Source organism: Solanum verrucosum, unplaced genomic scaffold (genome assembly GCF_900185275.1).
Source record: "Solanum verrucosum unplaced genomic scaffold, falcon-dt-bn FXZP01000123.1, whole genome shotgun sequence".
Lineage (NCBI taxonomy): Eukaryota > Viridiplantae > Streptophyta > Magnoliopsida > Solanales > Solanaceae > Solanum > Solanum verrucosum.
Genome location: NW_026020312.1, coordinates 991,738 through 1,063,826, shown reverse-complemented (window position 1 = coordinate 1,063,826; position 72,089 = coordinate 991,738). Strand labels below are relative to the sequence as shown.

Sequence of the window (72,089 nt, the reverse complement as noted above, 5' to 3'; positions counted from 1 at the left end):
TCTATACCCATTGGGATCGGCCCATGCTAGGCTTTCGCCCCTGAGCTGCCACCCATAGTTATACAAATTGCTTCACTTAGATTCTTTAATCCTTGAGATTGTTGTTTTGGTGGTCACAATCATTTTTGAGATTTGGAAATACGAGACAGTAGTAGGAGACATGAAAATAATACTTTAGGACAGTAGCTACAATATAAGGAGCTATGTAACATTAATGCATTACTTGAGAGCTTGAATGACACAATTGACTTCAATTGACTATAGAGTACTGAACGTGTAACTACGTAATTATGTACACTTAGGAGGGGGGGATATTGTTAGCTATTTGGATATCGTACATTGCCACTATGTTTCCTTTACTAGGAATAGAACTTAGGAAATTCACTTATTGACATTAATCGCAAGTATCAGATTTCATGCCAAGGAAAATGGAATCGAATCGCCCTACATACCTTATTTTCTGACCAATACCACTGTCACAATTCAACCTCCCTTCTTGGATGCTAATCTACAATATAAGTCACAATTAAGCTAATGTCAGCAGCTAATCAAGGCGCTAAAAACAGTAGTTAACACTTGACGGAAAGTAGGCCCATACAACCCTTGCACCAATGGTGAACCACCACACCCTTCTTCTATACATTAATACAACTTCATACATCCTTTTCCAAGACACCCAAACAGCCCCCAACAACAATATACATAAGGCAGCCACTATTAATCCCTAAAAATCTTTCAGCATAATAGGAAAATATTAACTCAAAGATTTATCACCATCCATTAGTTCTTGATAAATATATACAAAATTCTCCACCCAAAATCTGTATTTAAAGAGAGGAAAAAATGGGCAGTAGTCTTACCTTAGTTTCTAGGAATTTATTCTCTAAAGTTGTCCTCCAAGAACTGAAATTCTCCTTCAAACTTTTACTTGAAAATGGGGCAATACTCAAGGAACCAAGGTTTTCTAGGGCTGCTGATTGAAGCCAAGAGAGACCAAGAGAGAAACTTAAGAAATCTGAAAATTTTGGAAGTTAAAAATGAAGCAAATGATCTGATCTTTATCCCTTTAAAAAGGAGGTGTAATGGCCGAATTTCTTGACTAATTTTGGCCATATATTGTCAAGTAGGTGACCCACCTACTTGGCCCCACCTACTTGGCCTTTTAACTTGGGCTTTTGGGAACTTCAGCACTTATTGGGCCCTACTCCTAATTATCCCTCTATTCATGTCCATTTGGGACATAATTAATGCAAGTAGGTGGTCCACCTATTTGGACTTTTCACTTGGGCCTTTTTGGACTTAAGACTATTGGGCCTTGGCTGTCCATTTTTCCCTTATCCTTCTACTCAACTTGGGCCAAATTAATGCAAGTAAGTGGTAGTGCATTTGGCCCAATTACCACTTTACTACCTCTAGTTTAAATACTTCCGTCAGAGCTAACTTGCAGTACACATGATGAAACGTGCAAGGTGTTACATCACCTTGCGAGCTAGCTAGTTTAAACCAACACTAATCATATAAGAAGCACGGTCCCTCACCTATACTATAAGGCTATGTCAAGTATCACGTGAATAGAACTAGCATACGCATAATACAGGTTGTTACAACTATCCCAGTCTTTTGAATTTCATACCTGAACTATCACTCAATAATTTTATTCTTCATCAAATAATTACTTAACTTCATTTGTTAAATTAAACGGTAACTATTTAAAAGTAAAAAGATTGAGTGGAAACTCATATTTAGAGGTAGATGTTTTCGGATTGGATATGAAAAGGTCAATTTGATTTGATTTTATTTTGGATTCAAGAAATTAAAATCCAAATACATTCGGATTGTATTGATTTTATAAGTTCGATTTCAAATTAATTAGTATGATGAGTTTCTTCTTCTTGTAAAGTGTATCAGCTACTCTTGTCCTTTTGTTTCACTGTTCAGTACGGAGTGTATTAGTTAGAGCTAGTTTAAATGTGAAAACATTTAGTCTTTGGGAATACTTATTTCCCATCTACTCTTTTTGAAGAAATGAACTTTATTTGTTACTCTTATATAACTCAAAACTTAAGTCTTAAAACAAGTTTAAAGCATTTGTGAAAGACTTTTGATAGGATTCTAACAACTCTATAGACTTGGCTCTTAACATTCCTTGACTTTGAATTTATGGATTCAAGGATTGTGATTTGTGATAGGAAAGTTCTCATGATCTTAAGAAAGTATTGATATCCCTTAATAGGGTGGTTCCTATAGGTCAACACAAGGCTATGATATGTGTAATCTTTGTTATCAGCTAAGATTTGATACTTCTTAAGTTGATTCTTGATTAATTCAGGGCTCGATATTAAAGAAAGCTAAGATTTTGATACAGACCTGAATTTCCAAAGGGATATCTCTGGAAGACTAAATAGGATTTCAGCGACGAGTTTTGATGGCAGAGTACATATTGAATGGACAATGATTTTTCCATTGAAGATTTCATCTTTTTCAAAAGACATTTTGGAGTTCTGCTATGGAGGCAACTATTTTTCCACAAATGAAGACCTAAAAAGGGGAGACAATAATATTTTGGGCCCTTCAATTCTTATTGTTTTTCATCTTTATAACTAGGGAAAATAGCCCAAGTTTCAGCTAATTATCTATTTGGTCATTAACTAATCATGTATGTGTCTATAATTAAATCTTGACCTTGTTGTTGCTTCATTTGGATATACTGGGAAGCTAAAATGTTAAAATTTGACTTGCTGCAAATGTCATAATTTTTTTCGACTCAGTAATATATCAAAACGATTGAAAATATTGAGAGTAGCTCATATCAAAATTTAAAGACAAGTTTAGATGAGATTTGATTTGGATGTCCGTTATAATCCGCCATTAAAGAGCTTTGAATCTCAAATTTAAAATTCGACCTTCACCAAATGTGAATAGTTTCGAGTGGATAATATATAATCAAAACATCGAGAGGAGCTAATGTGAAAACTTTAGGATTGTTTAGAAGAGATTTGAGTTGGATGTGTATTAAAATCTGCCATTAAAGAGCTTCGAAGCTCAAATTTGAAATTCGACCTGCCACAAACGTGAATTATTTCAAGTGGATAAGCATCGAGAGAAGCTCATATCTAAAATTCATGACGGTATAGAGGAGATTTGAATTGGTTGGAATTTAAAAAATAATACAATTCGTGATGGAGAAGATTAATTATTGAATTGTACTAATATTATATAACAATTTATATGCATGTATATCTCTGAGATATAGTTGCATATCATATATACATGGTTATAGGCTATTATATTATATGAAATGCATTACGTACACATGTGGCTATTTTAGTTGAAAAGAATTTTGGCCAAAAAAGTATGTTACAATTATGTTGTATCAATTTCTTAAAAAGGGCTTCTTCTGTAAATTCATTGATTGCTTCCATAATTCTAGTTCCAATGTTGTTTGATGCCGTTGTGACTAGATATTGTATAAATTAGGTACCCGTGCTTCATGCAGTTATTGAATATTCAATTCACAACGTACAAATTTTTATTGTTAATAAAGATTAAAAAAATTGAGTTAGCGACAGTGAACAATGAAAATAAAGATTCTGATTCAAAGTAACGTGAATCTATGCAGTAACACAAAGAAACTCGTGCATTTTATGGCGCTTTTCAACTCAGAGGTTCATGTAAGATATAATTGTTGTCAAATCGGATTATTTATACTAATTATTATTAGTAAAAAATAAATCTAAACTATCCTAGTCTTTTGAATTTCATACCTGAACTATCACTCTATAATTTTAGTCCTCATCAAATAATTACTTGACTTCATTTGTTAAATTAGACAGTAACTATTTAAAAGAAAAAAGATTGAGTGTAAACTCATATTTAGAGGTAGCTGCTTTCGGATTGGCTATGAAATGGTCAATTTGATTTATTTTTTTTTTGGATTCAAGAAATTAAAATCCATATACGTTCGTATTGGATTGATTTTATAAGTTTGATTCAAATTAATTAGTATGATGAGTTTCTTCTTGTTGTATTGTGTATCAGCTACTCTTGTCCTTTTGTTTCACTGTTCAGTACGGAGTGTATCAGTTAGAGCTAGTTTAAATGTGAAAACATTTACTCTTTGGGAATACTTAGTTCCCATATACTCTTTTTGAAGAAATGAACTTCATTTGTTACTCTTACATAACTCAAAACTCAAGTCTTAAAACAAGTTTAAAGTAATTGCGAAAGACTTTTGAAAGGATTCTAAGAACTCTATAGACTTGGATCTTAACTTTCCTTGACTTTGAATTTATGGATTCAAGGATTGTGATTTGTGATAGGAAAGATCGCGTGATGTTTAGGAGTGTTTTTAGATAGTTAAACACGAGAAACAATCAAGAAATCAATGTCTGGAAACAAGTCCGCAACACGAAGATGCATTTAAATATTTGGTCACGAAATAACTTTTAAGGTAGAAGGGTCCATGACCGTTCCGCGATGGAGAGAGAAAAGTTCCAATCATGAGGAACAGGTCTGCGACCTGCATCGTGAACCTAGTACCTAGATTTGCCCGACTTTTTCCTTCTTCGTTTTCTAACCCCAATTCGCCTAAATTCTTTTCTTTTTCTCAATTCCTCTTTAGATTCAGATACTAAGTACATGTACACAATAACCTACTCATAGACAACTCTAAAATCAACATGATTTCATTAAGAACTCAACAATCTCATCTAAACTCAAGAATGAAAGCCAATTTGAAGAACATAATTCAGGAATGTCATACTTTCAACTTTCTAGAATGAATTTCGCTGAAACAAACATGATTGGTGTGTGGGTGAACAAACCAACGCTATAAAAGTCTCACATACCTCTTTAGGGATCAACCCTAGGCGAAATTACTTTGATTCTGCAAGAAATCTCCAAGAACGCCTTGACTTTTTTCCTCTTTTCTCCTCTTTTCTCATCTCTCAAAGCCCTAGCGTAATTCTTATTTGCTAAACTGAACTAACTAAGCTTAGACCCCAAAAAAATTACTAAAAACAGATTTAATTAATTGGGTAATGAAAAACCAAAATATCCGTCTAAACTTCAGTTTTGACTTTCCTTATCTAGACATCGCAAATTCGAATAGGCCTATCACCCTCATACAAACTCGAAATTGAGTAAACTCGGCGGCGTTGGATAGATAATTCAACGATCTTTACTAAGGTGTCTTGTAGTCCATCTAACTCATCATGTACTAGGAGTTATGGTCATTTGAAGTTTATCTAAAACTCATACTTAGCTTAACTTGTCAAACTTTCCAAATTTGATCATTTCCAAAAATGGTTTCTTTCAAATTCTAGTTCTTTCTAGTTCTTTCAAATAGCAAGGTGTTAGAATATCTCCTCCTTGGGAACATTCATCCTCAAATGAGATTACTCTTAGTAGGCTAAGGGTGTGACATCTAACATTCATCTCAAACACCCCACAAGCAAATCTAAAACATTAAGTATATCAGTTAAAGAGTACTAAGAAGAGAATTAGTACCTTGATCTGGAATTTCTCTGGACTGAAAGAGATGTGGATATCTCTTCTTCATATCCTCCTCATCTTACCAAATAGCTTCCTCAATAAATTTATTCCTCCATAGAACTTTGACTGATGCTACTTCCTTGGTCCTCAACTTGCAAACTTGGTAATCTAAAATCTGAATAGGAATCTCCTCATAAGACAATCTATCCTTAATACCAATATCTTCAATTGGTATAATCAATGAAGGATCGCCCATGCACTTTTTCAACATAGAGATGTGAAACACTAGATGAATTACTGATAACTCTTGTGGTAGCTCCAATTCATAAGCCACATTCCCAATCCTTTTGGATATTATGTAAGGACCAATATAACGAGAACTGAGCTTCCCCTTCTTACCAAAACTCATAACACCCTTCATGGGTGAAACTTTCAAGAATACCCACTCATCTACTTCAAACACTAAGCCCCTTCTCCAAACATAAGTGTAGCATTTCTGACGACTCTGCGCTATTTTCAACCTTTCTTGGATAATCTTAACTTTCTCCATACCTTGATGAACTAAGTGTTTTCCTATCAACCTAGCTTCACCAACCTCAAACCATCTAATAGGAGATCTGTATCTTTTCCCATAAAGAGCTTCATAAGGAGCCATCTGGATGCTAGAATGGTAACTATTGCTGAAAGCAAACTAAATGAGAGGTAGGTGATCATCCCAATTATACTTGAAATCAATCACATAGGCCCTCAACATATCTTCTAAAGTTTGAATAGTGTGCTCTACTTAACCATATGTTTGAGGATGAAAAGCAGTACTTGATGAGTCCACAAATTGGACTCATTAAGGGCTTTATTTTGATAGAAATAGTGTCCTCAAATGCTTATTTTGTTTCAATATCTGATGAAAACTCTTAAGTATCAGGTATTTGAAGTTTTAGTGGAAGCATGGACACTTAGGCACAAAAAAGAACAAAAGAGGCTAAAAAGAACGAAGAAGCTGAAGCCTGCGTATTGCCAATCACACTTGGCGACTCATTGAATGGACGCACTCCACCCTTTGTTCCAGTACATGAAGCCCGGAAGGAGAAGGATCAACAAGTCGATGACAGGAGCGGTTAGAGCTTCACCGAATAGTTTCGCGAAGTAGTACTATACCACCCAATGACATAGAGCACGATGACACTGAAGGCTAGTGCAAGACGGCCACGAACTACACTAAAAGGGGAATCGGCGATTCTGACTAACCTCTCCGAAAGATCCGCCAGCACTATTTTTTGAAGTCTATAAATACTAAACTTGGTATAAATTTTTAAGGAGTCGAATATTAATTTTAATTTCCAGAATAGAATAGTACTTTTTGGATATTTTCTCTCAAGTTTGGAGAGGGTTTTGGGAGACTTGAAGAAAGAAGGATTTCATCTTCCCTAAGTTGGAAGTGGGTTTTCTCCATTCTTCTTCCTTTGTTTAAATCAAGGTTTAATTTCTTATACCCATTTTATTTTGGTAGCATTTTAGGTGTATTTTTTTATTTCTTGATGTGTGGTTAAAAAGCCCCATTCTTGGGGTGTGTTTTAGCAAATATGTGTTGAAATTGTTGTTGGGTCTTGCTTGCTGATAGGTTAGATGTATTTTAATGGTGATTTAACCTAGTGGTTGTGGTTTAATTTAATGGGTTTGTAGTTGAAAATAAAAAACCACCCATGTGTTTTCGATTTACCCGAGAGGGAGGTCGCGAAACAAAAACCGCTAGACTGATAGCCTAAGGAGTGGGTCGACATGAGGTTCAGCCCGAGAGGGTAAGCCCTAGTCCCGTATCCAAACACTCAGCTCGAGAGAGTGAGTGGGGTAAGACGTAGGCTGGCCTTCATGTGGCAAATGGGTGTCCGAGAGGAACACATTTTGAAACGGGGTAAGTTGCCCGAGAGGGAACTTATTTCCATCTAAAGCTTAGCCTAGTCACTATTATCTTGAAAATTTCCTATCGAAGGCATGTACCCAATCTCAACTTGTATTGTGGTCACACCCCAAGAACTTGTCCGCATACTTGATTTTCTTGTTATTTTTGTTGGTTTTACTGCTTGTGACAAAACCCCCAATTGATTTTTGACACTTTCGTGTCACCCCTTTTAATCTACTATGTTTTTACTCATTCATGTCTTTAGCTACGACTAGCTTGAACTAAATTTTATTTTTCTATCAATTCTCAAAGACACTACCTTGGGACGTGACCCCAACCTTTAGTTGGGTTACTATATTATCGACTATCGTAGACACTCATACCGTAGGTTAGTGTCATTGGTCACGATAAGCATTAAAATGGCACCGCTGCCGGGGAGTGGTGTTATTTGAGAATTTTTAGATTAGTAGAGTTTTTGTTCTTCTTAGTTGTAGTTTACTAATTTTACTTTTAGTTTTGTTCTTCGTTGAGTTGTCCATTTAGATAAACATGGCTGAGCAGAGTATTGGAAATTTGGTTGAAATGAGCCAAGGAGTCCAAAAGGACCTCACACTGACCGCACTAGCATCTAAGCTAAACGACTTTGCCACCCAAATATCAGAGGTGGAAGTCCAATGCAAAAAGAATGGGAGGTATATACCTCCTCATGAGTAGAGGAAGTCTAGAAATGGGAGGGAAAATCGTGTCGAGGACACATTCAAATCATTCTCCAAAAGATCACCGATCAAGATCGAGTGTTGGAAGAAATGAAGGAGAATATTGAAGTGTTGAATCAAATGATTGGATCTCACTCTGGATCAATCCAGCTAATCAGGTCACTCCTGAGTTTTGCAGTGCCTAATCTCCACCCAAATGTCATATTGGGTTCACCTAGTGACACTAGGGCCATCCCCAATAACGAAGAATGAGACGAAACTTGCGTCGTGCCATGACATAAAATAAGGCGCTTCTTGGGAGGCAACCCAAGGTTTTACTGCTTTTAATTATTTTGTTCGAATAATGGTGTGCTGATTTTGTAGGTTAAAGTGAAAAAGGGGTTGAAATATGCAAGTTGGCGAGCCAAGAAGCCAATGGGCGAATCATCGATCCTATCGGCGATTCCTTCTTAATCCATCGTTGGGACCCCAAAATAAGGTATATTGTGTAAAACTCAGCGAGTTAAGTATGCGTTCGGCGCATCGCCAAGTTGATCGGCGACAAGACTAACTTCGCCGAATGGCCGAGAACTGAACGGTTATATAAAGGCAAAAGGTCAAATTTTTGAACCTTTCACTTTCCCTCGTTTCAGACTCCTCAAAAATCATACCATAGGTACTTTTTCTTAGAATTTTACCATTCCATTAGTGTCTTAGTTGGTAATTAGTGCTTGGGGTTTGGATCTCTTTGCTGCCAGCGTTTCAAAAAGAAATTCGATCGGCATTAAAGGTTAGTCCATAAAACCCCGAATTTATCTTAAAAGTTTTCACACTCATTTGCAATTGTAGTATTAGGATGACGTGTTCTAGGCCTCTCTGATAGACATAGGTTGATATGCTATGTGTAATTCAAACTTAGTTGCCTGAAATATTTTAATAGTGGAATGCCTTGTTATTTGTGCTTTAATTTAATTGAGATTGCAATGGGTACTGCTAGATTTTTGTTATATTGGTTGGGTAACACCTAGATAGCCTGCATTTGTGCTAAATAACGAAAATCGCTCAATGAATGAATGGGTGACGAAATTCTTAAGGGTGATCGTAGTTAAATGGCCAAAATTTGGTTGGACCGGAAGAAGTCTGAGTATTCCAGGGTGATGGGAAGAGTGGGTCTTGTGTGAATTTAGTGTATGCATGCTTTGATTTCGTTTCCAGGGCTTGTAAGGTCTATCAATCGGCGAGCTGGGTCGAGATCGCCAAACGATTCGGCGGTTCGCCTACTGGTCTTATATCACCCTTCACTCATGTCTATAGTGCTGAGAGATCTGTAACTTTCAGTGGACACATCCGTGATCGCCGAAGGTAGTCGACGACTTGCCAATAGGACTTTAGACCGCCCTTTGCATGCTCCTTTTACCGTCTTTCACAGTATTTTTGGTAGAAACCTTCGTCATCGCCAAAAGTAGTCGGCGTCTCTCCACTTAGACTCTTTCATCACTTATTTGCCTAGGTTTTAAATCTAATCCCTTCGGCGAGTTCGATCTAGCTCGCCAAAGAGATTTGGCGATTCACCGACGAATCGGCTGACCTTTCTACTTTAAATTTTCTGTATTTTGTGTGATTATTCTTCTGACTAATTACAAACCTTTGCAGATATGGTACGCACACACTTAAATGTGCCATGTTAGAACAAGGCTAAGGGAATTAAAATCAATGAAGGAGGATCACGTCTTTCGCAGAAAAGAAAGCAAAATCTCCTACCGGGAGATAAAGGCAAACGAAAGAAGCATATAGCTAGAAAAGGGTCAGCTATTGAGCCAGATTTTTCTGAGCTAGAAGAACAACCCTTGATTCACCGACAGAATAGGCTCAAAGATAGACCTAAATCAACACCTATCGGAGTTAGATCAGCTGCAACTCCTCTGACTGCCAAACCCGACACCACCCTTAGTGGCCCCTGCACTCTGCGTAGCTCCACCTCCACCCACACTGCTGAACAGATTGAAAAGCGATGGATGGTTTACGAACCATTCTAGAAGAAAAGTTACTATCTGTAGAGGGTTTGGAAGGTAAGCATGCTGAGGTGCTTGACACGCTCAAGTATCATGAGTTTGAGCAGTTCACTAGGCCACGGGGCCATTACATCCCTTCCTGGATTCAAGAATTCTACTTAACCTATGGGGAGTTGGTCCCGAAAAATAAGAAAAAAGCTAGTGAGTTCCGACCGGTGAAGTCGACCGCTGCACTCGGTACTGCCCTACCAGGGTTTGCCTATCGTTCCGTCCCTGGATGATTTGAAGGGTTGGTTAGCCTCAATGATTTCAGACATCACCCCGAGGTGGTTGGGTGCAGGAGTTCTGATTGAGAAGAGAGATATGAACATCGCCTCCCGACACTTGTTTTGTCTCATCAGTAGCACTATCATTCCATCCCAAAATGAGTCCATTCTGCGTCATCTTAAGGCGTCTTGCCTTGGTTGTATCATGGCCAGAAGGCGGATCGACTGGGGCTGTTGGTTTCATAGGATATGGCTATGAGAGCCAAACAGACACAGATATCTCTACTTTTTCCTATTCTGATCATCGAGTTATGTCGGCATGTCGGAGTACCCCGGGACCCTGTAAGCTATATAGAGGTCACCCCATCTTCTTCCACCGATATCCAGCGTATAGAGGCTGAGTTCACATGATAGAAGGTTGACAGGAGGAGAGCAGCGCCAACAGATACTTCCCCAGAGGTCGATGTTGACTCATTGCCAACAGAGGCATCTTCATCTACTCCAGCTTCGAAACCTTCAGGTACACCCGCTCCTTCTTCCCCTTCACATACTCCAGGTACATCCTCTTCCTCCCAGCCGGCCAGAATCACTTGGGCCATGATCCTAAAGATAGGGCAGTTGGCCTACTCAACTGATGTGAGAGCTACCCGACTGGAAAATTTCGTTCCAGGGATGATCAATAGGGCCATACTAGCAGCACTTACCCCACTTTAGACCGATGTTGATGCCCTGATAGTGAGAGTCGTTGCTTACTAGAGCAGACAAGGAGAATCCTCTGAGTTGGCATCTTTAAAAGCCGAGATTATGATTTTTAGGAAGGACGTAGACTGCCTTAAGTCTACTAACTTCACTTTACTAATAGAGAGGGCACATGATAAGGATGCTCCTGAGACCACCAAAGATGTGCAGGGGATGACGCAGCACATGCAGAATCGGATGCAGAGACCGATGAAGAGTTGATATCCATGGATGCTAAAGAGACACATGAGAGCAGAGATGAGGGCATATTCAGAGACTTGCCAGATCTTATAAAGACGGTTGTGTAGCTGGTGACCCAGACATTGATGGCTGAGACGTCCACAGTAGCTCCTAGCGGATATGGCATTGCTATTCAGTCTGAGACTACTCCGGGTACTGATGCCCATATACAGACTCCTCCATCAGCCACTGAGACCCTGACAGAGAGAGAGATTGCATAGACAGGACCTTTCTTCACCCCCTCTCTGTCTTTCTTTACTTTGACTTTTGGATTATGTATTATTTGCATTTGAGGACAAACGATTTTATCTGTGGTAGGGTGAGGTTCACTTTTTGTGTGCTATTTGTGATTCGTGTTTTGTATATATTTGAGTTGTTTTATTTAAAATTGTGTTTAGACTGCTTTTCATGGATGTTTGAGCTTATGGCTCCTTTTATTTTAAATTGCAAAATGATTTTGACCTTTCCGAAAAATTATTATTATTATTTAAAATATTTGCCACCGCTTGTGTTGAAAGTGGATGTTCTCGTACAAATTTAAGTCTCGATTTTGATCAATACCGATGACTTGAATAATGCTCTAAATTGAACGAACATGAATGTACGGCTACGATGAGGCCAAATGAAGTTGCATAACCAATATGTGAACTCTTTGCACCTCATTGTGATTAGCCATTTATCGAATTGAATCTCTCGTAATGACCATTGCACACTAGAGAAAGTGTGTAGTCTTGTTTGCTTTAAGTGTCGATGCCTTGTGTGATTAGCTTGCTTTGAATCATGCATGAATAAGCCTAGAATTCGCCTTGTTAGTCTGATTGATTTAGAAAGGTGTCCTCTTGAAATGATCTTAGGCAAGTTTTAAAGAGTGTGAGCCAAATTTGAAATATACCTCTTTTGTGGCCTACCCGTGAGCGTGTGATACTATTTTGAACACCCTTTGAGCCTTACATTTCTTTGGAAGAACATTGATGAACCCTAGACCTCACTTGACCCACTACCTATAATCCTCTCGATATGTGATTTAGCAAATAGCCAACTTAGGCTAAAAGCCTAAGTTTGGGGTATGGTGAAAAAGGAAAAGGAGAAGTAAAGAAGTGCAAGAAAAGTCCTGCTTTACCCAGGGTGTTGCAGAAAGATGAAAAAAAAATGGAAACCCTCCATATATAAAAAAAAAAAAAAAAAAAAAAGATAGAAAAAGAATGAAAAATAAAGTTGTGGAATAAAGTACAAAAGAAATAGGGTCTCCTAACAATTCATGTGAAACAAATAATAGGATGACTCATGAGCACTAAAGAAAATGATGAAGGAAAAGGGAAGGAAGTGTTGTAAGCACCACATTCATGAGGATCTTTAGTCACTAAGCCTAAATGACCATACCTTTGCACTCAGCCCCATTACAACCCTTAGAAAGACCTTTTTGATCGTGAGTAAGCCGAACCGAAGGTTGATTAGAAAATAAAGGCAAACCGATGGGTGAAAACATGCACTGTGTTCCTCTTTTTGAGTGTGAGAGTTGCATCTGATTCCTGATCTTAAATTGATTTACCCCTGTGCATGAATATGGAAGCATTCTTTGTGTGAGGGCATTCAGATACTGTTGTTGAGCTTGAACTTGCATTAGTAGCAAGTATCGTGAGCATAAGAAATGTTTGGTAATGGTGTGTCACTACTTGAATCTTTGAGTACACAATTGATCTTCGCATAAGTAATTTGAGTCTTGTTGTGTATGTTCATGATTTAGTATTGTGTAGTACTATTTGAGAAACCTTGTTAAACGGCTGGATTTGAGTTTGCTTGAGGACAAGCAAAAGTTTAAGTTGGGGGTGTTGATGAGTCCACAAATTGGACTTATTTAGTGTTTTATTTTGATAGAAATAGTGTCCTCAAATGCTTATTTTGTCTCAATATTTGATGAAAACTCTTATTACCGACGATCGTAGACAGTTGTACCGTAGGTTAGTGTTGTTGGTCACGTTAAGCATCAGTACTCAAGTTCACCTTTGAACCCAAACCTTTCTAGAATGACTTCCAAAACTGTGCACTAAATTGTGCACCTCTATCTGTAATAATCGAAACTGGAACTCCATGAAGTCTTACTACCTCTTGAAGATATAACTTGGAATAATCCTCTTCTCAATAGGTAATCTTTACCGATAAAAAGTGGGCTGGTTTTGTCATTCGATCTACAATCCCCCAAATAAAATCATGCTGCCTATGGGACCGCGACAAGCCTATAATAAAATCCATATTGATCATCTCCAACTTCCATTCCGGAATCTCAATATTCTGAGCCATACCACTGGGCCTTTGATGCTCTACTTCAACTTGTTGACAATTCGGGTATATAACAACAAACTCATCAATACCTTTCTTCATACTATTCCACCATTATACTTCCCTCAAGTCATGATACATCTTGGTGGAACCCGGATGAATGGAATATCTGGAGATATGAGCTTCCGCCATGATCCTCTCCTAGAGTATATCTACCCTTTGCACATATAATCTACCTTGATATCTCAATACGACATCTCCCCCTTGTTTAAAAGCCATTACGTTTTGCTTATGAACATTTGCCTTCAATTCAAGCAAAATAGGATCTTGGTCTTGCTTCTTTGTCACTTCTGACACTAATGATGACTCGACCCCATTCATCACCACCACTCCTCCTTCATTGGAATCTATTAAACGAACCCCCAATCATGTCATAATCCTTGAGTAACTCTAACCACCTCATCTTTCTGAGATTAAGCTTTTTCTGACTAAACACATACCAAATACTTTTGTAATCGGTGAACACATCCACATGAACACCAAAAAGATAATGATGCCATATTTCCATAGCAAATACTACGGCAGCCAAATCTATATCATGGGTTGGGTAATTCTTCTCGTGAACTTTCACATGTATGGAGACATCAACTATAACCTTACCATTCTGCATTAATACACAACCAAAACCAACTCAGGACGCATCACAATATACAACAAAACCTTGCGTACCTTTTTGTAAGGTCAATACTGGGGCAGTAGTCAACCTAGTTTTCAATTCCTGAAAGCTTTTCTCACAAGCTTTAGACCATTGAAACTTAACTGTCTTTTGAGTCAACTTGGTCAAAGGGGACGAAATAGATGAGGACCCCTCTATGAAACTTCTATAATATACAACCAACCCCAAGAAACTCCTAATATCAGTTTGAGATATGGGTCTAATCCAATTATGCATTGCCTCTATTTTCTGGGTATCAAGTCTAATTCCATCACCGGAAACAATGTGGCCTAAGAATGCCACAAACTCAAGCCAAAACTCACATTAAGAGAACTTAGCATACAACTCTCTATCCTTTAGAGTTTGGAGAACTATTCTGAGATGGCTAGTATGATCATCATCATTTCTTGAATAGATAAGAATGTCATCAATGATCAAGATAACAAAAAAATCTAAATAAGGCTTGAATACTCTATACATAAGGTCTATGAACGCTGCAGGCACATTACTTAAACCGAACAACATGACCAGAAACTCATAATTACCATAACAGGTCCTGAAAACTATCTTTGGAATATCACATTCCCTTATTCTTAACTGATGGTAGCCAGATCTGAGGTTTATTTTACAATAACAAGTGGCACCTGAAGCTGATAGAAGAGATCATCAATTCTCGGAAGAGGATACTTATTCTTGATAGTAACCTTTTTCAACTAATGGTAATCTATACATATTCTAAAGGAACCATCTTTCTTCCTCCTAAATAATACCGGAGATCCCCAAGGTGAGACACTTGGTCGAATAAAACCCTTCTCAAGGAGATCTTTCAACTGCTCTTTTAAATCTTTCAACTCTGCTGGTGCCATTCTATATGAGGGAATATATATTGGATGAGTATCGGGAAAAACATCTATACTGAAAAATATTTCTCTCTAAGGAGGGACTATGGGTAGATCATCTAGAAAGACCTCTAGAATTCACTCGCAACTGGAACTGACTCAATGCGAGGTGTCTCAACACTAGAATCGTTAACTCGAACTAACTGATCGACACACCCCTTGGAAACTAATTTTCTCGCCTTAAGGTATGAAAAAAATGACCCTTACGCACTACTGAACTACTCCTCCACTCAAAGACTGGATCATTTGGAAATTGGATCTTAACAACTCGAGTTCTACAATCATTGAAGGAATAACAAGCATGAAGACAGTCCATACCCAGAATAACATCAAAATCAACCATGTCTAACTAAACTAAATCAGACATGGTTTTCTTGTGATTGACAGAAATAGTACAATCACAATAGACTCTCTCAGCTAGAATAGACTAACCAATAGGTGTAGAAACACTGAAGGGTTCACAAAGTTTCTCAAGAAGAACATCAAAATTCATCACAACATAAGAAGTCACAAAAGATAGACTAGCTCCTGGATCTAGCAAAGCATAAACATCGAAAGTAAAGACTTTGATCATACAAGTGACAACATCAAGATAATTCTCTTTCTCTTGGCGACTAGTGATAGCATATAGGCGGTTTGCTCCTCCGCCAATCCCTAAAGTAGCTCCTCTAGGTGCAGCCATGTTTGGTGGAGCAACTGAAGAAGATTGGGCTTTATGGCCCCTATTTCCATTTCCATGCATGTTCTTAGGACACTCTTTCATGAAGTGACACTCTTGACCACACTTGAAACATCCAGTGGAGCCATCATGATAAGCACCTAGGTGGTTCCTACCACACTTAACACATGTAAGAGCCCAATTACCTCCTTGTGCTACACTACCCTTAGACTGAGTAGGTCTAGCTCTGAAATTCTGTGAATTCTAACTATTATACTGACCTTTGTTCCTTGGTGCATGTGCACTAGCAGATGATAGAGCATACCCCATTTTCTTATGTTGAAAGGAAGGCCAGTTCACATTACTCCTTTGCTGCCTGGACTCATTCCCTATCGTAACATTCTTGTTTCTGAATTCTTCTTTATCCCTCAGCTTCTGTTCCTCAACCTGTTGCACATAAACCATAAGTCTTGCTATGTTCATGTCCCTTATTAGCATAGCTTCCTTGCCCCCCCTTACATGACAGACGAGACAACGCATCAAAAAATAGACTCATCTTGCTCCTCATATCAACAACCATCTCCGAAGCATATCAGGAAAGTTGGGTGAACTTCAAACTGTACTCATGAACGCTTATAGGTTCCTGCTTAAGGGTATGGAATTCCCGTACCTTGGCTTCTGTTAGTTCACTGGGAAAGAAACACCCTAAGAAAGCACTCTCGAACACAGCCTAACTCAAAACCGGTGCATCCTCAACTTTAGTCTTCTTCCACTTGTCAAACGAAGTCCTAGCAATACTCTTCACTTGATAGGCAGCTAGTTCCACTCACTCAACATTGACAACGTGCATAACCTCAAACACCTTCTAAAGTTCCTTTACAAAGTTCTCCAGATCATCACTGATACTTGAACCAGTGAAGCTTGGAGGATTCATCCTTAAAAATTCAAGGATCCTTGAAGTATCAGCCACTTCCTGTCGAGCCCCTCTCGATTGCCCAACTTGATTGGTCACCGCTTAACTTAACATTCAGCTAGCTTCCCAAAAATTAGCATTAGTGACCTCTCCTTGGGGTTGCACTTCTGGTGCATTAGGTACCCCTTGCTCCTCAACGTTCCTCCCAGCAGGACGACCTCAAATAGCTCTTCGTGGAGGTATGATCTGAAAGACACGCGCAAGCACGAGTTAGAAAGATACTTTCATAGAGATAAACTCTATAACATGAAATAAATATGAAGAACTGAGATAGTTCCTAAATGTGGCAGCCTCCTAATTATAGACGTGGCCTGCTTCGCACCGATAACTAGGACTCTACAGACACGTCTTCATAGTCTCCCTAGGACTCTTGAACTCTGTGCTCTAATACCAAGTTTGTCACGCCCAGAGCCTACACCCTGGTCAGTAACTGATAACAACATGGATAGCATGGATCGCGTAAAAGCATTAGAGGAGCTTGATGGACACAAAATCAAGAAGTACAATGTATGGAAGGTCCATCTAAGTGAAGAGAAAGAAAAAAGAGGCAATTTGTGCAAATGGTCATCTCATAATTTCAAGAATTCACAAAAGAAGACAACCAAACAAGGCACTTACCTCATTAAGGGTAAAATTGTCAAAGAAGTGTCTTCTTTACTTTATTTTCAAGAATTCACAAAAGAAGTCAACCAAACAAGGCCCTTGCCTCATTAAGGGTAAAATTGTCAAAGAAGTGTTTTATTTATTTTATTAGTATAAATAGTAGTCTCTTTTATTTTGGAAGATTTAGACTATATGGATTTTGAATGTGAAATGAACAAACTCTTTCAAGAGTGTAGTTTAAGGGTGGAATCCCTTTAGGATAGCCTAACTTAGTGTAGCTTAATCTAGATTAGTGATGGGTGGATTCTCATTGTTGATTTAGGACTTCTTTAACCTTGATTTCACTTGAGATTGCTCATTTGTGGTTTTCAATTTGAGTTGTTTCTTTTCGAATTCAAGTTTCTCTTCTTCTTTGGTTGATTGTTTATTCAATTGCCTTTCTTTCTTCTCTTCTGATCTCTTATTTCTCATATATCTTACTTTTGTGTTGTTTCATTCCCCATTTGATTTCAATTGGTTTTATCCCCAATTGGAACCCTTATCATTTGGTATCAAGAGCCTAGGTTTAGATTTGTTCTTATAAATCTAGTCTTGGTTTTTTTTTTTTTTTTAAAAAAGAGTCCAAAAAAATCGTCAAAAAAAAAATCTGAATTTTTTTTTATTTTGATTTGTTGTTTTTGACACTTGATCCTTGTTCCCTAGTGTTTTTTTTGAGTCTAGGTTTCAGTTTTGTTCAATTTGGAGTTGTAGAAGTGAAGTTACCATTGAAGGGTTTCAAGTTTTTCAAACTTTTCAAATTTTGAAAGTGGGTCTTTTGATTGAGGCGAAATTGGAGATTAATAATTAGTGGGCTTTGTTCTCTTAGTTGAAGGGAAAAAAATCCTAAATTTTGAGCCAATTTCGAGTTGATTTGAGTGTATTGGGCTTTAGTGTGTGTTCTTGGTGTTCTATGTGTTCTTGGTGTCTTCAAGTTGTTCTTGAAGAAGAAGAAAGGAAAAAGTACATTTGATCCAACTTTTCAAGTCAAAGTTGGTCAAAGGTGTTTTTTTGGGGTCCATTAGTGGAATTTTGAAGAAAAAAAAAAAGAAAGAAAATTCACAAAAAAAAAAAAAAAATTGAATTTCTAAAAAAAAAAAATTTTTTTTTAATCCACATGGACTGCCACGTCAGCAATCAGCTGCCAACACAGCAGCCACTTCAGCGCTAGCTCAGTGCCACAACAACAGCTCACTGGCAAGCCATCCCAAATGCGCCATGTGGCGCGTGTGGCTCAGATTCAGAGAGGAAAATGTGCAGGTTTTTTGCTTAAGACCCCAAAAATATTCCAAGTATGGAAGTTTTTTGGACCTAGAAACTTTTCTAAGTGTCCAAACTTCGTGATTCTTTTTTCTACCATTTTTCCTTTCAATTCCTCAACTATTTAACAATTAATTAACATCTTTAATTACTTGTTAACTAGTTTCAATCATCAAATCATCCAATCAAAGTCTTACAAGTGATGGACTTCTTTGAGGCATAATTTTTTTCTAAATGTCCAAATTCACTTCTTCTTCTTCTAAACTCATTTTCTTCTAATTTTCAACTATTTAACAATTAATTATCATCTTTGATTACTTGTTAACTAGTTTTAATCATCAAATCATTTCTTTGATCCTTCAAATTAAGTAACAAGAAGTAATTCTTCTACTTTTGTTACTTGGTTTATTTTGAGTCCGAATCTTTTGGTGCTTCTTTATTCTAATGTTCTCATCTTAATTTGTTGATAACCTTCTTGATTCAAGTCCATTAATTTTTTTTTTGGGTCGTCCTTCTTTCAGGAGTCACAAGAATTCACTCCACCACAAAGAATTAGTGATCTTGTGATTTGATTGGGCAAAGGTAGTTCTCTATGAACTTTGGAAGACACTTTAGGAAGGTGAGTGTGAGATCAAATAAAAGAGGTGTGAGGAATTTTTCCACTAACCTTGTTTGCTAAGTTTTGTAGGTACCTAAGGTGATTACAAGGAAGAATGTCATCCGTAACTTCTGAATATTGTGGAGATGATATTGGTGAATACGCTTGTAGCAATATGAGCTATGAGCATGGTGAAAATGAGTTTTGTGAGGGCTATGATGGTCCTTACGAGCTTGGTAATGGGGCTCTTGTTTATGATGGTGATTCTTATAAGGGATATGATGGTCCATGGGATAATGAACAGCATAGTGGTGAGAACTACTACTCCGGAGATGATTTGGAGATGAATGGAACTTATGACTCTTGTGATGATGTTGAAGGGATGGAAGAACCTTATGGTGAATATCATTGTGGAGATGAAGGTTCTCATGCTATGCACCATGGTTATGATGGTGATGTGAGGTACAATTCTTTCTCTCATAGGTCTTATGAATCCTTTGAGCAGAATATAGATAGAAATGGAGGTTGAATTTACTACCTCGTCTTGTGCTACTTCCTACCCTAAGAACGAAGGCATAGATGTTTGGGTGAGACCATTTCAAAGTCGCCGTGTGGACCATAGAAGAAGTACATTCCCTACTTCTCGAAATATGCTAACTTATTCTTCTCATCCCAGTTCCAATGTTTCTTGTTCTCCGTATGGTGATGAGGTTGAAGGTAGAGGGGGAGGAACACTAAGCCATGAAGTAGTAGAGTTAAGAGAATCTTTTACAACGTTGAGGGAAGATTTTGATGATTTCTTGCGGATGTTTGAAAAGGTTACATCTATGGTACAAAAGAGGCAAGTTATTCATCATGAAGATACGCCTAAGGAGTTACCCTTGGAAGAAAAACAAGATACTCCTTGTAAGGTTGACACTAAGGAGTTGCACATGGAAGTCAAAACACCCACTCCTTGTGCACCAAAATGGAAGTTGAACTTGAAGGGATCTTCTAACCCTTCAAAAGGAATCCTTGGCACTTGCCCTAACTCCCATCAAATTGAGAGACAAAAGATTGAGAGGAGTAAGGATGTGAAAAGTGACAACTCTAGAGTGGAAAAAGGAGAGATTGGGTGGAGTGTTGTGAGAGGGTTGTCACATTTTTGTCCTAACACATGTAACTTAACTTTCTCTAGTTGTTTGAAAATTTGTGCAGGTATCCTTGGAAGCAAGCCTAGTGAGGCACCTCAAAATGTGAAGAATCATGAGGTTCTTGAAAGCTTCCAAAATGAGAAAATGTGCTCTATTGTTGATAGCCAAGGTGACGACACTTCTTCCTATGAGCTACAAGGTAATAATGCTAACGCCTACACTTCCTTGAACTTGGAACATCATTGTGTGGCTAGTAGCCCATTGAGTATAAATAATAGCTTGTCTTTATGTGAGCATAGTGAGTCTTTACCTTGTGATGTTCTTGATAGCACTTTCTTGTGTGATGATAATATCCTTGTTGTGAGTGATCAAGCACTGGTTGATCCTTTTGATGACCGAATTGACTCTTCTAGTAAGGTCAATTTGTGTCCACCTAGTGTTGGCACTTGTAGCTTGAATGAGGGTACATTGTCCTGCGATGAAAGTGATGCTACACTAGTTGATCCTATTGATGACCAAGTTGATTTTTCTGGAAAGATCAATTTGTGTCCACCTAGTGTTGGCATTAATGATTTGAATGAATCCTTAGACCATAGCACCATTTCTTATTTTTCTCATGTGAATCTTGAGGTAGAATGTTTGTTAAACGATAATCTCTTGTTTGATGATGACATGACTCTTGAGAGTGTGCATAGTGAAATGCCTTATAATGTTGGAAGTGTAGCCACTCTCAGCGGCTATCAATTGTTTAAGAATCCACTATGGTGTGATGACACACTCTCCAAAGATGGAAATCTCTTTTGTGAAGATGATAGTACATTTATTGGAGAGGGTAGTGTTAAGATGAAAGGGGACGCTTATGTGTTAAATGTTACTTCATCCTTGTGTGTTCCAATTCTTCATATGAATTGTGTTTCTTTAGTATATAAAGTGGAGGGCAAACTTGGGAACAACTTGATTGAAGTTCATTTATGTGACACCTTTCTCTACTACTTGTTTGCATATGATGATATTAGCACTTTTGAGTGGAGTACTATGATATTGGAAGATAAGGGTGCCAACCGAGTTAATAAAGGTGTGCTTGATCCATGTTCATGGATTTCCTTTCCATTTGACCCCGGTAATGAGTTGAATTGTGGCATTTGTTTAGTGATGCTTGGTCAAGATGACAAGAACAATTTGGAGGGATTTGTTGGCGCCTTTCCCTATGATGGAAAGTTCTTCTTGAGGGTTTACAATTTACTTGAGGGGTACGTTGTGCATGGGGAAGGGTAGTTTTCTAACCCCCTTTCTTTACTATCTCTTTCCGTATGATCTTGTTGATTGTGCATCTTATGGGGATAAGAGTTATTTGTCAAGAGAGGGGGAAGTTTATCTTAAATTCGTCATGTTATCTTTGTGTGTTCCATCTTGTGATGTAATGAGTGCTAAGATCCTTAAACCTAGTTTTAATCTTGCATATAGGAACACCTTAGATGACCCTTATGTGCATGACATATTTCTCTACTATCTCTTTGCATATGATGATTCTCATATTTGTCTTAAATGGGCATTGCATTTTGGTCGAGGTATCATTGAGGTCTATACTTGTTTGTATGACCCCATTGTGTGGACCTATTATCATTTTGACCCCGATGAGTGTTTGTGCTTGTAGTAATGTTATAATTTGGGTGGTATTATCCTTTTGATGTGAGGAATAGCCAATTTCCTTGTTCTCCAACTGCGGGCTTAATAGTCCTGATAATAGAGGATACTTGGTTGCTCCTTGAGATTGTGTCTCCTTGGTGTAATGCTTTTTGTGCTAACCATTATACTAACCCTCATGCTATGAGGATATATTTGTTGTTTGTCCTTTTCATGGTTTTGCAAGGTTTAGATTCGAGGACAAATCCTTTTCAAGAAGGGGAGGATGATAACAACATGGATAGCATGGATCGCATAAAAGCATTAGAGGAGCTTGATGAACACAAAATCAAGAAGTACAATGTATGGAAGGTCCATCTAAGTGAAGAGAAAGAAAAAAGATGTCATTTGTGCAAATGGTCATCTCATAATTTCAAGAATTCACAAAAGAAGACAACCAAACAAGGCCCTTACCTCATTAAGGGTAAAATTGTCAAAGAAGTGTCTTCTTTACTTTATTTTCAAGAATTCACAAAAGAAGTCAACCAAACAAGGCCCTTGCCTCATTAAGGGTAAAATTGTCAAAGAAGTGTCTTATTTATTTTATTAGTATAAATAGTAGTCTCTTTTATTTTGGAAGATTTAGACTATATGGATTTTGAATGTGAAATGAACAAACTCTTTCAAGAGTGTAGTTTAAGGGTGGAATCCCTTTAGGATAGCCTAGCTTAGTGTAGCTTAATCTAGATTAGTGATGGGTGGATTCTCATTGTTGATTTAGGACTTCTTTAACCTTGATTTCACTTGAGATTGCTCATTTCTGGTTTTCAATTTGAGTTGTTTCTTTTCGAATTCAAGTTTCTCTTCTTCCTTGGTTGATTGTTTATTCAATTACCTTTCTTTCTTCTCTTCTCATCTCTTATTTCTCATCTATCTTACTTTTGTGTTGTTTCATTCCCCATTTGATTTCAATTGGTTTCATCCCCAATTGGAACCCTTATCAGGAATGGCACTCGAGAACCATTGTTGGCCCCAAGGGAACCTTTGGCCTGGCTTAACTCTTAGCGGAGGACTTTGCTCTACAAAGATTTATCCATGTAATAAACTAGAATGTTGTAAAGGAAACATTCAACTAGCCAATAAGGCAAACTTAAGTCTCAACATAACAGAATGAAAATGTAAAAACAAATGAATTAACTAGTTGTCTATGAAGCCTTTGAATTTATGAGGGATGTCAAGAAAAGACCCCCAATCATCCTAACAACTGAAAGTACTAAAACAATGTACATAGGGATCCTCAGGAAGATAAGGAGGCTCAACAACTGACTCTGAGTGCTCAACTAGATCAATAAGGCGCTGGATGTTGATCATGGTTACCTATATCTACATCATAAAATGTTTCAAGCCAAATGGCATCAGTACATTCAATGTATGAGCATGCGAAGGGACTTCTAAACGATACATAAGCTTGAACTGGAATCTAAACGAAACACTTACCTTGACTTTACTCAACTCAATGCAGAAATAAACAACAGTAAAGGTGCAGTTTATATAAACCATTTAAAAAATAGTAGATAACATGTCAAAGTATTAAAAAATACCATAATATCTCAATTGTATATAAGAATACAAAATAACTCGGTTTGGGGAGATTCTCTAACTGACAACCATCACTATGAGCTATGTGATGATATAACGTCTCTCCCACGCTGCCAGAACTGTCCTATAATTTGTCGGAATATAGAACACCTCAACTAAGTGGATCCACTAATCTATGCTAAAACTAACTAAGGAATCATCTAAAAAGTATAACCCTTTCTACCCACGTTGGCTACATGATTTATGGAGACATTGAGTTGTTATGAACTAGTCCCCACATCGGTGCTCAATACTACTCCCAAAATGCTCAGCTCATATGTTTAAAAACATAAACTCTTTCTGTGGTTTGAGATAATTACTCAAAAATTAGCTCAAAGGCTCTCTTGGAAATCGATGTTTCCTCTCTTGTTTAAATGTGAAAACATTTACTCTTTGGAAATACATACTTTTCATATACTCTTTTTGAAGAAATGAACTTCATTTGTTACTCTTACTTAACTCAAAACTCAAGTCTTAAAACAAGTTTAAAACATTTACAAAAGACTTTTGAAAGGACTCTAAGAACTCTCTAGACATGGCTCTTAACTTTCCTTGAATTTTAATTTATGGATTCAAGAATTCAAGGATTGTGAATTGTGATAAGAAAGATCTCGTGATATTTACGAGTGTTTTTAGATAGTTAAACATGAGAAATGATCAAGAAATAACTGTCTGGAAGCAAGTCTGCGACGCTAAGATGCATTTAAACATTTGGTCGTGAATAACTTTGGAGGCCCAAAGTTCCGTGACTGGTCTGTGCAACGCGCAGACCAGGTACCTAGATTTGCTTGGCTTTTTCCTTCTTCATTTTCTAACCCCAATTCCCCTAAATTCGATTCTTTTTTCTCAATTCCTCTTTAGATTTAGATACCCAGTATATGAACACAGGAACCTACTCATATACAACTCTAAAATCGACACGATTTCATAAAGAACTCAACAATCTCATCTAAGCTCAAGAACGGAAGCCAATTTCAAGAACATAATTCAATAACATCATACTTTAAACTTTCTAAAATGAATTTCGCTGAAACAAACATGATTGGTGCATAGGTGGGAACGAAGCCAACTCTATGAAAGTCTCACATACTTCATTATGGATCAACCCTTACCGTAACGACTTTGATTCCGCAAGAAATCTCCAATAATGCCTTGACTTTTCTCATCTTTTCTCTTCTTTCAAAGCCCTAGCGTAATTCTTAATTCCGTAAACTGAACTAACTAAGTTTAGACCCCAAATAATTTACCAAAAACGGATTTAATTAAATGGGTAATGACAAGACCAAAATACCCCTCTAAAAATTGGTTTTGACTTTCCTTATCTAGACAGCCCAACTTTGAATAGGCATATCTCCCTCATACAAACTCGAAATTGAGAAAACTCGGAAGCGTTGGAAATATAATTCAAAGACGTTTCCTACGGTATGTTGTATTCCACCTAAGTCATCCTTTACTAGGATTTATGGTCTTTTGAAGTTGTCCCGAAACTTATACTTAGCTTAACTTGTCAAACTTTCCAAATTTGATAATTTCCAAAAAACGGTTTCTTTCAAATTCTATTTCTTCCTAGTTCTTTCAAATAGTGAGGTGTTACATGTATATATTTAAAATTTGTGCAAACCTAACAAAAACTTTGCCTTTATTTGCCATGAAATAGGGCTTATCATGCACATATGGAGTATCATAATGATTTATGGTAAACATCTTTGTACTCCTTCATAACCCAAATAGATAATAGTTTTCTCTTGTTATAAAAAAAAGACAGAAAGATTATTACCCAACACTTCTAGATGTGGAAAAATATGATCTCTTTCCATGTAAGAAGGCTTTTGTATATTTCCCCATTTCTCATCAGCCAAACCAATAGAGACGATGTTCCGACTTATTTCCTTGGTATTATATCCAAGACCATACGTAAGAGTATCCCAATGATGTTTCCTGTTAACAAACTTGCCACAATCATTTAAAAAACCCCACTTGGAGGACAACTATGATCAACACTTCTCCAAGAATAACTCTTTAGACTATATATTTTAACCTCAACTTGATTTGAACTAGCATGTTCGAAGTGAATGACTACTACTTATAATAATCATGAAACTCATCATACATAAAACTATAAAGATAATAACAGTAAACATTAATTAGTTCATTCAAAACTACGAAATTTCCTGCACTTTCTAACCAATGGATTCCATAGAAATAAGTTTTTTTTCTGACCGGCACGACAAGTTAGAGAAATCAATCCATTCACGAAACTCAAAATATGATAATATTCATAAGGTTCTCTCATGGGAATATTCAAGTAAGTTGTTTCTTTAACAGAATCATTAATTAAAAATCTAAGAGAACAATTATGATTGTATGGGTTCTTATTAAACATCACCATAAGCCACTTATGGTGAGTGTTTTCCATGTTACTAATCGATAAACTGAGATGAGACTTGATAAATCTAGGGCTACAAATTAAATCAAGCCAATATTTTGAAACCAACCTGTATTGCAAGAACGATTTCACCGGAAGTCTTAAAATGATTTCACTGATGAGTTTTGATGGAAGGTAAGCAAATATCGAACTCGAGTCTTGCATTGAAGCTGATGGAAATTGAGAATGTTTTGTTAGTTTGATGCTTTGAAGGGAGGGTTCAGATTCTATTTGTGTTGGAATATTTTAAAGTATTTTCTTATAACCTAGTACTTATTATCAATAGAATATTCTTTGGTTTTTTAGTTCAGCCTGCTGAACCATCAAATTTTAAAGTCTACGTGGATATTGACAATTCTAAAATAGTTCACGTATTATGTATGGTATTATTTAGGGTTCTTAATGGTTATGATTAAAAAATCAAATCAAACCTCAATTCGAACCAAACCGATTAAAACAACTGATATTATCAGATGAAAACAACCAAAACATGTGTATGCGCATGAAAGTTTAATGTCCATGCACCACATGATCTAATATATCATCAAGTTGTAGGTGACTGTATCCTAGTCGATGATTATGTGGAGTGCTGCTTGGGATGAAAATTGTACGAAAATAATATTTGATTTTTTATGTACAAGACGATTTTTTCTATTTCTTTAAAATACAGAGTCTATGATATCCCAGACAGAACAAACAACATAAAGTAGGAAGATTTTTTATGAAATTGTAAGGTTCTAATTTACGAATATGTAAATTGAGACTTGTATGAATTGTAAGTTGTTGATATAAAATGAGTATATTGTTACAGGGATATATGCTGATTTACTGGAATGATGTAACGTTGCTTCAATATTACGAGGAACAAGTTGCAGGCTCAAATGAACAAAATGATGATCAAGATTGGGGCGTTAATAAACAAGGTGTAGGTGCTAATGAAAAAGATGGAGGTGCTAATGATCAAGATTTATGCGCTAATGAGCAAAATATTGTTCAAGATGAGGATGCTAATGAAAAGAATGATGATGAAGATGGAGGTGCGCCAATGAATGGATAGAAGATTTAGTATATCAATTGAGTGATGGAATAGATAATATAAATTATGAACCAACAAATGATGAAAATGCAGACATACTTTCTTACGTCTCTCTTTTAGTTTGAATTTGTGTGGGAATTGAACTATTTTTTCTAGTGTGAAATAAAATTTTAAAGTGTTAAAAAGCGAACTACTTTCACTAAGATTCTTCCTCTTCGTCCTTTTAATATAACATAGATAGATATACATAGCATATTGTGAAGACATTTAATCACATTGAATATCATAATATTTTTCATGTTATTACAACTTATAAGTGAGAAATAGTCTTCTTTATTTTTAATGTTCACGATTAATTGAATTTACTGCGTCCAGTTATTAATTGTGATCATAACTATTTGTATACAATAAGTTCTCAATTTCTAATCTTTTTATTCTCATACTCGAATATCCTAAATGTAATTCTAGTGAAAATATTTTTTATCTGTGATCTGAATATTTATACAATTACAAAATTCAATAATCGTGAATCCTCTTAATCCAACACTAGATTTTTCTGACTGATATTTTGGAATGTTAAATTTATGAGATTCTTTTGAGCGTGAAGTTCAAGCAACAACTTAAATGCACGCTCATTTTTGGCGAATTTAAAAGGAAAAAATGACCAAGTGATACTTACTGAACAATTTTAAATCTATTACCAAAGAAAATGACCATTTTTGGTAAAAGAATTATATAAATATATTTTTGAAATAGTACAATAAAGATTTTTTTGCCTGATTTTTTCGAATGTGAAATTTAAGAAATTCTTTTGAGCACAAGTTCAAGCAACAACTTAAATGTATGCTCATTTTTGACAAATTTAAAAGGAAAAAAGTAATCAAGTAATACTTAATGAACAAGTTTAAATCTATTACCAAAAAGAAAATGACCATTTTTTGGGAAAATAATTATATAAAATATCTTTTGAAGATGGTACAATAATCAATTATTTTGTGATCACAGAGAAAAACATAAAAAACCTTGTTGTATTCTATAATTTCTATAACTTAAATGGAATTTGAAGCCTCCCATCTACACCAAAAGCGGAGAAAACACACCACCCGTACTCTACTTTCGAGTTTTGCCAGGAGAGCTCATCACTAAAATTCTCTTAAGGTTTCAGGTTAAACACCTCTTAAAATTCAAGTCTGTTTCCAAATTCTGGCTTGGTTTAATCTGTAGCCCTGAATTTGTCAAGATCCATCTCCGTAGATCTGCTAATGACAAGACCTTCCATAGGGTTATGCTAGCGTTTGATTCACCTGAAAACAATCTTAAGGACTGTTCCGTTAATTCTTTATTTTATGACCATGTTACTAAGACAATTGACGTGGATTATCTTCCTAAAATATCATATGAATCTATTAAGTTTGTGGGTTCTGTCAATAGGTGATTTGTGTGTCCATTGAGGAAAAAGATGCGTTTCTATGGAATCCGTCAATTAGGAAGCTGAAGAAATTGCCTAGTTCTGGAACCGATTCCTTTTACCTGTATTGTTTTGGATACGATAAGCTCCATAATGATTATAAGGTAGTGGCAATCAACAAAATTGTGGGTGATGACAATTCAGGCTATAATATGGGTAAAATATATAGTCTAAATAGTAATTCTTGGAAATGTATGGATGATATACGGAGTGCGATTTAAATTTATAAATCAGGTATGCTTGTGAATGGGAAGCTTCATTGGGCTATTACTAATAAATTTTCTATTAATTATTGCAATTGGGTCATCCTTGTTGTTGACTTGGTTGATGGGAGATGGAAAGAAATAGAGAACCCATGTTACGGAGAAGGAACATTTTATTCTATTTCGTACCTCGGTGTATTAGTAAATGCACTTTCTATGATTTGTCAATCTACCATGAGTCAGGTAGACGTATGGGTTATGAAGGAGTATGGAGTTAAGGAATCTTGGACAAAGATGTTTAACATTACCATTGGGGTATATTATTTATTTGGTCTGTCCTTTTGCATGTCAAGTGAGGGTGAATTTTTGTTAAAGAACACATCATTTTTCATGATTTACAATCCATATGATGACTCAAAGAGATTTCCTAGAAAGTCAAACTATGATCACCTTGAAGAGGAACAACACTACATTGAAATCCTTGTGGCCCTTTTGCAAAACGTACTAGGAATGCAACAACATCACAGGCAGCACGGGTTGCAATGAAGAAGGATTGGCTTTCTCTGTTTTTTACTATTCGTTGTAATGTACTAATGTTATTTCCTTGCGTGTTAAAACAAGATTTACATATGTTCGTTGATTGCATATCACATTTTGTCGATACCTTTTGAATTTGGTTGAGATAAAATTTATGTCAATTGAATATTTTATTAATGTTAATCTTTTTAGAGCTATTCATTGTTCATCTTTTTAGAGAAACTACATAGTCAGAAAACAAATGTTATTTATTTTTTAGACGAGAAAACTTTTGCTCTTGATTGGTTTTATTAAAAAATATTGTTCACTGTTTTTGTATCGAACTCTCTTTACCTAAACCAATCATGTCATAATATTAGAAAGTACTATGTCATAATATTAGAGAGTACTATGTTTATCGCAGTTGCATTGGGCTACTCTATATTGTGCATATTCAAAAAATGATCGTCACTTATTAATGCATTCTAGCAGCTACTCAAACCTTTCCTCTTTAGAATTCATCTTCAGTTCATACAACAATTTATTGATATGTTATATATGCAATGACTGGATTTAGTATGTGCACGGGTAATTTTTATTATGAAACTATTGTATCTGAAGAACGAAATCTGAATTTAAACTATATGTATTTAGATTTTCATATCAACTTTAACCTGATTAACATACAACAGACATTTCGAGGAAGTACAACCCTTAATAAACTTACAAAATAGGATATTTTCATGACCCAACCCACCAGGCCGTGCAAACACCTATTGTAACACCTAAGTAGGAGAACCCTCGATTTCCAACCATTTTAAAAACATGCGGAAGACTTAAGGAAACTGAGATGAAAACAAATTCATGGAGATTTTTATAAATTAAGAGTTTTAACAATTCAAAGTTAAGACTTGTAAAGTAATTAACACCCCAGAGATCTAGTCTATACATGGAACAAGAGCTACTAAGAGTACAAAGTAAAACATAATAACAAAAAAACACAGCTTCCACCATGCGGAAGGAAAATAGAAGATGTTGGAGAATTGCCTTCATCTTCAGCTATTAAACATCACTGATCCTGAAACCACACTATGCCAAAAAGGCATAGCAAGAGTACTATCAGTACAATCACATGTACTGGTAGGCATCACCGGTCAACCCAAATACCCATCGGATAATATGAGAAATCAACTGGCAAAACATGGAATAAGACTGTTCATTCCTCCACCTTTATATTTTCCCTGCCCTTACCATTCCGGATATTCATTCATACTAGCATACTTTCTTATAACCCCTTACTTCATTCCCGTCTCCACTTTGCTTATAATTCCCATACCATGCCTATCGAGGCTTACTATCCATGTTATAGTACTACGCCTTCACGGGGAAAACCCAACTATAAACACTATCAATAAACACCACCCCAAAACTCAAAAATAAATAAACGGGATGACATTCTAATCGACAAGAATAGCACTGAGACCCCTAGTTTCCCCTTACCATGCCATAACCTGACTTGGGACTCTACCATTCACAATTCATTACACAAAGAGATATCTCCAATTAACTTTCAACATCACAATTCACACATATGCCTAAATATATCACGTAACCTAGTTATCAATGTCAACATTCAATGCACCATTCCACGTTCTCAATAATACATCTATATGTCAAGTCAATGGTACTCTCATGGAACCCACACTCAAATTGTTAGTGTACCGGTACATGGTACCCGATCCAAGTTAGTGTGCCGGACGTGACACCCGATCCCATGTATGCGCCAGAACGTGGCACCCAATCAAAGTTAGTGTGTTGGAACATAACACCCGATCCAAAGCAAGTTAGTGAGTCGGTACGTGACACCCAATCCAATGCACCACAACACAAGCACAATCACATTCACGATGTACAATACTCACATCATATAGTCAATTACTCAAGTTCTTTTCATGCATTATTCATAATTAATTCACTAGATTCGTTACTACTGTTATACTTTGCTTATACTCATACATATAATACAGCCACAAGTCAACATACATAACACAAAATAGGAAATCACAACCATTCCCAAACCCTATTTCACAAGATAGGGCTTTCTCCTATAATATACGTCTGATGTAACACTTGGGAATATATGCATATTCAAATCTCTATTCTTATCGGTTAACGAAGCCTACGCATGAATTCTACCATCAAATTCCAATATACTACGCAGTGTATAGTAGATTTATAACTACTCAATTAATAAAACCTAGCCTACCTGGGCGCAAAGTAACTGTACATAATTTGTAGCTCCAATTCTTGTTTTTCCGGATGGCAAGATGGTGAATTTGGCCAAGAATCCGCAACTTATTGATCTCTTTACACTAGAATTCTCTTCCTCCTTCTTTCCCAACCCTAGAGAAGATTTTGGGGTGGGGGGGGGGGGGTTCTATGGTGATTTTCGTCTAATTTAGGTGTTTTGCGAAAAAGGAGAACATCAAATTTCGCGTTATTTACATTTTGTCTCGCCCACCCCTCTCTGGCGGCTACTTATCCCGCTAGAATTTTGAAGCTACGATTTGTTGAAACCATAAGACATTGGATGCAATCATTTAAAAGGGGAAAATAGTACCAAATGAACTACGAGCAATTTTTTTATTCATTTATTTTGTATTGAACAAATATATGTTCTCTGATATCTAAGAACACAATGCTTAAAAGATGCATCAAAGGTAATTTGTCTGAGTGACAGACAAACAGTTTGACTATGATTATCATAAATATAAGTAGCAAATTGAACATAACTTCTAGTTCAAAGAAGAAAATGTACGTCCTATTTCATATCAACTTCAACCTAATAACACATACAACATACATTCTAAGGAAGGACAAGCCTTAATCAACTTACAAAATAGGATATGCATCAATTATTGAACATAGGTAAGTCATGATCGATGGATATAGATTCTTTTGTATATAGAAATTCCCGCAACAACTTAAATGCACGCTCATTTTTGGTTACCTAAAAGGAAATAATTGATCAAGTGATACTTGAAGGAAACAATATAAATTTATTACCAAAAAAGAAAAGGACCATTTTTTGGAAAATGATTATATAACATATCTTTTGGATATGGTACAATTAAAAAAATACTCTCAGAGCACAGTAACAGATAAAAACATAAAAAACATTGTTGTCTTCTCAAATTTCTACAACACAAATGGAATCTGAAGTCTCTCATCTACTCAAAAAAGCGGAGCAAACACACTAGCAGTGCTCCATTTTCTTCTTCTTCTTCAGTTCAAGATTCAAACTTTTAAATCTATTCTTCCAACATATATCATGAATTAAATCCTCTTAAGGTTGTCGGTAAAATCACTTGTGAAATTCAGGTGTGTTTTCAAATCCTAGTTTAGTTTAATATCTAGTCCTGAATTTATCAAGTCTCATCTCAACATATCTGCTAATAACAAGGCATGTCATAGGCTTGTAATAAACTAAAAAGTGTTTTGTCAACCGTTATGTACTTTTGAACTTTCATGAAGTGAATGTTGATGTTTGGAACAAGAAATCTACTCTGGTTGACTACACTGGCTGAAATGAAGAAGGATGGCCTTTTCCTATTTTTATGGTTCGCTGTAATAAACTAATATTTTGAACACTAGTGTGTAGAACAAGATATACATATGCTTGTTGATTGCATATCATATTTTTTTAAATCTTGGTTGAGAAAAAAAGTACGTATGCTATAAATTTCCATTACAATGCTCAAAACAGTTACTTAAGAGTTATTAAGAGTTCATCTTTTTAGAGCAACTACATAGTTAGAAAGTAAGTGTCATTTGATATGCTTGAAATGAGAAAATTTTGTTCAAAATTTTTCATTCAAATGACTTCCATTAATTGTCTCATAATATTGGAAAATGATTTTTCTTAGCTAAAATCTAGATCATACAACACTTATGCCGAGTTCCCTCTCTTTTTTCTAACTAATTTTTTTCCATAGAAAATATTAATCAGAAGTCTAAGAAGGACCCGAGCGAAGATTTTCGTGCTTTTTTGGTTTTTATACTGTTTGGAGGCATAACATCCTCATGAAGCACTGCCCAATAAGAGAAACAATTTACAACACCGTTTAGTAGGAATTTGAAGACAAAATCATTGATACTTAATAAGTAGAGCATAAAGGAAAATGACTAACAAGATCCCTTGGCAATATAATTGACTTTATAGAATGTGTGCTTTCCATATGAATTTGTCATTCTATGTTTCAAATAACTATAAAAAAATTTCAATCCCTCCTGTACAAACTCTGTGTAACACCTCGGAAATCAAACTTAGAACTTTCAGCCGAAAACCAGCAGGAGTAGGTGAACCATAACAGGGTTTAGGGATGGTGAAAGAAACCACGGTCCGTCGACCTGTCTGTGGTTCCCACCCAACCAAAAAGAGGTGGACCACGGAAGCCTTCACGGGCCATGGACCACCCCACGAGTTGTGGAAAGGCTCGTGTAATCCAGATAGAACCTCCCAGCTCAGGCATTAGACCACAGAGCCCCTCACGGTCAGCGGTCCTTCACATAGGCCGTGGTAGGGCTCGTGGTCGAACCACCTAGAACCAGTAGGTACTGGCCAAGGACAACGACCCACTTGATGGTCTGTGGTCCTTGTGACGATCCGTCATAGGGCTCGTTGTCAGCCCTCATCAGATTTTAGGTGGGGTCATTTTAGTCTTTTCCCCTATAGTTTGGACACCTAAACTATGTTGTTTAACCCCTAAACTACGTTGTTTAACCCCTAAACTACGTACTTTTAGTCAGTTTAAGCGCATTAACTTAGTCAGAACCTACCCTAATTGATCATTCACAAATATCAAGCGAAACATAGAGCAAAAGAATAGAAAATAATCGATCAGGCTCTCTCAAAGAACGCAACAAGTTTTCATCAGTTCCAGCCCCAAAATCGGAAGATTTCTCTGTGAAATTCGTCACCACGTATGTGGTATTTCACTGTGGATTCCTTTCATCCACTATGTCCCTAGATTTCAGTGAGAATCTTGATTCCCTAAATATTGTTTAGACTTAGGGTTTCTAGAACTTCAGACAATGGTTGTGATTTAGTTGTTAGGGAATACCTAATCATATTATTGTGTATTCGTAAGAATGTTGCTTAGTTCTTGCATGAATTTAAGAACCCTATTATGTAGATTCGTTTATTTCATGAATTGCACTAGCTAGGACAGATAAACACATACACATGCCTCAATTTCAATGTTTCATTATCAGTATTTAATGTTGCATTTGTTTAGTTAGCATGTCATAATATCGAGTTATTCAGTACAATTCAGTTATTTTCTATTGTACACATTTCCAGTTGGGAGTAAACTTAACACCGAGTTGGACTAGGGTCAATCACCCTCATAGTCCTAGAACTATGTGCCCCCGTATATTTATAAGTCCCCTATGTGGGCATCATATTTAGTGATCACACATGTCATGCCTCTATACCCTTGGCAAGGTATATTAGGTCCTCTTGATGGGGTGTATACATCGGACTCCACATTTAGCTTATGAAGTTTTATATCAGTAGATAGTAGCTCCCACAGTCAAGTTCTAGTGTATTGATGAGGTTACCAACTATATATTCAGTATTCAATTTCAGCATGTTATGTACTTGGTCATTGCATTCAGTTTAGTTTATATTCAGTATATCTCAGTATCTTTATCATGTTTAGATTATATCATTGCTCAGTATGCTCTATTCAGTTACATGTTTGTTTATCTTTATCCTATCCTGCATGCTCAGTACATTTTTTCGTGATGTAGGTTTAGGTCCTCAGCATACAGATCATGAGTAGATGGGTCCCCGATTTATATTCAACAGTATCAGTGGTGAGTCCTTATTCTTCAAGGACGATAAACAAGTTCTTTAATTTATATTTCAGTCTTTCATTTTAGTTTCAGTTTTACTAGAGTTAGCTGGGGGCATGTCCCAACACCTCTAGTTAGTTAGAGTGTCACGATCCAAGGGTACCCCCTAGACGTTACATGGCACATAACACCTCTAAAGGCACTATGTAAGCAACTTAGCATATCATCACATAAGCAAAGAATAATAAAGAGTAAAAACACATTTTCAAGTCTTTAAGAAATTTTCATAAAAGTAGAGCGGAAGTCTAGACATAGTCTCATTTAGCGATCTACTAAAATCGAAGTCTCAAAAATAGGATCATAGCCCTTAAAATAGAAATTTGAAAGGTCTAGTACAATGAAAGGAAAAGAACAACAATATATCACTTCCTCGAATCGATAAGGACATACAAGAAGCTTTGGAGAATAGTCAATTCAAGCTTTGAACTAGAATGAAGATCACCTCAAACGTCGAAACCTACATTTTGTAGAAAATGTTGAAGAAATATGGGTTAGTACAAAAATGCACTAAGTATGGTAGCTATGCATGAAAACCTTCAAACATGCTAAAAAGGGACATTTTAATTGAAAACTATGCACTTTACCAAGTTTAGAGTTCATCATGAAAATGAGTGTAAAAGCATATGAGACAAGCATATTCAACATATTAATCATCTCATCATAATGGAAACAAATCATAAGTACCCTCAAAGCATCCTTGTGCAATGTATGAATAAGATCCTATGCTCCTACCCACACTAAGGAAAGCTTATTAAGCCTTTATAGTTCATAACTCCAATTCTAGTTCATTCTATCATAGTGCGATTAGTTTTAACCGACATAGACCATGAGAGCTTAATCATGGAATCTGGTGTCTACCCCACACCAAAAAGGGGTTGTCCTACTTGCCAAAGGTAGAACCAAACTCTTAGCTTAAGTGGATCCACTAGCTAAAGACCTATATAGGCACAAAGTTTATGGGATAAGGAGTGCTTCTAGAAACCCAAACTCAACTAATGTAGAAGGTTTCCATCTCATGAGATAACTACTTTGGGAACCCGGACACAACTACTATAAAAGGAACCCATTTGGGAAGCTCGACTCAACTAGTGTAAAAGGAACCCATTTGGAAAGTCGGACTCAACTAGTGTAAAAAGCTTCCATATCATATTCATATACTCTAGATGCTAAGAATTAATTCCCATTGAGTTCATATTAGTCTTGACTTAGGTTGATAATTATGGAAGAATGTCTTGACACTCAATCCATCAAACTCGTGCTAAAGCTCCTAAATTCAATATGTGAGACTAGTCTTCAAACCTTAGGATCACTATATGTGACAAACCATTCACATTGTATGATATTCATACCTAAGTGTGCAAGTAAGGATAATAATCAAGTCAACACAACAATTAGACTTATAATGTATTCACTTTACTCTCAAAGCAATCTAATTGTATACACACAAGTCTCATACACATAGCTAATTCCCATGTTTTTCCCTTCAAGGGCTATATGTCACATTCAACCAATCAATCTAGAATTACTACATTTGATATAGATGGTGACATGATTCAATTAACTAAACTACTATAAGTACAATTTCATAGTTACTACAATTCACCCAAATCACAAGTCATAAATTAGGGTTATGGGGAATTCATGGATTCATGGGAGATTTTATCATAAAAACTATCATAATCAACAATTCAACCATAATATATGATAATTAAATCAATGAAAACATTTTTAGAAAGAATCCATGGCTTGGAGTGAAAACCCTATGTTTTGGAGACTTTTCTACTTTGAAATTGAGAGTTTGAGGACTTTATGGATGAAACCTAACCATGAATCAAAGACTACCATACCTTAGATGAAGATTCCTCATGAATATGGGTAGAAAAGATGAGTTCTTGAATCGTAGACTACAACTTCTTATTCTTCTCTAATGGAAGTTTTAGTGAGAGAAATATTTGGGAGGGAATGAGTTTATTTTGGGGTCTTGGAAGAATGAATTAATTGCCTTAGTTTAGAGGTATATTAGGTTTATATAGGTAGTATAATTAGTATAAAATGACCCTACTTAGTTAATTAATTAATCCTAAGCCCGTCCCTTAACCCCCAACTAAATAACTAATGACCAAAAACTACCCTCACCCACGGACCATGGGTGGGTCCATGGACCATACTGGTCAAGCGTGGGTGATGGTCTGTGGCTAGGAAAACATGGGAAGGTACAGTCTTGACTCACGACTCCCACTTACAGTGCGTGGGTCCATCCATGGAGCGTGGATGCCCTTCGTGGGTAGGCTGACTGTTGACAACTTTTTGGGCTGTCTCAAGGCCCTCCTTAAGGACCCTTGGTTGGTCCTTGGGGGTGGGGGTAATACCTTGATGTCTACACCCAAAAACACTTATATTGAATATCAGTAATAAAATAAAAAGTTGCACTACTAATTGGGTTGCCTCCCAATAAGCGCTTAATGTAACGTTGCGGCACAATGCATAAAACTTAGTTAGTCAGACTTCACTAAGATCCCATTCCTCTATCAGTTCATTGATACACTCAAATTTTCCCAAGTAGATTTTTATCCTCTGACCGTTCACCTTGAACCTCATCCCTTCCTTATTCTCGAGCACAACCGCTCCATGTGGAAATACTTGAGTTACTTTGAATGTCTCGGTTCACTTGGACTTGAGCTTGCCAGGAAATAAGCGCAACTTTGAGTTAAATAAGAGCACCAAATCACCGGCAACAAATTCTCGCTTATCAATCTTCTGATCCTGGTACTTCTTCATTTTCTCCTTATACAAGGCTAAACTTTCATATGCTTTTAGGAGAAATTCATCAAGCTCATTCATGTCATCAATATCATCACTATCAAAATTCATCTTTATCGCTGCTAGTGCATCGACACCTAAACTATCCTCAATAGACACTTCAGAATCTCTTTCCACAATATGATTTACCACTGCTACCGACTTAAGATCAATTTCTTGCTTCATAGACCTATAGATGTTAAAAGTCACCGCCTGGTTCAACTTCAGTATTTGAGTTATAGTTTAGTATCTTAAACTCTGGCTTATTATTTATTTATTTAGATTACTATTGGGTATTTCCCACTTCCAGTTAATGATGGTTTTAAGCTTCCTCATAGTCTATTTTATTCGAAAATCTTTTAGTATGCTTATGATATGCCAGCTCAGGGTTAGTTGGGGTCAATCGTGATCCTAGGTCCCGTATTTACGTCAAGGGGTAGCCTCTGGATGTGACACTATGTTTTCAACTTAGATTTGTCTCTCGCCTCAGCTATATATCAGGGTTAATAACCTTTGAATATCTGAGTGAATCACCCTTTATGTTGTATATCATAAAAGTTGACGCAACCGCAACGAAAATTTCCCCTTAAGTTTCAATATGTAAATATTTTTGCCCGAGATTCCCATACTCAACTTGATCCTCAAGATACTTGATGGAAAATATATTTGCCCAATTTTAGCGGGGTTTGTCAATGAATTGGTTAAAATAAGTACCTTTTTATTTCTTAAAAAAATGGATTAAAATAAAAAGGGAAAATACTAAAATATGTCATCAAACTTTGAGAAAATGCTCAGTCAACCGTTAAAAGTTTGACTCATATATGTCATTTTGTTTTGAGAAATAGCTCAAATAAACAGCATAGATGAGTATTTTCTCAAAATTCGTTGGCATATTTAGGCTTTTTTCCTATTTAATTTATTAGAAAATTATCTTTCTTCTGAATTCTATTTTTTTTAACAACGAAAATAATTTGCTATTATAATTAATTAATAAAATTTAATTAGTTGAGTGTATATCTGAAAATCTAAGACATTGATAAAAAGAAAAAAAAAATATACTTTGAATTTAGCCAGTCAATAAACTTCAGTCAAATTCAATTAAATTTTTGTAATATGTCTCTTTTTGAAACTGCAAAATTCATTTATAGAAAAATGCATGACACGTTTTAGCTTAAGCTAAATATAACTTTGAATTAAATGTTTTCACATCTACCAAAGAATTGAGAAAAAAAACTAAGATTTTGTTTTAATAATAAATATTCCGCATTTACTTGTAACTGTTGTTTTCTATTACACTTTAAAAAAGGAAAAAAATAATAATAAATATCATCTTTATCCTATTTGGAGACCATATATACATAGCTCATTGTCTAAATTCCTTTCTTGAAATCTTGTTGCAATTTTCTTTTCAACATTCTCAAAAAAGAAATTCTCTTTAATTTCCTGAAAATTTTACAATGGATAATTTTACAAAGGAAGAAACTGACATTATTGTGGTTGGAGCAGGACCATACGATATAACTGTTTCAGCCTGTTTAAACAAATTGGGCATAAACAATGTTGTTTAAGAAAAACAAGATTGTTGTGCTTATTTGTGAAAGAAAAAGACTTACGATAGATTTCATTTGCATCTATCAAAGGACTTTTGTTCATTGCCATTTATGTCACGTGCAATTTCATCACCCAAATATATGCCGAAGAAAGAATTTATTCAATACTTAAATGAGTATGTTGAGCATTTCAACATCAAGCCAAAATTCCAAACTTGTGTTGAATCAACCTTTTACAACAGTAGGGAAAAGAAATGGAATGTCAAATCAAGAAATTTGACTAGCGGAGAAATTGAATTGTATGCTAGTGATTTCTTGATTTTGGCTACTAGAGAAAATAACGAAGGTTATATTCTAGAAATGGTAGGAATAGAAAATTTCAAAGGCGAAATAATCCATTCAAATGATTATAGATCTGCTGAAAAATTTAACGATAAAAAGGTATTGGTCGTTGGATGAGGAAATTCTGGAACTGAAATAGCCTTTGATCTTTCAAGTTATGAAAGTCACACATCAGTTGTTGTTAGAAGACAAGTAAGTCTCTCTATCTCTTTATTCCTTATAATTACTTTTATCGTTATTTGTTTGCATGTGAGTAGGTTTGTGATTGTTATAAAAAAAATTAAATGGTTGTGTTCAATCAGTTTAGTTGAACATCAACTATTTTACATGGTACTTGTTACTTTTTACTAGCATTTGTAATGTTGTAACTCAATTCATCAAGAGGTTGGTATGAGTTTCTTGACCATCAATACCATGTCATACCCTTATGTGAAAGGGCCGGAATATGAACATGATTTCTCATGATTTTCATTCTACTTTGTTGGCCACCTAGTCATATATACCCTTGTGGTATTTCATATCTAAAAATTAAATTTTAAAATTAGCTTCACCTCCAATAGTTTCCACCGATTCGTCATTTCTGTTAAATTTCACAAACATACTCTCCAAGCACTATACAAAATTGTAAAAACAACCTCGATTCTGAATTTGAAGTTGATTTTATGAAATCAGTTGTTCTTTAAAAATGAAATACCGATTCACTAGAAAGTGACTAAGGAATATTGTAAATACAAAAATTTGGGATAGATATTTAAATATCCTAAAAACATAGAAAGATCTCATTATTCCATTTCTATATCGCACAAAATTAGAAATTTTAAATTCACATCTCATCGGGTATTTTATATCGTGAGAAAAAAAAGAGTAGGATTTGGAGACGTGACAAGTTGTTTAGTATAAGTATAAACAACTCATATATTTTTTTTACTTCGAGGAACAGAATTCGAAGAAAAACAACTAGAGTTTCTCTTTCTTATAAGTAAAATCTTGATTTTTGCTAAGTTTGTCTTATTAACACCTTTATACATCATTTTCACATGTTGCTCATATAACATATTTTACTTTTTAAGATTTTGAATCTCATAATTTTGAAGAAACTTGTCTATAGATTGAATCAGTTAGATGATGTCACGACCCAAAATGAGTCGTGAATGGCACCCACACTTAACCTCCTAAGTGGGCGAACCAAGGAACTTAAACCCCAACATATATCAATAATTCAACTCCAAATAGCAATAAAATGCGGAAGCTCACAACTAGTTAAAGTAACCAATCAAATAAACCTCTAAAGTCTATTACTCATTTTCCCCAAAACCTGAAAGTCATCACATGAAGGACATCTAATCTTCAAATACTAAGTCTAAGAGTATTAAATACACCAAAATAAACGAATAAAATAGTTTATGTCCAAAAACTAAGGACATCATGCCATGACCAAGAGAATCCAACACAAGCTCGAATAAATAGCTCACCCTTAAACCTGATATGCTGAGACTGGCTAGAGCAGAAGGCGAGTCAAATTCGATGGTACACTCGCTGCACTACATAAAAGGAAACAAAGAAAAATACAAGTAGGGCTCAGTACGGGGCAACATGTACTGAGTAGGTATCATCGGCCAACCCAAAATAGAAACTAATATACAATGAATAATAGAATAAAGTCAACTATAGCACTTAGCAGGTGATAAGAAACAACAACATGAACAAGTGACAGTTGAAGCAAGTACGTAATCAATCACAATATCAAGCACACACACGAGGACTCATGCCTCCACATCACACTCATTTGGGAAATGCGTTCATTGAGATTGAGTACATTAAGTTAATTCAATATCTTTTACCTTTAATGTTACCGTGTCGAAACGTGACACTCCGATCCAATTATACCGTGTCGGACCGTGACACTCCGATCCAATAATACCGTGTCGGAACGTGACACTCCGATCCAAAAATACCGTGTCAGAACGTGACACTCCGATCCAAAAATACTGTGTCGAAACGTGACACTCCGATCCAATAATATTATTAATCTATCATTTATTATTACCACTTTTCAATTCATTAATAATATTACATCAAGCCTTCTTTATTCAAGGCATCACTTCGATAGAGAGGTTTTCAGATTATAAATCTCACGGTCTCAAGATTTTAGACCAATCACAAACCACACAACCAAGCCACACAATCACACAATCAAGTACATAGAGAACTTCACAGTATCATTCAATGCATATCAATCGCTATTAAGAGTTTATCTATCAAATAGAATAAACCATAACCTACCTCCACCGATGAATTGAAGTCAAGCAACTACATCTCCAATACTTTTCCTTTCCTCAATGCCTCCGAACCTTTCCAATCTATCCAGTATATATGCACAATTTGTAAGTTAACGAGTCTATAAACACTCATATTATTCTTTATCTAGCCTAGACCCAAAACTCACCTAATTCTATAATCAATTTCCTAAAATCCAAACCTATGGGTAAGTCTTAATTCCTCCCATTAGGATATCTTTAATGGAATTTAAATAATTCGATACACCTAATATTTAATTATCTATCTCAATATATCAAAACTTGATTTATTATATGATATCTTACGATCAAACTTTAACCAACACACAGGCCGTACCTACAACATCTCATATAGGTTATGATAGATAACTGAATCAATCCAACACACAAACCGTACCTATAACATCTCATATAGCTTATGATGGATAATTGAAGGTGATTGTATTCATTAGTAATTCTGATCAAAAGAGGAATTTGGAATTTCCAACAGAAACAACAAGAGGAACGAAGACAAAATTATATGCATGACTTTTCCGATTAGCAATTCATCCTTTCTATCCCTTCTTAACTCATCATTATTCTAATAAATAGCATCATTAATTCCTTATACAAAGATTCCCTTAGTTACATTGTCAATCCACTATTTCTGTCCAAAATATATCAACCACAATCACGTAATTAGTTAGTTACTTTCCATTAAAATATAATATACACACATATATGAATGCAACACCTCAATTCTCTTACCTCTAACATTATAATAATAATATAAATTCTTGCCTAACAGTTTCACCTCCAACCCAACCTAACGCTACTATCTATTATCCAATCTTAATTATAAAATAGTTTCAAACTGTTATCTATTCACCAAGCTTTAATTATACAGCCACCAAGAGATATTTATATGTAAACCAAATTGAAAGCGTAAATTAGGTTACCTGAATCGACCTTCTCCATTACTGCTTGTGCCCAACCGTCAAGCCCTCTTTTCTTTTAATTAACCACTCAAAATTAGTAAACCCTAATTATTAGATGAAGCTACTTATAAAAGCGGTAAAAGTGGTCTACTATTAATTTTAATGTCATCTTCTTTAACCACCAACTAAATTAATTATTAAAACTACCCCACTAAATTCATAATTGTAGTTACGAATAGTCAAAAATACCCATTTAAAATCTATCGGAAAGTATTTTATGAAAATAAAAAGTTCTAGTACTCAAAACGACCAAACGGGTCATTACAGATGACTTGATAAATGATAGTACAAAAAATTATTTTCACTAACTGTATATGAAATTTAGATTTCTCTTTTAATTTAATCTTCCGTGCATTACTCATATATATTTCTTTTTTAGAACCCTTGATAATTCCAGTTATCAACTTTGATCTATGTTTTTGAATACTACAAGTTATATACAATTACATTATAATTGATCTAATTTTGTACCTCTTTTGTAATATATCGTCAAAATATGGAACTTACACCCGTAAATATGTACATTATAGTTCATGATGTTCTCCCAAAGTGCTGTAACATTTCTATAGTTAGATGATGCAAGTTTTTCACATGCACAATCAATTATATTTTTGATAAATATGGTTGTTAATTCTAAAAGTTGTAATATATTTTGTCCTAATATTTTTGTAGATTCATGTTCTAACAAGGGAGATGGTGTATACTGCAATGTTGCTGCTAAGATATTTACCAATATCTTTGGTTGATACTGTAATTGCAAAGTATGCTAAATCTAAGTTTGGAAATTTAGAAGAATTATGAATACCACAACCAGAAGAAGGCCCTTTTTCTGTTAAAATATCAAAAGGTAGATCCCCAGTAATTGATGTTGGTGCCATTGACAAGATTAAACTTGGACAGATTAAGGTGTGATACTATCTTTATTTTATTTTGAGAAATATTATGTGAAAAAACAGATGACTTTAATTTCTCTGAGGGTTTTGGTCTTATAGTAAAAGTACAAAATGTGATGTATGGTTAGACACATCACATGTTCAAATTTGATTACTGCCAAGAACCTAGTAGTAGTATTTAATGAAGAAGAGTAAAATACATGTTCATTATCATGAGCAACAGTTGAATTGTTATAGTTACAAAATTGGTAGAATTTAGTAATTTTGGCTAATACAGTAAATTTGTGTAAATAGTTCATGTAATATGCATTAATATTCTATTATTAAAAAGGAAATAATACTTGTTTCATTTGTGAAATAACTTTTGGTGAATTGTTAATTAGGTACTTCCTGGAATATCAAAAATAAAGGAACATACAGTAGTATTTGACAGTGGAGATGAACATAAATTTGATGCAATCATTTTTGTTACTGGATACAAGTAAATTGCGACCAAATGCCTAAAGGTCAGTTTTGTAAATTATCACTATGTTTTTTTTTAATTCTAAATTTGAGTCTTGAAATTTTCCACTTTCCCATAAATATTGTGTGCGGATATGTTTTCTCAATAAGTTTTACCATCATTGTCTCAAATAATGTACAATTTTTTCCTTTTGTATTTAGGGTTATAGCTCAATATTCCTTGAAGATGGCACATTGATAAATTGGAAAGAAGAGAATGAGCTCTATTGTGTTGGATTTTCAAAAGGAGGGATTGCTATTATTTCAATGGATGCTATAGCTATTGCCGATGATATTAAGAGTGTTAGAGGAGACAAAATTTAGATTTTTATTATTATTATTATTATTATTATTTTTATATCAGACTATGTTTTTAAATAAATTTTAAATCCTGCGCAAATGCAGGATGCTTTCTGCACCGGGCTTGACTTGTTAAGTTCAGCTAGAACTTAAAAACTTGTTTCTTTTAGTATGTTTTTTATTGGAATCAAGTTTCTACTGTCATAGAAATCTGATGTAACTTTTCTGATTGATTGTCTTTTTATGTTGATTTTTAAAATTTTATAATGATGGTGTGGGGTTCAAATCGCACACATTTCGACTATTATATCAAACACTTGCTATCTCTTGCTAGCACAAATATCGAATAACTATACTCATCAAATTGGGTAACATTTATTTGAGACATTTATTGACAACATGAATGAAATCTACTATTTCCTCTATTATTCATAGTAAAGTAGATCAAGAGAGAGAGAATTGGCTTCTTAAGAATCTGTTTTCATTCAATTCCTAGATGTTCATATGATAAATAAAATTAAATGCACATTGAGAAGTTTACATTCCATCTAGCTAAGGTCATTTCTAGGTTGATTTGTACAAAATGTCCTAATGAATCAGTACAAAAACAAGTGGATGACGACAGATACGTTACTTAGCTCATAAGAAAGTCCTAGCAAGAATGTAAAAGTTATTGCAGATGATTCAACTAGATACACGCAACCTACTTAATCCAGAACCAAATGGTTAATTTAGTTTCCTCCCAAACCTCTTGTCTGCATTTTTGACCACTTAGCCTTAGGTGCATGCTTATTGTTGTGCTTTCTTTTGGGCCAAATGTTTTTGTCTGATTTTCCCAATCATTGAGAAGAAGAACTTCCTCCCCAGGTTTCATCTAATCATTTCCTTTTTGTCCAGATATATTCTGGTGGTCCATTGTGCCCATTTGACTTTTGACGTCCTTAGTTCATTGAAGATGCTTTTCCCCAACCTTTGGTAGACCATTTTCCTTTTGACCAAGGAGGTTCGGGTGTTCTACCATCTTCCTTAGGCTATCCCCAACTCGCTGAACGTAATCCTTCCCAACCTTCAGTAGACAATTTTCCATTTGACTGTCCAGAGCTCACTGAAGTTAATCCTTCCCAATCTTCGATTGACCATTTTCTTTTTGTTGTGATAAATTCAGAAGGCATAGCTAACTGAATTCCTTTTTGGAATTCTTTACTTTGATCATGCTTCTTGATATCTCTAAAAGGAAGAGTGATAGTATTTCCATCTTCTATAATGTTCCTGGTCTCAGATTTATTTTAATTCCCTTAGGAGACTCTATAGATTTCCTTTTCAAGAAACCACACCCTTTAGATGCCCTATTAGGAGGCCCATATTGCTTAATAAAATCCTTGGCCATATCGACCCAAGAGAACCATTTCCATGTGTCTTGGTTTGCATACCACGTCACGGTTGGCCCTGTAAGCGTCCTAACAAAAAGTCTCATATTAAGTTCATTCCCTTGCCCGATTGCTTGCTAACCAGTCGAGATATGCCTTCAAGTGGTTCTGGGGAAGATCTGTCCAATCATACATTGGAATATCAAAAAGATTATAAGATTTCTCGTTCTCACTTTCCATCTCGACCAAATTTGTCCCAAGTTGTGGAGCAAGCTCATTTGTGAAGGAAATTTTGTTAGTCTAGATATTAAAATGTTGTTGACCATTTTCTCCATTTTTGATTGTTTCACTTGAATTGTCAAATGCCTCATCCAACTGTAAAAAGTTTTAAACTTCCACTTGTTTTGGATTAGTGGTAAGATCTTCACCTTTTCCTGTTTTTATCTAATGATTAGTAGTTGGATAGGTAATCAATTCTCAGTGATATTGTTAATGTTGCTATATACTTTTATTTTAAGTTTATTTTCTAAAAAGCTGTAGTTATTGGCAGCAGACAATCATTGAAGTTCACTTAGTTTCTTGTAAATTGTTGCGTGATAAGTTGTCATTTTGTAAGGTTAAAACAAAGAAGATATTTCGAGGGTGAAAATTCACCTTGAGGCTCATCTCTGATGGATGATTACTGCCTATACTTGTACTTGCATGCTGGCAAGGAATTGACAGCATTGTTTTTATCTTTGAGGAGAAAAACTGATGCCATAGTTTGCCTCTTTCCTGTTGTATCATTGCTGCGGCTGAGTACTGAAGCTTGGCAGGATTCTATTACATGGTGGGCAAAAAAGAACTCTGTTATCTTTATACCAGCAGCTAACTTGTATACTTCTCAGTAGCTGCTGGATACTAGTGGAGTTATTTCTGTGGAGCTTCAGTTATCAAATATCATAATTTTTTCTGTTATTCCAGTATGTTAAGTGCTACTAGATCATCATCATAACGTAATCTGTATACTGAATCTGTATAAATCAAGATTAGAAATCAGTCCAATGAGTCTTTAAGATCATAATCCAATGAGTCTTCATTCGAAGAGTTCTTAAGATCGGCTATCATTTCCCTGATGCAATCAATTTCTTGCTCTACTTTTGCCACTTTTCCCTCAAGCTTAGCAATTTTATCCTGGTATGATTCAACTTCTTCATAGTTAAACTCATCTTCAACTAAATCAATCACAATTCAATTGGCCATAACGTCCTTGAACTTGTTTGACCCTTTGATGCTCAACTTAAGTCAACCCTTTGGATGGAAAGTGAAATATTTGGTAAGCGCGGAGTAAGTATGTGAAAAATCAAGAGTAGAGCATTTAGAAACCAATAAATCAAGTCCTTTGAGGATCTTTTCTTTTAAAATATAATAATATAAATTTGGTGACAGGCTCAAGATTAAAATAATTGATAAGAAAGTTAAGTTTAGTAAAAGGCACAAGGATTGGACTTGATAAACAGGAAGACTGAATGACCTTAAACATTCTTTAGTATTGGCGGATTTTAAAAAAAAATAATTGTCGAGGATGGAGGTAGTGTAAAACAATTAGAGACCAACAAGATTTCCCCTAGATTCGCATGCCAAAACTTGGAATTAGTGCGTAAAAAGAATGACGCAACTATTTTGAATTGAAGAAATATGACACTCGATGGAGAAAAATTTAACAAATATCAAGAAGTGCTATTTGGTAGGTTGCGTGAATTATCTACCAATAGAAGAAGCAAAAAATTATACGAAGATTGAAAGAAATTGAAAGCAGAAATAAAAGCTCTATAACATAGATCTAAAAGCTTTTGTCGTTAGTAAGATATAAAGGATTATAGCCGTAAAGGAGGGACTTGAAAAATCTCGAGGATGTAATGATTTATAAGAGTGAAGTTTTGCACGAGTCTATAAAAATTTGGAATGTTAACGGCCAAAAACTATCACACCCATTTTTGAAAAATTATGCCAATTTTTAAAACGTAAGATAAAATTTCTTAAAGCATGTCGCGGATACGAATATTGAGAAGATCAAAGAAAGGAAATAGATATTTTTAAAATTTTAAAGGAAGAAAGTGAGTTTTTATAATATATTACAAGGTCATTTAAAATTTGTGGAAACATAAGTATAAAAACAAAAAGTTTATGAACATGACATAAGAAATTGTAAAGATGCAATAGGTAATCAAATAAAGAAATGAGTAAAGGCAAACAATTTTCTCTTCTGAAAATAAGAAAAAAAAACAAAGATGGTGTTAGTAATAGTCAATTAAAATCACGTCGCAAATAAATTCATATAAATAATGTCGCAAGTAAGCAGGAAAATATTCATAAAACATGTAACACAAGTATATCAAATAATGCATCCCAATATAAAAGTTAACTCTTTATGCCAGAGGTAGGCCTAATGCTTATTTGAAAAATAAATGTGCCAAAATATATCATTCCATTGCTCTTTAATTAATAAAACAATCTATTCCCAAAGTTAATGTAACACCTCGGAAACCAGACTTAGAAAAGTGCAGCAGAAATCACCTGAACCAGTGAACCACGGTAGAGTTCACGGACCGTGATAAGGTCCACGGTCCGTTGACCTGCCCGTGGACTCAGCTTATTCCCAGCAGAGTTGGACCAAGGAGCCCTTCATGGGCCATGGACGACCTCACGAACCGTCCTGTCACTCGTGGAAGCCAGTCAGAGTCCAACAGACCCAGACGTCAGACCATGGGACACTTTATGGGCCGTGGTCTTGACGACGGACCATGGTGGCGTCCGTGGAAGCAGTCCCAGAAACCAGTAGCTACTGGACCAAGACAACGACCGGCTTGACAGCTTGTGGTCCCTTTGAAGGTCCATAAGAGGGGACCGTGGTCAGCCTCATCAGGTTTCTAAGTAGGGTCATTTTGGACTTTTCCCCTATGCGTTGGACACCTAAACTACGTGGTTTTGGTCAATTTTAGCCTAGTAAACAAATTAGAACCTAACCTAATAAATTATTCACCTAAGTCAACCGAAAATTAGAGCAAAACTCAGAGGAGAAGTCGACCAGCCCTAGCTCCAAAACGTAACAAGTTTTCATCAGTTCCAGCCCCGAAATCGAAAGATTTCTCCGTGGAATTCGTTACCACGTATGTGGGATTTCACTAGTGGATTCCTTTCACCCATTAGGTCCCTAGAATTCAGTCAGAATCTTGATTCCCTTAATAATATCTAGACCTAGGATTTCTTGAATGTTAGAGATTGTTGGATTTTAGCTGTTAGAATGATCCAAATCAGATTATCATGTTATTTCTTAGTTTCTTTTATGAAACTCAAAACCCTAACCATGTAGTTCTTTTAGTTCATGAATTGCACGTGCTAAGTCAATTATTCCAGATATACATGCTTCATTTTACGAATGTCACATTATTAGTCATAATTGTTGCATTCTTAGAGTTTGCATGTTAGTAATTGAGCTATCCATTACTTCACATTTCAATCATAAAATTTCTTATATACATTCTAATTTGGAGTAGCTTAATACCGAGTGGACTAGGGTTCAACATACCCGACTAGTCCCAGAACTACGTGCCCCCATAGGTTATAAGTCCCCTCTGTGGGCATTACATTTTAGTGATCACGCCAATCATGAATCTATACCTTTGGTAGGGTATATTGGGTCCTCTTAATGGGGCGTATACATCAGACTCCACATTTAGCTTATGTGGTTTTATGTTGGTTATTATTAGCTCCTTTATAGTCAGATGCTATTGCATTAACCATGTATCAGTTATAGTTCAGTATTCAGTCTCAGTATGTTATAAACTTGGTCATTGCATTCAGTTATTTCATGTTCAACATTCACAGTTTAGTATCATGCTTATTCTTATCATTGCTCAGATATTATGCTTTGGTTCAGTTATATTATTGTTCAGTTTTACTCTATCTTGCATGCTTAGTACCTTTCAAGTAATGACGCATACGCTGCGCTACATCTTCTCCTGATGTAGGTTTAGGTTCTCAGCCTCCTGATCACGCATAGATCGGTTCCCGATCTTGAGTTCAGCAGCATCAGTGGAAAGTCCTCATTCTTCGAGGATGATTGCCATGATTATCTTCCTTTGCTTTTAGTCTTTAGTTTTCAGTATTTGATAGATCTAGCTGGGGCATGTCCTAGCATTTCTAGTCAGTAGAGGCTTTATTTCAGACATAGTTAGTTTCAGTTTTAGTATTTGAGTTTGACTTTACAGTTCTTGTTAAACCCTCAGTTTTCATATATTCAGGTCTAATATATAGGTATTCCCCATCATTTCAGATTTATTTCATGATTAGTTTCCCTACATTATTTATTGATTTAGTTTATCTTTAGTATGCTTATAATATGCTAATAGGGTTCGCTTGGGGTCACTCGTGATCCTAGGTTCCGTGTCCGCATCCAGGGGTAGCCTCGGGGACTGACCAACATGGTATCAGAGCACTAGGTTTAAGATTCCTAGCTGTCTGAAAAGCCGCACTAAGTAGAGTCTTTTTCATTGGTGTGAAGTGCACCACATCTAATGAGAAGGTGGCTAGAAAGTGTTTCAGAAAAACTTCACTTTCTTGTTACACTTATCTGCGTAAGGTATGATCTAATTCCTTGTTCTAATCCTTCGTTATGTGTTTCAGATCATGCCTCATCGTAGAGCTTATGGAAGGAATGCTAATGCACAAAATGCTAACGTAGCTCCTCCGGTCCCAGATCAGGAAGTTTTGAATGTTGAGTTTCAGAACGCCATTCAGATTTTGGCATAGACTATGACTAACCAGAACAATCAGCAGGTCCCAATTCCTACAAATGCTAGTGGTGGATCAGTGACAACCAGGGTTCACGATTTTGTTAGGATGAATCCGCCAGAGTTCTTAGGATCGCAGATTGGTGAGGATCCCCAAAACATCATAGATGAGCTCAAGAAGATTTTCTAAGTGATGCAAGTAACAGGTATTGATAGGGTAGAGTTGGAATTCTATCAGCTTAAGGATGTAGCTCCTATCTAGTATACTCAATGGAAAGAGAATAGGGGTACAAATGCAGCTCTTATCACTTGGGAGTGGTTTAGTAAGACTTTTCTGGACAGGTTCTTCCCAAGAGAGTTGAGGGAGGCAAAAGCTTAGTAGTTCATGAATTTAAGGCAGGGTAGCATGTCGGTCCAAAAGTGCTGCCTCAACTTCACCCAACTCTCCAGGTATGCTCCTCACATGGTTACTGATTCCAAGGCACAAATGAACAAGTTTCTATATGGAGTATCCGACTTAGTGAAAACATAGTGTAGGAATGCTATGTTGTTGGAATATATGAACATTTCTAGGCTTATGTCTCATGCTCATAGGGTTGAGAGGTATAAGCTTACAGAATAGGCTAATGAGAATAAGAAGGCTAGAATAGGCAATGATGAGTATTCTCAATAGAAATCGGGTGGTCGTAATCGCTTACAGTTTCAAAAAAATTATTCAGCTCCAGCAGCTTCATCACCTAGTGTTCTACCCTCAAAGTTTTGAAATAATAAAAAAGGTAGGGCATCACGCTTTACGTCTCAAGGTAGTATTTCAGACACCAAAACCTACCCAACTTGTCCTAAGTGTGGTAAGAACCATCCGGGCGAGTGTCTTCCAGGAAGGGAAGGATATTTTGGGTGTGGTCAGACTGGTCAGTGGTTGAAAGATTGTCCTTCTGATAAACAAGGTCAAGGGGGGCAATAACAGTAGAGCTCAGTCTACAACTTCAGCAGCACTAGTAGGTCACCCGACTCAACGGGGTAACTCATCTGGTACAGGTGGCAGACAATGCCAAAACAAGTTGTATGCTCTTCAAGCTCGCCAAGATTAGGAAAATTCTCCGGATGTAGTCACTGGTACGTTACGAATCTTTGACTTAAATTTGTATGCATTGTTAGACCCAGGTGGCGGAATTTGAAAACATATTTTCCCAAGACAATACAGAGTACTGATCCAAGTTAAAATGCTAAATTCTTATGAAGCATATATATTCAATATCCTAAATAAGAGGAGGCTAGGCCAAAGCATGTCAACAATGATATAATGAACCCTAAGCAATTACTAATAATAGAGGAAAGGGACGCTCAAAACCAACTTGAGTACAAATAAAAAGGTTTAGTTTTAGCATGATTTACGGGTGAAGATGATGAGCAAAAATGAGTGAAAAAGTAATTAGCATAGTAGAACACTATAACAACGAGAAATTAACACCAGAAAAATGTTCCAACAGCTTGGGGGGGATGACCAGTTATTGACTCAAATTTACCTCAACTTTAATTAGCAAGAAACTCAAAATAGTTTAACTCGAAATTCTAGATAACAAATCCTATACAACAAACACTATTAGAGACAAGATTCTAGAAATACAACGGCTAGTATCGATTCCTAAAGAGCAAATATCATAAAGAAGAAAGTACAATAGTAAATTACTCAACTTACACCATTTTACTAACAAAATAAATGGAAAACTCCTCATAACATATTGAGAAAGCAAACAAGCTGGATTCAAAAATTCAAAATTTTGATTATAACTCATGGCCAACAAGATGAGATTAACAGAGGTTATTTGAGAAGAAGAAAAAGAAAACAACCAAGGCTTGGCAGGTACATAAAGAAACAGAAAAATCAAGCTTCAAAACAACTAAACTAGCAGATATATGAAAGAATGTACTAAGAACACATTACTTGGAAATAGGAGAAAGCAAGCATATTATTAATAACATTTTGAGCCAAAAAAGTTCCAACACATAAAAGATTAGACACATATATGGGAATAAACTAACAACAAGCCTTTAAACCAAGTTGAAACAAGACCAAGTTGAATTACAAACATGATATCATGAGCTGAAACACAAAGGAACGTGGATAGTGTTCGATTCAAGAAAGAACATAGTTAAATACTACGAGATTAGGTTAGCATTGGTGAGAGTCTATAACGATAAATCTAAGAATAGAAAAGAAAAACCAAAACAACGAGTAAACAATGAGGAAATATAACTATATAGCTAATGCATTCGAAGTCGAAAACCAAATGAACCTCAAATCAAATCAAGCAAAACGAAGAAGAGATTCAGCTAGCTATACACATAAAACCTCAAACCAGTTAATCTATTGATATAATATCAAAGAGTCTTCATCAACGAGATTCAGGTTACAACCCAGAAATTCATAGAAAAGGCAACGCTATGAAAACACTAAAAAGAAAAGAACGAAATACATTTAACAGAAGATTCTACACCAAAGCATAAAACATACTACACATAACATTGGGACAAAATACAAAAGGAACTGAAGTTACCTTTCTTGAGGCAGCGAACTGAGACGAGAATGAGCTGGAGAAGAGTCTGGGTTTGGTGTCAAAAGGCTAGAGGGTCAAGGATTTTATTGGATCACCACACTCACCAACTTCAAATACTTGTAGGGTAAACGATTTCACCCTAACTTTGAATTCAATGTTTATTGTTTAACTCATGAAATCACAAAGTTGTACTTAACCTTGGATTGTTAATCTCCTAGTTGAATGCATGACTTCTAATTGAGAACACCCTTGGAATGATGGTAATGTGAGTGTGTCAAAATTTAAACCAATTAAATCAATTAATAGGCCTAATTGGAAGTTTTTACTTAGGGTTAGTATGTTTCGGTTTGTTAAAATGTTGATATGTGTGTCAACGGAACCCTAAGGATGATTAACTACCATATTATTTGTTTAACTGCATGTGTAGGCTTATATTGATGGTCTATTTGTCGAAAACTTTGTTTATGCAAAACTTGATAGGGTTGCCAGGCACAAAACTAAACCACGACTTCAACCCACGGACCGTAGGTCGAGGTTCGTGGAACACTCCAAAATGCCTAAGTGTAGGACCATGGTGTGGACTACGGTCTGTTGTTCGATCAATGAACTGTTCTGCACATCCGTGGTCCCAACATCTGAGAGCCAAAATTAGGGACATTGACCTGCGGAGGGGACCCACAAACCATCGTTCCATCAACGGACCGTAGCTCTCTATTTTAGCTACTGCCTAGAATTTGTTTTAGTTTTTGTTTGGGTACAATTCTTGTTCTAAAATTATTTCATGAGTCTTATTGCCTTGTTTTCGTACTAACTAAGCTTCCAAAGGTACCATGGCCCCCAAGAAAGCTCTTACCTACGCACGAGGGACCAAGTCCAAGTAAGTTGCTCCTTTTCGACGTATGATTGTTGTGGACAGTGATACGGAATACGTCCCACGTGCCACCAGGGTCTCTCCCACTGCCCCCTGCATACCAGGAACAGAGCCCAATAGGTTAGAGTAGCAGTGAGAGTCTAGTTGTAGAAGTAGTACCGCTTCTTCATCTGATGTCGATAGCACAGGCGACAACCCGACATCGACTAGAGTGGAGCCTGCTCCGAAGGCTGATGAGCCGAACAGATGGTCTGTCCCTGGCCAGTATCAGATTTATGAGAATAACACGATGTTGGATCCGATGAGATCACTGCCCCCAGTCTTAAGAGAGGGCCATACAGATCGGAGCCTAGGCGGGCTCAGAGTAGCAGTGAGACTCTAGTTCTAGTAGTAGTACCGCTTCTTCATCTGATGCCGATAGCACAGGCGATAGCTCGACACCTACTATAGTGGAGCCTGCTCCGTAGGCTGATGAGCCGAACAGATGGTGTGTCCCTGGCCAGTATCAGATTTATGAGAATAACACGATGTTGAATGAGCACCGGAGGGTGAACAGGATAATTACTGAGGAGCATAGGGTCGTTACAGGAAGCCTCTACACTGCACCAGCTATTGAAGAGCTCTTCTGAAGACATTGATGTGAGTGGATGGCACGGAGCCCTAGGAAATACAATGAGGAGATAGCTAGAGATTTCTATGTCTCATATGATACCACCATCATAAATTCCATCTATATATGGGCCAAGTCTGTAACTCAGCCTACACTTTAGTCCACATTAGTGCGGGGTGCAGAGTCGACATCTCAGAGGTCACGATTCTCAGGTTTCTACATGGCCCAGCTGTCGCCCTCCAAACTCGAGGGGCGCAACTGGCTCCTCATGCCAAAACTCAGGCCCGAGCCGACCCTGCAGAACCATTTGCTACTAGTGCATGGCAGCCACACGCAATCAAGAAATCAAACAAGTATATCTCGGCTTAAAATTAAGCCATCGGTCGGCAAGGTCCCTGTCAACTGATCTATAAATGAAACAGCTACTCCCGGGAGATCATATAAATAAATAGTCAACTAGCACAGAAGTCCTGATAGGGATGTCGAGGCCACCATGATATCTATACCCAAACTAAAAGCAGGTATATATCAATGCAATACATCAAACAACTCACAAGCTTCCGGAAACTAACAACATAGGCCAGCATGACCATAACGTAGCTATAAACCCCACACACTATTCTGCAAGCCTCTAAGAGTAGTAAATATTGGTGGGATAGGCCCCAGCCTACCCATTAAGATATATACAACAAAAGGTAACAAACCTCCCAACTCTGGCAGCTCCGGAGAAAAGGGGCTAGCCAACCGGATAAAAGTCAATCCTACTGCTAAGGAGGTCTACTCAGTCATTTGTCAGGACCTGCATGCATGAATGCAGCGTCCCCAAGGCTATGGGGCGTCAGTACAAAATAATGTACAGAGTATAAAAGGCAATAGACTATGATGAGGTATCATAATATACTAGAATAATCCAATAAATAAATCAAGGCTAAGATAAGTGTACTGAACTGATCCTAAATCTAAATTTATCAAAAATAATAAAACAACAACCTAACTAAGCCCCCATAAGCTCGGCAGGTACAAACAGCACACAAGACCACCTACTCAGGCCCCCATAAGCCCGGAAGGTGCCAATCAACATATATACCCCTATTAGTAGTCCCCTAGCCCCGTAGGCAGTCACATAGCCCTCTTAGGCATTAATATAGCCCCGTAGGTAGCACATGGCTCTCTTAGGCATCAACGTAGCTTATAGACAACTTATAGCCCTCTTAGGCAATAACATGGCCCTGTAGGAAGCACATAGCCTTCTTAGGCGTCAATATAGCCCTGTAGGAAACTCATAGACCTGTTAGGTATCCATATAGCCCTGTAGGCAGAACATAGCCCTTCTAGGCATATATCACATTCCTCCAGGTAACCACAATAGCCCCAACGACAATAATAACAATCCAATCGCTAAAAGCGAACAATTTAGTTATAAGCAACCTATACAAATATCCTCTAAGTCGTGTCCAATGTAGGGACGCTACTAACTGAATAAGAATCCCGACAAGGGAGGATTATATCAACTCTAGCAGCCAACAATCAACAATCACGGCTACAAGTATATCAAGGATAACCACCCAAATACATTGTTTCTAAGCTTTAAGGAAACATGTCGTAAGTAGAGAATAGCCTTAACATACCTTTTTCGCTAAATTCACGTGGCCTAATGACTTTTACTCAATACTCCCTCGATACTACAACAAGGTAGGACCATAATCAACACATAAAAATAAAAGATACCATGACAATACGATAAAATATATGTATTTCCGTCGCAAATTGCTATTTGCTGCTTATAAAAGCTAGAGTCGATGAAATAAGAATCTTACCTCGATCTTAAGGTCGTAATACGCTTCAAAACTTTCAAATATATCCAAACCCTTGCTGTCCCAACACTAAATTGTGATATGCTACGCAATCGATAAAACAAATTATACAACGATGATGAGCCCAACGCTTAGAACAACTTTCGTCAAGGACTTCAGTCGAGAAAATCTATATTTCACTTGATCCTAGAAATGGGTTTCTCTAATTTCTCTGTTTTTTTAGCTTAAAAATGGTGAAAAAGGTCGAAGGAGAAGATATATGTAACATTCCACCGACTTAGGGCCCCACCTCACTTGCTTGTTTATGCAGTCCCACGAAAATACGAATATCTCTCTATTCTAAAGTCATATGAACAAACGGTTTGATGCGTTAGAAACTAGACTCGTAGACCTTCCATTTCATAGCCCGCGGGGACCATAACTCTTAATATATTAGGAGAAAACGTCCGAGACATTTGACTCAAATTTCAGGCAAATCTTTAAAAAGGAATTTACGGTAACTTTTGCCAACTTTTATTTTGTCACTTACCTAACTTCAAAACTTGAGATACCACACTTGAACACTTAAAATATCACATAACACATCATTTTTAATTTAATACTCACCTTCCTTGTCTTTCCACGAAGATACGAGTTAATTTAGACGTTTTTAAAAGTCGGGGTGTTACACCAGCCCATATTATGCCCATTAATACGAAAAAATATGACTACAGGATGGGCATTATCTAGGGCAGGTCCTTCCAGAGAGATGTTGAGCAGAGGTAGACACTTTTGAGGTGGTTGGCACGATATATTGCCGCGGATGGGGAGAGCGATAAGTGGGTTCAGACTCCTAGCCTGGTTATTCGGAAGGCTACACTGTGCTTCGCTATGAAATTCTTCTGGTTGTTCGTGCGAAATAGACTGTCCTCGTCTCTGGCGGACAATGTGGTTACATGGGACCGGGCCGTGATCCTGGCAGCCATTATGGCAGGTTTAGAGATTGATGTTGCCCACATCCTGATCGCAGAGATCCACGGGAGGGCCTTTAAGGCCACCACCACCCTACTTTTACCATGTCTAATTTTCTAGCTCTGAAGGGATGCTTATGTTCCCGTGTGGCATTGTGATCGGTTTCTTAAGGCTACCAAGACTCTGGACATCGACCTCATTCGGGATGATGCCAACTTAGCTGCACCTCAGAGGGAGCCACATGTTGAGGTACCATCTTTGGGTGATGATCTTGCTGTGGATGTAGAGTAGAGGCTAATGACACTACCATTCCATCCCCTACAACGGATGCCCAGGCTCCACCCTTCACTACCACTAGCCAGGGCCTGAGCTCATCTTGAGCCACACCCTTTTCAGAGTGCACTCCTATTTCTCTAGCTCGAGTCTAGAAGTTGGAGACACATATGGCCACTTTGCTTTTGCATATGAAGCCCTAGATGCAACGGTCTATTGCAGATTCTGAGGTAAGGATGGAGTAGATGATGGATAAGACAATTCAGGCCATTCATAAGCGCCTGGATTCTGTCGAGTTGAGAGTCCTGGACAGGCCCGTCCCTACCATCGATGTGGCCAGGTTCTAGATGAAGTTGGCTAGTCTCGGTGCTTATGGTGATGCACTTCTAGCCCCTACTAAGACTGAGCCAGAGTCTGCCCCTGCAGTACCAGAGGATGAGGTGTTGATGACTGTACTTTTTAGCGACACTATGCCACCACCAGACTCTCCCCGTACTATTGGAAAGCCCCTCACTCCGACCACACTTCTAATACTATAGAGGTTCGACGTTTGAAAAAGAAGGAGCTCCAGCAGTTTGAGAAGGAGAGGGCATTTATATTTGATGAGGAGAGGAGACAACAGCGGGACCGTGAGGTGGATATTGGCCCATCTGGTAGTTTGAGCACTACTGAGGGTGCTACGTTACTTAGTGAGGGTGCTACTTATGGCGTCCCTAGTGTTGATCTAGCGGGCTCTGGGAAACCGAACCCACCCACTTCTTGAGAGGTCTTCAACGCATATGCGCCACAGGTTTGCTTCATCCTATGTTTCACTTTTGATTTTTGTGCATTGAGGACAATTGCACCTTATTTTGTTGGGGGTAGGAAAAATTGGCACGACCCAAGGGTACCCCTGGACATAACATGGCACATGGAATCCCGAAGGGACCCAAGTAAGACACTTAGCTTATCATCATCACATAAGTATATAATAATAAAGAATAAAACACAATTTGAAGTCTTTTAAGAAACTTTCATAGAAGTAAAGAGTAAGTCGAGACATAGTCTCATTAAGACATCTACTACAATCAGAGTCTCAAAACAATAGGGTCACAACCCTTACAATAGAGAATATGAAAATGTCTAGTAAAACTAAAGAAATGAAACAACAATAAAAGATCTTGTCCTCAGATCCATGAGGACAAACCACAAGCTTGATGAGTAGTCAACCTAAGCTTGAACTAAAAGGAATCGCCTTAGACACCTGAACCTACCTTAGTAGAAAAAGTAGAAGAAATATGGGTTAGTACAATAATTGCACTAAGTATGGTAGCTATGCATAAAACCATTTAAGATGCTAAAAAGGGACATTTAGTTGAAAACTATGCATTAGATCAAGTTTATGAATTATCATAGAAACAAGTGCAAAAGCATAAGATACATGCATATTCAACATTTTGATCATCTCAACACATAAGGAAACAAACCATATGAACCATCAAAGCAACCTCGTGCAATGTATGGATAAGGTCTCATACCCCTACCCATACTAAGGAAAACACATTAAGTTATTATAGTTCATAACTTCAATTCTAGTTCATTCTATCATAATGGGATAAGCTTTAACCGACATAGACCATGAGAGCTTAATCATGGAATCCGATGTCAACCCCAAACCGAAAAGGGGTTGTCTTACTTGCCTAAGGTAGAACTAAAACTCTTATCTTACGTGGATCCAATAGCTAAAGATATGGGCACATGATGTGTCCACAATTTAGACTCATTTAGGGCTATATTTTGATATAATTAGTGTCCTCAAATGCATATTTTGTCTCAATATCTGATGAAAACCCTTAAGTTTAAGGTATTTGGAGTTTGAGGGAAAGCATGGACACTACTTAGCAAAAATGAACGAAGGCAGCTGAAAGAACGAAGAAATGAAGATCTGAGAATCACCGAACCCGTTCGGTGAGTCACCAAAAGGTCTTATCCTCGCCTTTTGTTCCAGTGTGCTGAACCCCGAAGGAAAGGATAAAATTTGCGATGAAAGGAGTAGTCAGCGCGTTGCCGAGCAGTTCCGCAAAGCAGTAGGAGAAGGTCAAGTCTATGATGAAAAGGACAGTCGGTGCTTTGCCGAGCAGTTCCGCAAAGCAGTACCTTATCGGCCAATGCCTCATAACGTGAAAATGATAAAGATAAAAGCAGAAGTGAGATTAACTACACCAAAGGGCGGATTGCCGAGCGTGTCGGCAATCCCAACTAACTTCGCCGAGTGCTCCTCCACAACATAATTTTTAAACACTATAAATACTTGTTTAAAATGTTAGCTTAGTATAAATTATTCTATTATCAGATTGTTACAGTTTTTTTAGAGTTCTTAGCTCTTAAGGGTTTTTGGAGACTTTGTTCTAAATCTTGGAAGTCAAAAAGTGTTTCAATGCCAAAAAATTGGACGTAGGTCTCGAAGATTCCTCAGTCTTGACGCGTTTTAAGACTTAATTCTTCATACCCATTGATGGAAATTGAGATTGGTATAAATTTTTATCTCTTTTACATGTCTAGTTAAAACCCCAATTCTTTGGGTGTTAATTTGTGAATGTAGGTAAAGTTAATTGTTGGGTCTTGCTTGCTGATAGTTTAATTGTTGTTTATTTATGATTTCGTGTAGTATTTGTGTTTGAACCTATTGAAACTGTAGTTGACAATACGATTTCACCTTTGTGTTTTTGGCTTGCTCGAGAGATAGGTCGTAAAACTAAGACTACTAAATTGATGGCCGCCGGGATTGGGTCGACATGAGGTTCAGCTCGAGAGAGTGAACCCTAGTCTTTCTCCCACACATTCATCTCGAGAGAGTATGGGCTAAGGCGGAGGTTGTTCTTCATGCGGCAAATTGATGTTCGAAAGAAACCTAGTTGATTCGGGGTAAGTTGCTTGAGAGAGAATTTGCCCCAACTATGGTCTAGCCTAGTCACAAATATTAAACAAATTTACTATCAAAAGCATGTACCCAATGATCTAGTTTGACCTGTATTCCTATCACATCCCCAGAATCTCATCTCCTTGAGTAGAACTCTTTGTAATTGTCGCTGATTTTGTTGCTTACTTGTTACAAACCCCCGTTGTTAACTGATACTTTTGTGTCACCCCTTAGATTTAGTGTGTTTTTATCCGATAATAATTTTAGCTACGACTAATTAGAATTTAATTTAATTTTTCTATTAATTCTCAAGCCCACTCCCTTGGGACTCGACCCCAACCCTTGGTTGGGTTACATTACTATTGTACGATCGTAGACACTTGCATTGGAAGTTGTGTCTTGATTACGCAAACATTAAAATGGCGCCTTTGTCGGAGAGTGGTATTATTTGAGAAATCTTAGATTAATAGAATTTTTGTTTTTCTTAGTTGTAGTTCAACTTACTTAATTTATAGTTTTCTTTCGCGTGCTTTTGCTAACAACATGAAAGATGAACATGCATGAGGAAGAGATGAATGACAGTCAAGCTGGTCATTAAGACGGTATAGACGACATAAATAGTGTCTATCATCCAGATCAGTTTGGTGCATTTTGCATTCCACAAACTAATGGGAACGCGATGTTTGAAGTCACTAGCACAACTCTTCACCTTCTCCAAATGAGAGGACTATATGGAGGGCTAGATCATGAAGACCCACATGAGCATGTGAGAAGATTTATAGAGGTTTGCAACCCTTTTTCATTCAAAGGTTTGTCACAAGAGTCAGTTTGGCTACGGTTATTCCTATTGTCTTTGAAAGAATAAGCAAGCAAGTTGTTAACTGAGTTGCACAAATTCCATCACATCATGGGAGGAGCTGGTCATAGCATTTAATACAAGATTTTTTCCTCCATAAAAAATGATGAAGCTTAGAGATGAAATCCAAGGGTTCAATCAAAGGGAAGGGGAACCACTCCATGAAGCATGGGTGAGATTTAAGAAGCTCTTACTTAAATGCCCAACTCATGGGCTACCAACCGATTTGTTACTTCAATATTCCTACCAGAGCTTTGATTCGGTTAATAAAAGAATGGCTGACCAGTTGGTACGAGGAGGAATAATGTTACAAACATTTGAGGTGGCTTCATTTCTTCTAGACGACATGACTAGAATAAATCAAGCGTGGTATACAAAAGATGATCACGTTTCCCCATTCAACTTTAGACTAACACAAGAGCAATTAGATAAAGAGAAAGAGAGGGATGAAAACATCAAGAAGATGTTGTCTCAAATGGAAGTTCTACAGGACCATATGAAGGGAATATGTGGAGTGTTAAAAGTTGAGGAGGGTTCATCCCCAAGCTATTCAAAGCCTGGGGAGAATCAAGGTTGGAACTCCAGAAGATGTGAGGAGGGTTTCTACCCATGCTATTGGAAGGGAGGTGGAAATCAAGGTTGGAACCATTATAAAGAAGTTGAACAAAGGAAGTGTCATCAAGATTTACCCGAGCAGAGTGATTATTGGAGAAAAGAGGATGAATATGAAGAGAATCGCACTAACTCAAGTGAGAGCCCAAAATCAAGGAGGAGTGCAAGTAGTCCCCGTGTGAATGATTTGCTTTCACGCATCCTTGAAAAAGTTGAAGGTTCGGACGATTTATTGAAACGAATGAAAGACGATTCTCATCCTTAAATAATAAAGTAGACTCCTACGCAGATGCAATCAAAACCCTTGAAGGTCAATTGAGTTTACTTACAGTACTATTGAAAAAAAAATGGAGACGAATTATGAAGATAGCGGGCTTGCCATTGTCATACTCGGAGCGGAAAAGATGTAAAAGGTGATATGATGAGAAATGAGGAAGTGTACTTACAAACTGCAAGCAAAGATATGGAGGCCGAAGAAACAACCATCCCACAAGCCATCATAAGGGAGCTGCAAATTGATGTGGAGAAACACAAACCATGCCTAAGCATCAAGCAACCTTTACCTAAGATACCTCTTCCATTTCCTCAACGCCTCAAGAAGAAGAATGAGGATGAAAGGTTCAAGAAGTTTCTATCAGTATTTAAGACCTTATTGATTAATCTCGCTCTAGTTGAAGCATTGTTGGAAATGTCGGGTTATGCCAAATTCATGAAGGAGTTAGTAACAAGAAAAAGGAGCTTGGATTTTGAGACGATTGAAGTCTCTCACAGTTGCAGTGCGATTATGTCTAAGGAGTTGATCGAAAAATAAGATGATCCTGGGGCATTCACCATCCTGTGCATCATAGGCTTGCTCAAGTTCGCAACAGCCTTTTGCAATCTGGGAGCAAGTATTAATCTAATGTCGTATGATTTTTATAAACAACTCGGGTTGGGTGAACCGCAAGCTACAACTATGAGACTACTAATGGCTGACAGATCGATCAAACATCCAGTAGGGATACTTTATACATTCTGGTTAAGGTTGACATATTCATTTTTCTGGCTGATTTCATCATACTCAACTGTGACATAGCTGTCAAAATTCTTATAATCTTGGGAAGACCATTCTTGGCAACTGGGAGAGCACTGATAGATGTCGAGAGTGGAGAATTGAAATTTTGGGTCAATGATGATGAAGTCACCTTTGATGTGTGCAAATCAATGAAACACCCGAGTGACCTTCATGTAATCTTAGTCGATGATGTGATTGACGAGGCTGTGGCTAGTGTGAGTCATTTGATGTGTAGCAATGAACCCGTTGAAGTTGTGTGGGCTAATGAAGAAGAGTTCGAGGTTCAGAGCCGAGATTAAGTGGTAGATGTATTTTCAAGTAAGGGGGAATTCACAAAGACTCCAATTAAATTGAACATCAACTTAAAAAATCGAGAAAGCCCTCCTGCCAAACCGTCAACCGAAGAACTGCCAAGTCTCGAGCTTAAGGTATTACCTTCACATCTCCAGTACGCTTTCTTAGGCGTAAATAACACCTTGCCGGTGATTATTACGGCTGACTTAACTGATCAGCAAGTAAACTTGCTCCTTGAAGTTTTGAAAAGGTATATAAAAGACATCGCTTGGACGATCGCTGATATAGTGGGGATTCCTCCAGGCATTTGCACACATAAAATTCATATTGATAGTGATTGTAAACCGAGTGTTGAACATCATCGAAGATTAAACCCACCAATGCAAGAAGTGGTGAAGAAGGAGATAATAAAGTGGTTGGACGCATGAGTGATCAACCCGATTGCAAACAACAAATGGGTAAGTCCAGTGCATGATGTATGAAAAAAAGGAGGAGTCACGGTTGTCCCTAATGAAAAGGGAGAGCTTGTATCTTTAAGAACGGTGACAGGATGGAGTGTTTGCATGGACTATCGCAAATTAAACTCATGGATTGAAAAGGATCATTTCCCCATTCCCTTTATGGATCAAATGCTTGACCGACTATCTGAGAGAGGATGGTATTGCTTTTTGGATGGGTACTCAGGCTATAACCAAATCTCCAATGCTCCGGAGGATCAAAAGAAAACTACCTTTACATGTACATATGGTACTTTCACTTTCAAACAAATGCCATTCGAATTATGTAATACCCCGGCCACGTTTCAACGTTTCATGCTATCCATCTTTGTTGATATGGTGGAAGACTCAATTGAAGTATTTATGGATTATTTTTCAGTTGTGGACGACTCATTTGTAGAATGCTTAGAGCACTTGGGCTAAGTTCTTCAAAGGTGTGTCGAGACCAATTTAGTCTTAAATTGGAAAAAGTGTCATTCAATGGTCAAGGAAGGCATTGTTCTTGGTCACAAAGTATCACAAAAGGGGCTGGAGGTCGACAAAGCAAAATTCGAAGTAATCAAGAAATTACCGCCTCCAAATTCAGTAAAGGGGGTTCAAAATTTTTTGGGACATGCTGGATTTTATATGAGGTTCATCAAAGACCTCTCAAAGATTACACTTCCTCTATGAAAACTTTTGGAAAAAGAGGTAACCTTTAACTTTAATGATGCTTGTATGGTAGCTTTCAAATGCCTGTAAGACATACTAATTTCCACCCCAATAATCATTAGTCCTGATTGGTCAGAGCCATTTGAAGTAATGTGTGATGCAAGCGGCATGTCATTGGGTGTAGTGTTGGGTCAGAAATGAAATATACTTTTTCATCCCATTTACTACGCAAGCAAAACTTTAAACAACGTACAACATAACTACACAGTTATCGAGCAAGAGTTAATTGCAGTGGCCTATGCATATGAGAAGTTTTGTGCATATTTGATAGGTACTAAGGTGATTATTCAAATTGATCACACTACTTTGCGTTAGCTAATGGCGAAGAAAGACGCCAAACCTAGGTTGATTAGGTGGTTGCTTTTATTGCAAGAATTCAATTTTGGGGTTAAGGATAAAAGGGGTTGTGAAAATCAATTGGCTGATCGCATATCGAGATTGGAAGGCAAGGTTAAAGACGAGTGATAAGTCCACGAATTGGACTCATTTGGGGCTATATTTTAATAGAAATAGTGTCCTCAAAGGCTTATTTTATCTCAATATCTGAAGAAAACCCTTAAGTTTTAGGTATTTGAAGTTTGAAGGAAAGCACAAACATTACGTCGCAAAAAGGAATGAAGAGGCTAAAAAGAATGAAGAAATGAAGGCCTAACGATCGCCGACTCCACTTGGCGAATCGCAGAAGGGTCCTACTTCACCTTTTGTTCCAGTGTGCTAAGCCTTGAAGGAAAGAATCAAGTCGGCGGAAAAATGGAGCAGTCAGCGAATCGCCGAGAAGCTTCACGAAGCAATACCATGTCGCCCAATGACCCAGAGCACGATGATGCTGAAGGCTGGTACAAGATGGCGATGAACTACACCAAAGGGTGAATCGCGGAGTTGATCAACGATTCTGACTAACAATGCCGAATGATCCGCTGCGGCACAAATCTTTGAAAACTTTAAATACTAGTTATAGAGTTGTAGTTTTAAGGGTCGAACAATTATTATAATTTTTATATAGAATAATACATTTTGATATTTTTGCTTTCAGCTTGAGAAGGATTTGAAGACTTGAAGATCCAAAGGGTTTCATCTTCAAGATTTGGGTTTGGGTGTCTTGGATTATTCAATTTTGGCATGTATCAAGAATTAAATCTTCATATCCAGTTAAATACAAGCTCAATTTGGTATAAATTTCTATCTATTATACATTTGTGGCTAAAAATCCAATTCTTGGGGTGTGATTTAGCGAATATGAGTTAAGATAATTGTTGGGTCTTTCTTGCTGATAGTTTAATCGTAGTTTAATTGTGATTTTGTTTAGTGGTTATGGATACACTTAATGAGGTTGTAATCTCATATATGTGTTTTCGGCTTGCTCAAGAGAGAGGTCGTAAAACTAAGACCACTAAATTGATGGCCAGTGCTAGTGGGTCGACATGAGGTTCAACTCGAGAGAGTGAACCCTAGTCCCATGTCCATACACTCAGCTCGAAAGAGTGAGTGGGTTAAGGCGGAGACTGTTCTGCATGCGGCAAGTGGGTGTCTGAGAGGAACCCGCTTGAAACGGAGTAAGTTGCTTTAGAGAGAGCTTATCCCCATTAAAGTCTAGCCTAGTCATAATTATTCTATGAATCTTCTATCGAAAGCATGTAACCAATAATCTAGCTTAACCCGTATTCCCGTCATATCCCAAGGATCCCCTCTCATTGCTTAGAAATTCCTTTTTTATTTTCCTATTTTTACTTACTAGTGAAAAAAAAACCCCATTGTTAATTGACACTCTTGTTTCCTCCTTTAATTTACAATATTTTTAATCGATAATGTTTTTAGCTAGGACTAGCTAGAACTAAGTTTTATCCTTCTATTAATTCTCAAAATCACTCTCTTGGGAATGATCCCAGCCCTTGGTTGGGTTACTAAACTATTGTACGATCATAGACACTTTCATCGGAAGTTGTTACTTGATTACGCAAACATCAAAATGGCGCCGCTGCCGAGGAGTGGTGTTATTTGAGAATTTTTAGTTTAGTAGAATTCTTAGTTGTAGTTTACTTACCTAATTTTTAGTTTTGTTTTGTTTTCTTGTGTGAATATTTCAGAAAGCATAAGTGTAAACAATAGACAGGTGGGCTACCAGGACGACATCGGTAATCTCAACGATATCCAAGAGCCTAACATCAATGACCCCTCATCTCATGGGAGGTGTTGGATCCATCCGTTTACCCCTAGCCGAGGGAAATGCAGTGTTCCACATAACGAGCACCATGTTGCAACTCTTGCAACTAAAGGGACTTTTCAGTGGATTAGCTCATGAGGATTTTCACGAGCATCTTCAAAACTTCGTAGATGTATGCAGACCATTCTCATTCAAAAGCATCTTTTAGAAGTCAGTTCGATTAAGGTTATTACCTTTATCATTGATGGGAGAGCCGTGCAAATCGCTAGCCGAGTTGCCACGAGAATCCATCACTTCTTGGGAAGAACTGGTAATCTCATTTCAAATGCGATTTATCACTCCCTCGAAGATGATGTCACTTAGGGATATCATCCAGAGCTTTAAGCGTCTGGAAGGAGAGCCTCTATACGAGACTTGGCTACGGTTCAAAAAGTTGGTGCTACAATGCCCAACCCATGGTTTGCCTGATAACGTGCTACTTCAGTACTTCTACCAGTAAGACTCGATAAACAAAGGTGTCACCGACCAACTCTCGCCGGGAGGCTTAACGTAGCAGCCGTATGCAGTAGCAGGCCAACTTTTAGATTGCATGACAAATATCAACAAAGCATGATACAGTCGTGAGGACCAAGTCTCCCCTCCACCTTCAAGCTATCCAAGGAGCAGATTGAAAAAGACAATGAGAGAGACCAGAACATGGCCAAAATCATGACGCAACTTGATATTTTATCCAAAAATGTCATGGGGGTTGGTGCCCGTGGTGTCAACACTGCGGGGGTCGGATGTGCTAATCTTGAGGAGATGAAGTTTGAAGCCTTGTATAACGAGGAGTTAATTTTCTAGACAACCAAGGTGGTGGCTACCGCTCAAATTCCCAAGGCAGGGTGGTAACCAAGGTTGGGCTAGAGACGAAGGCTGGAAAGACTGAGATACTAAATGGAGGAACCGTAATCCGAATTGGAAAGATGGGGAGAAGGATAGATATGTGCCTCCCCATGAGCGCCAGAAACACAAGGATTCAGAAGGTGGTAGGTCTGAGGATATGCTCTCATGTATCCTCAACAAAGCTGAAGAGTTAAATAAAATGCTAAAAGGAATGAAAGAAGATGTATCTACCCTTAGCCAGACCGTCACCTCCCATTCAGTTTCAATCAAGCAGTTAGAAACCCAGATAGGTCATATCTCGTCTCACCTAAATCTGAGATAGCAAGGGGGCCTACCGAGTCATACTATGGCTAACCCCAAGAATGGCGTTTGAAGGTGGAGTTGCGTCGTGCCACGACATTAACTAAGGCGTTGTTTGGGAGGCAAACCAAAACGCTTTTGTTGTTTTACGTTGGTTTTAGAAATAATGGTGCGTTGATTGTGTCGGATGAAGAGTGAGAAGCATTTGGAAAGAAAAAGGTTGGCGAAAGAAATGTTCAGTTGGTGAGTCATCGACTAGCTCGGCGACCCCTCTTTATATCGCCATTTGGATTCCCAAACTGACTGGGGGATTCTGTAAAACTCGGTGAAGAATGTGACTATTCGACGTGACGCCGAATGGTTCAGCGCTCATGACTAATGTCGCCGAATGGGCAAGAACTGGATGGTTTTTCAAACCAAAGGTTTAAAAGTTTGAATCTCCCATGCTTTCCCTCATTTTCAAACATTGCAAGCTTACACCTAGGATTGTTTTCAATATCGCTGCATCTCTATTGTATTTTGGTTGATTGATTTGTGCGTGGAGTCGGAGTTCATTGCTTTCTATTATTTTAATGAGCATAAAAGGTTAGCTTCTTGAGCCCTGTGATTATTTTGTTGAATGTCGTACTCAAATGCAATAACATTACTTTGACGATGCGTTCTGGACCTTGTTGGTAGGATCAGAACATTTGTTTTCCTGTTAGGTTCACAAATTGTGCCCGTGCTAAGTTAAAAAGTTAATTCCCGAAGATTTTTCTTTAAAAATGGCTGAAAATTGTGGGTTGTGCATGATTGTCACTGGGTTTAAGCCAAACCTGAGTTGTGCACGCGTTAATTTTTTTCGGGTGTTGCAAGGCTGAGTTTGAGAAGTTGGGTCAAGAGTAGGCACGGAGGGTCATTTGGCGAGCTGTGACAAGCTCTCTGAACCACTCTGCGATTCTCCTAATCACCCTATCTCACCCTTAGTTATCATGCTTCATATGTTGTGGCTTCTATAACTTTCGGCAAGAAGCATGAGCTCGTCAAAAGAACTCGGCGACTCACCGAAAGTCTTCTTGTTTGCCCTTTGTCTGCACCCTTACATCTTCTGTGCACTGTTCTAGGCGAATCACCGAGTGGTTATGCACTTCACCGATTGGTTCGGCGAAGTGACTCTGCAACCAAACTACCGTGCTTTTGTATGAATAATTTCTAACTTTTTTCTCAAAGCTTTACAGAAATGGCTAGACCAAAATTTGCTAGAAGAAATATGCCACCCCGACATATAAGAGCGAAAAATTTCAGGAAAGATGAAAAGGCAACAAACCCATTAAAACTGGATAATGAGGGCAAGAAGACAAGTGCCAACAAGAAAACAAACCCCCGAGACCCCAGTGTTCCCTTGTGGAGACATGGATTCTTAGCAGCTATCCACTACTTTTTGGCGGCTCATGACTTTGACAATCTGAGTAAGTCAGCTACCGATGAATCTTCTCAAGAAGCTCCGGGGGCCAGTGTCAAATTCCAGAATGACACACAGGGCACTGATGCCCAGATAGAAGGAGCGACTGATTAGACAGGATCCCCTCTTTACCTCCCTCTCTATCTTTCTTTAATTGACATTCTCGATATTTTGTTTTGTGTATTTGAGGAAAAATGGTTTTTAATTGTGGTGGGGTGAGGCCCACCTTTGTGTGCTATTTGTGACTCCTGCTTTTATGTATATACTTGGGCTGTTATGTTTAAAATTGTGTTAATACTGCTTTTCTGTGGATTTTTTAGCTTGTGGTTCCTTTTGTTTTAATTGAAAAATGATTTTGCCTTTTGACCCTTCCGAAATTTTTTCGCAAATTTTCCCCACCTCTTGTGATTGAAAGTGGCTGTTCCTTGGGAAATTGGAGTCTCAATTTTGATCAATACCGATGACTTGAATAGTTCTTATAATCGAACAAACATGAATGTACGGCTACGATGAGGACAAATGAAGTTGCATAGACAATATGTTAACTCTTGGCATCTCGTTGTGATTAGCCATTTATCAAATCGATTCTCTTGTGATGACAGTTGCACACTAGCGAAAGTGTGGAGTCTTGTTTGACTTAAGTGTCGATGCCTTGTGTGATAAGCTTACATGAAACCATGCATGACAAAACCTATAATTTGCCCTGTTGGTCCGGTTGACTAGTAAGACTTTCTCTTGACATGATCTTAGGCAATTTTGAAGAGTGTGAGCCAATTTGAAATATAACTCTTTTGTGGCCTACCTTGTGAGTGTGTGAATCTCTCTTGAACACCCCTCAACCTTAACCTTCTTTCGAAGAAACTGGATAAATACTAGACCTTTCTTAATCCATTACCTTTAATCCTCTTGATTATGGTTTAATGAATAGCCAACTTAGGCCAAAAGCCTAAGTGGGGGGTGTGGTGAAAAGAAAGGGGAAAGTCAAGAAGTGTAAGGAAAGTCTCCTTTAATCCATGGTATTGAAAAAAAAATGGAACCCCTCCGTATTAAACAAAAAGATAAAGAGAAAAAGAAAAGAAAAGAATGAAAAAGAAAGTTGTGGAATAAATTACCAAAGAAATAGAGTTCCGAACAATCCATGGGAAGCGAATAATAGGATGACCTATGATGCACTAGTGAAAGTGATGAAGGAATATGAAAGGAAGTATTGAGAGCACCACATTTCCTGAGAATAAAAGTCACTGAGCCTAAATGACCATACCTTTGCACTCAGCCCTATAACAAGCCTTGTTAAGACCTTTGTTATCTTGAGAAAGTCGAAACAAATGTTGATTGGAAAATACGGGCAAACCTATGGGTGAAAATATGCATTGTGTTCATCTTCATAAGTGTGAACATTGTATCTGATTCCTAAACTTTAAATTGATTATACCTTTGCGTGTAAAATGGAATCATCATTTGTGTGAGGGCATTTGAAGGCTTTTGTTGAGCTTGAACTTGCATTTGAAGCAAGTATTGCGAGCTTGAGAATCTTTGGTAATGGTGTGTCAAAATTTGAATCTTTGAGTACACAATTGATCCTTGCATAAGTAAATTAAGTCTTGTTGTGTACATTCATAATTGAGTCTTGTGTAGCACTGTTTGAGACATCCTTGTTGAACTGCTGAACTTGAGTTTTACTTGAGGACAAGAAAAAGTTTAAGTTGGGGATGTTGATGAGTCCACAAATTGGACTCATTTAGGACTATATTTTAATAGAAATTGTGTGCTCAAATGCTTATTTTATCTCACTATCTGATGAAAACCCTTAAGTTTAAGGTATTTGAAGTTTGAAGGAAAGCATGGACACTACGTCGAAAAAAGGAACGAAAAGGCTGAAAAGAACAATGAAATTAGAAGTGAATACACCTTTGGGACGATAGAGTGTGATTGTGTTACCCTGTTGTATGTAAAAAGATTAATGAAATATAAGTCGAAATGTAAGTTTCGACTTAAGGTTCCTTATCTTGAAGAAAATACATGTAAAATTGACTAATTGGAACCCCTAAAATGACGAACTAGCATAATTTATGTTGAAATACATGATTAGACTGGGATATTATTGAATATGGTAAAAATATGGGCTTCCAATCAAATCATGTTTGAGACCTGGCACAGATCCCATCCGCGAGACCCCGTCTACA

General features: G+C 37.0%; 1 non-coding gene and 1 pseudogene across 1 annotated transcript; one reads left to right on the top strand and one right to left on the bottom strand.

Annotated features, from left to right (window-relative positions):
• Positions 1-39,577: 39,577 nt before the first annotated feature.
• On the top strand, positions 39,578-45,004 carry LOC125835177 (probable indole-3-pyruvate monooxygenase YUCCA10; annotated as a pseudogene).
• A 17,056-nt stretch (positions 45,005-62,060) lies between these two features.
• Positions 62,061-62,167, bottom strand: LOC125835181 (small nucleolar RNA R71). The gene has a single exon (XR_007443401.1). It is a non-coding gene; the product is annotated as a small nucleolar RNA R71 (small nucleolar RNA).
• Positions 62,168-72,089: the final 9,922 nt, after the last annotated feature.